The 72,089-nt window shown below is 47.4% G+C and overlaps 1 protein-coding gene across 1 annotated transcript; it reads right to left on the bottom strand.

Moving 5' to 3' along the window:
• Nucleotides 1-14,822: 14,822 nt before the first annotated feature.
• On the bottom strand, nt 14,823-43,210 carry LOC141213687 (uncharacterized). The gene is made up of 7 exons (XM_073665289.1): nt 43,167-43,210; nt 22,930-23,079; nt 22,699-22,800; nt 22,493-22,616; nt 22,315-22,409; nt 22,026-22,116; nt 14,823-18,012 (listed from the first exon to the last, which is right to left on the bottom strand). Exons 2-7 carry the CDS (start codon nt 23,005-23,007, stop codon nt 16,412-16,414), a joined length of 2,091 nt encoding a protein of 696 aa, XP_073521390.1. The 5' UTR covers nt 23,008-23,079; nt 43,167-43,210; the 3' UTR covers nt 14,823-16,411.
• Nucleotides 43,211-72,089: the final 28,879 nt, after the last annotated feature.

The following is a 72,089-nucleotide window of genomic DNA, read 5'->3' as shown; positions in this document are numbered from 1 at the left end:
ATAAAAAGGAAGCAGAGACACTACCCCCTCATAGACCATACGACTGCCCTATCGACCTGTTACCTGGTACTACTCGTCCCCGTGGGCGTATTTATCCATTATCCGCTGCTGAGACCCGGTCGATGTCTGAATATATTGAGGAGAATCTGGCCAGGGGATTCATCCGGAAATCTACCTCCCCGGCGGGAGCAGGCTTCTTTTTCGTCAAAAAGAAGGACGGCTCTCTCCGTCCCTGTATAGACTATAGTGGCCTTAACCAGATCACGGTGAAGAATAAGTACCCCCTTCCGCTCATTCCGGAGTTATTTGATCATCTGAGGGGGGCTAGAATCTTCACCAAACTGGACCTCCGTGGGGCGTACAACCTGGTTCGTATCCATCAGGGGGATGAATGGAAGACGGCATTCAACACCCGGGACGGCCACTATGAATATCTGGTAATGCCCTTTGGTCTCTGTAACGCTCCTGCCGTCTTTCAAGAGTTGGTCAACGACATCTTCCGGGACCTTCTCTACTCCTGCGTAGTGGTGTACCTGGACGACATCTTGGTCTTCTCTCCGGATCTCCAGACTCACCGGAGGGACGTTCGTCAGGTCCTGCTCAGGCTCAGGCAGAATCACCTCTTCGCTAAATACGAGAAGTGCCTCTTTGAGCAGACCTCGCTTCCGTTTTTGGGCTACATTATTTCTCAGACCGGCCTACGAATGGATCCAGAGAAACTGTCTGCCATCGAGAAATGGCCTCGACCGGAGGGGTTGAAGGCCATTCAGCGATTCCTGGGCTTCGCCAACTACTACCGCCTCTTCATACCACACTTCTCTTCCCGGACTGCCCCAATTTCCGCGCTCACCCGTAAGGGTACTAATCCCAAAGAGTGGCCGCCCGAAGCAGAGGAGGCCTTTCTTTCCCTAAAACAGGCCTTCTCTTCCGCCCCAGTGCTGCATCGCCCGGACGGCAACAAGCAGTTCTTCCTGGAAGTTGACGCCTCCTCCTCTGGAGCCGGAGCGGTACTTACTCAAAAATCATCTTCCGGGAGAATGGTAACTTGTGGCTTCTTCTCCAAACTCTTCTCCTCTTCTGAGCGCAACTATTCCATAGGAGACCGAGAGTTATTGGCCATCAAGCTGGCATTGGAGGAGTGGCGTTACCTACTCGAGGGGGCTCTCCACCCGGTAATAATTTACACTGACCACAAGAACTTGGCTTACCTCCAGCATGCCCAGAGACTTAACCCGCGCCAAGCCCGGTGGTCCTTGTTTTTTGCTCGCTTTGATTATGTTCTTCATTTTCGCCCGGCTGACAAAAACGTCAAAGCAGATGCCTTGTCCCGATCCTTTCTGGTGTCCGATCTCGAGGAAGAACCTAAACATATCATCGATCCCGCCAGAGTAATGCAGGTGGCTCCCGTGAGTCTAAATCGTCTCCCTCCCGGTAAGACGTTCATATCAGTACCTGATCGGGAGAAGATCCTACACTGGGGTCACTCGTCTAAACTAGCTGGCCACGCCGGTCAGAAAAAGACCCTCCAGCTTATTGCCCGGCACTACTGGTGGCCTACCCTGCACAAGGACGTAATAGACTTTGTTTCTGCCTGTGTGTCCTGCGCCCGCAATAAAGTCCCGAGACACCTGCCAGCCGGTCGCCTCCTTCCGCTTCCTGTGCCTGCTGCCCCCTGGCAGCATATTGCTATGGACTTCATAACTGATCTCCCCGTCTCTGCCGGTTGTACGGTCATTTGGGTGGTCGCTGACCGCTTTTCCAAGATGGCTCACTTTATTCCCCTGCCAGGCCTCCCGTCTGCACCCGAGCTGGCTAAAGACTTTATCCGCCACATCTTCCGTCTTCATGGCCTGCCCCTCCACATCGTGTCGGATCGTGGGGTACAGTTCACCTCACGTTTCTGGAGAGCCACTTGTAAACTGCTAGACGTCACCCTGGACTTCTCTTCCGCTTACCACCCACAGTCCAATGGTCAAGTGGAGCGGATCAATCAGAACCTGACCAGTTACCTCCGGCACTTCGTTAATGCCCACCATTCAGACTGGGTGGATCTCCTACCTTGGGCCGAGTTCTCCTATAACAATCACGAGAGCGAATCCTCCTCCAAATCCCCGTTTTTTGTAGTCTTCGGTCAGCATCCTCGGATTCCTTTTCCTGTCTCCACCTCTGTGGACAACCCGGCTGCGGAATCTCTCGTTAGCAAATTTTCCTCCATTTGGGAGAGTACCCGATCCGCACTCCTTCAGTCGTCCGAACGGATGAAAAGACACGCTGACAAAAAACGCCTGGATCCTCCACAATTTCGTCCTGGAGATAAAGTCTGGCTCTCATCTAAATATGTCCGACTCAAGATACCTTCTTACAAGTTAGGGCCTCGGTTCATCGGTCCTCTGGAGGTCATTAGTCAGATCAACCCGGTGGCCTATAAATTGAAACTCCCGGCCAACTTACGGATCCCTAACTCCTTCCATGTATCTCTCCTCAAACCTGTGGTACTTAACTCTTTTTCCAAGTCTACAGGTACGCCTCCTGCTCCGGTTTCTGCTGAGGACGAGTTTGAGGTAGAGAACATTCTTGCCACCAAAAGGGTAAGAGGAAAGACCTTTTTTCTAGTAGATTGGAAGGGGTTTGGTCTTGAGGAGAGAACGTGGGAGCCCCGGGAGAACATCCATGCCCCTCTTATCCTAGCTAAATTTCTGTCTGGCCTAAAAAAGGGGGGGCCTAAAGGGGGGGGTACTGTAGCGCCGGCGTCCCTGCCCTCTGCTAGGCAGGGACGCTGTTCCCCTCACCTCCCTGCTCCGTGCCCGGCGTCCTCCTCCCGCTCTGCTGGCAGCGCGCGCTCCTTCCCGGCCACTGTGCTTAGGGCGCGCGCTCTCCCTCCCTCTTAAAGGGGCCGCGCGCGCCGTCCTAAGGAGTCCCCGGCCAATGGCCGGAGGACTTCACCATATATAAGGCACCTCCTCCAAAATGGAGGTGCCCGAGCAATGTTGTTGCACTGTTCACTACTCTGCTTCAGCCCTCAGGTCCCGTTGCCAGTTACCTGCCAGATTCCTGCCTGATTATCTGCTACCTGCCTGCTAGTCTGAGGTCCGACGGTCTGCCTTACTTCTCCTGTCAGTCTGTCTAAGGACCAGCCTGCCCGCTCACCTGGGAGCGCACATCAGCCACCTGCCTGCTTGCCCGAGGTCCGACGGTCTGCCTTCCAACTCCTGTCAGTCTGTCTATGGACCAGCTTGCCCGCTCACCTGGGAGCACAGACCTGCTACCTGCCTGCTAGTCTACCTGGAGGCTTCACCGTCACGTGCTGTGACCACCTGCCTGTCCAGTGACTCCTGCTCGCTCACCTGGGAGCGCTCATCAGCTGCCTGTCTACTAGCCTACCTGGAGGCTCTGCCGTCACGTGCTGTGACCACCCGCCTGTCCAGAGACTTCTGCCCGCTCACCTGGGAGCGCTCATCTGCCGCCTGTCTGTTGGTCTTCCTGGAGGCTCCGCCGTCACATGCTGTGACCACCCGTTCATCCAGAGACTCTCGCCTGCTCACCTGGGAGCTCACGTCTATCATCAGCCGCCACAGGTCGTACCAACCCTTTACCCAGAGACTGCCCCGGTCACTTGCCGTGACCATCAGCCCGTTCATCCAGAGACTGCCCCGGTCACTTGCCGTGACCTCCAGCCCGTTCACTCAGAGACTGTCCCGGTCACCTGCTGTGACCATCTGCCCGTTCATCCAGAGACTGTCCCGGTCACTTGCCGTGACCTCCAGCCCGTTCACTCAGAGACTGTCCCGGTCACCTGCTGTGACCTCCTGCCCGTCTTCCCTGGTCGCCACCCGCTCCCTTACAAGGACTGCCCCCTTGTATAGTAGCTCAGAGTTTCCGCCTCCCAGACCCGTTACATAAAGTAGCAGTTTTATGTTAAAAATGTGTTTTTTTATTTTCACACTTCAACATTATAAAATTCTGTGAAGCCCCTGGGGGTTCAATGTGCTCACCACACATCTAGATAAATTCCCTGAGGGGTCCAGTTTCCAAAATGGGGTCACTTGTTGGGGGTTTCCTCTGTTTATGTACCTCAGGGGCTCTCCAAATGCAACATGGCGTCCGCTATGGATTCCAGTCAAATTTCCATTCCAAAAGTCAAATGGCGCTCTTTACCTTCCGAGCCATGCCGTGCGCCCAAACAGTGGTTTTGCACCACATATGGGGTATCAGCGTGTTCAGGAGAAATTGCACAACACATTTTGGGGTCCATTTTTTCTGGCTGCCCTTGTGAAAATTAAAAATTTGAGGCTAAAGTAGAAGTTTTGTGAAAAAAAGTTAAATGTTCATTGTTTTCTTCCACATTCCAAAAATTTCCGTGAAGCATCTGAAGAGTTAATAAAGTTCTTGAATGTGGTTTTGAGCACATTGAGGGGTGCAGTTTTTAGAATGGTATCACTTTTGGGTATTTTCTGTCATAAAGGCCCCTCAAAGTCACTTCAAATAAGATGTGGTCCCTAAAAAAATGTTTTTGTAAATTTTGTTGCAAAAATGAGAAATCGCTGGTCAACTTTTAACCCTTATAGCTCCCTAACAAAAAAAAATTTTGGTTCCAAAATTGTGCTGATGTGAAGTAAACATGTGGGAAATGTTATTTATTAACTATTTTGTATGACATATCTCTCTGATTTAAGGGCATGAAAATGCAAAGTTTGAAAATTGCAAAATTTTAGCCAAATTTCCGATTTTTTCACAAATAAACGCAAGTGATATCGAAGAAATTTTACCACTATCATGAAGTACAATATGTCACGAAAAAATAATCTCAGAATCAGGGGAATCCGTTGAAGCATTCCAGAGTAATTACCTCATAAAGTGACAGTGGTCAGAATTGAAAAAATTGGCCCAGTCACGAAGGCAAAAACAGGCTCTGGTGCAAAGTGGTTAAACCATGACCTTCATCAGATGATTGCTAGTGAAGCAGGACACCAGTAGGAAGCAGCGCTAGGGAACGGGCATATAATGGCAAGTGGAAAGGCGTTACTTACTACTGGTGGATAAAACAAGACTGAGCACAAGACCTTCACAGCCATCTACACATCATAGGGGAGATCTCATGACTAGAGATGAGTGAACTCTTCAGCATTGTGCGGTTTGTCACCTAAGCATATTAGCTTCAGCAGAGCCTGTTGCCGCTTGGCCAAGGCAGTGCTTCCAGCTTGTGACTGATATGGTCATTTCGGAGATGGAGGCTGCAGAGGAGGAAGAGGCTGAGGAGGATGAGGTGCTGGAGCTGTAGACTTTGGGGGCAACCCTGATTGACCTAGGGACCGCAATCCTCGGCATCGGGAGGATGTGTTCCATCCCAAGATCCGACTGGGTCCCGGCTTCCAGTATGTTAACCCAGTGTGCCGTCAGCAAGATGTACTGTCCCTGCCCACAAGCACTTGTCCACGTGTCCGTGGTTAGGTGGACTTTCCCGGTAACTGCGTTGTTGAGGGCACGGCTAATGTTTTGGGACACGTGCTTGTGTAATGCGGGGACGGCACACTGGGAGAAATAGTGGCGGCTGGGGACCGAGTACCAAGGGATGGCTGCCGCCATCAGGTTGCGAAATGCTTGCGGAATGCAGGTTGCTAAAAGGCAACATTTCGATCGCAAGCAGTCGTGAAATGTGGGAATTTAGTAGTGTGGCCTGTGGGACGTTGGCTGCGTATTTGCGCTTGCATTCCAAGGACTGGGGTATGGACAACTGAAAGCTGCGCTGGGACAAGGACGTGCTTCCTGATGCTGCTACTTGAGAGTGTGCAACGACAGGTGCCGGGCAGGAGGCATCTTCACATGCACTATGGACAGGGGATTGGCTTGCACGCACAACAGCAGAAGAAGCAGTGGTGTCACCCGCAGACACTGTTCCTGGACCCTGGGATTCGGCCCACAAAGTCAGGTGCTTTGCTGCCTTGTGCCTGATCATGCTGGTGGTGGTCAGGCTGGTAGTTTTGCTACCCTGCTGATACTGGCCTGGCCGGTGGTGCAAATGGCCTTTTTGGGGTTATCGGTAGAGTCTTTAAAAAACAACCAGACTGGGGAAGATCTAACAGTTGTACTGGCAACTTCCGTCGTGTTGGTGTTATGGGGAACGGTTGCCCGCCTTCTGTCTGTGGCCTCAACACTGCTTCTTCCTGCCTTTTGGGGTGCTCTACCTCCCTCCCCGTTTGCTGCTGTCCTCGCTCTGCATGTCCTCCTGCCAAGTTGGGTCAGTTACTATATCATGCACCACCTTGTCTTACACTTCCGCACTCTGGTCCTCCTCCTGACTTTCTGGCAATTGTGTCTCATCATTGTTTACCTCTTGTGACACTTTCCCACCGCCGCCTTCATATGATCTTGGCTGCTCAAATATTTGAGCATCGCAATATGTGATCTCCTCTTGCCCCACTTCAAGTGGACCAGGCAAGCGGCCTAAATTTATAAATGGAAAAGTGAACAGCTCTTCGGAGTGTCCAAGTGTGGGAACACTAGGCATAGTGGGAGGAAGGAGGATCAGGGTGAGGAATATGCGGTCCAGACTTACGGCTACTGAGACTTGACCGTGTGGAAGACAGGGTGGTGGTGGCTAACTGACTGGAAGCATTATCCGCTATCCAACCAATAACCTTTTCACACTGCTCTGTGTTCAATAGTGGTTTCCTTTATTAATTGGTACAGGAAGGTTGAGCGAGAAGATGTGGGTGTTTGTTGTGGCACAATTTCAGCTTGCCCACGGTCTCGGTTTCTGCATGCACCATCACCATCATGTCCAGTTCCCCGTCCGTTGCCACATACCTTGCCCATTTTAAATGGAGGACAATATCTTCCACGCTCACTACAAATGGCTGAATTTGGAGCGAAGTTATATGTGATCCGTGTGACGGACAAACCAGTTTTAAATAGCTGGCCTGTAGGCAACTATCTTTAACAGCGCCGACCTTGTGTCAGTAAGTTCACTGACACACAAACAAAATTTCAATGGAGGCCAGAAATGGCAATATTTTCAGCACAATTATATGTGATCCGTGTGATGGACAAACCAGTTTTAAATAGCTGGATTTTTAGCGCTGTAATATGGAAAGGACCTGGCTGTATTCTGCAGTGCCAACAAGCAAATGGCGCAGAAAAACAGTATTCTCTGGATTGACTTTTAAGCAAATAATCAGGATAAAGATAAAAAAAAATTATTCCTGGCTCCTGAGACCTGGTGCTACTTCTACAAATATCTGTAAAAGCACCAGCAGACAGAATTAGAATAGAGCCTCTTGCTATGTGCACTGCAGTCTGCTGTATACCCTGCCTGCCTGCCTAGCATGGGGGCGCCAGGTCTGATATAGACCTGATGACCCTGTGCGGCCAGCCAATCACTGTAATGCCACAACCAACATGGCTGCGGCTTTACCGTGTGTGGCAGACAATCCCTGCATGTTCATTGGGGCTCTAAAGAGCGCCAAACATGCAGGGAGGGGACCCGAGCTCCCACCGAGCAACCCCGGAAATACTCGGCGAGCGCCGAGCAGTTGCGAGCAGTGAGATGCTCGGGCGAGCAGTTGCGAGCATGCTGGCTCATCACTAGTTATGGTTCATTACAACATTCCACTCTAAAGCTACAGAATTACGTGACTGTCTTAACAAATCATGGCCCATCTTAACCGGTTCCCGACCGCCCACTGTAGATAAACGTCGGAGCTTGCTGGGCTCTGTGCAGCGCCGACATTTAAAAACGGTGGGTGGTCTCGCAGCGCTCAGGACCCCCAGGGTCCTGCAAGCGCTGCGATTCCGGTGCAGAGCGTTAGCTCTGACAGAGAACATCATCGGGACCTGATTGGATCAGGTTCCAGTGATGTTAACCCTTTGCTATGTTCTATATGCCACGATCTATAGTGATCGCGGCATATAGAAGACAGCAGGAGGAGAGGGGGGTCGTCTTACTTACCTCTCCGACGACCCCAGATACCTTCCAGGACCTGGGGTTGCTATGGCAGCTGGAGGTCACATGACCGCCTCCAGATCTGCCATATATGGTGTCCTGCCTGGCTCAGCCTGCAGCTGAAGCCAGGTAGGAGACTCTGACTGTGAAACAGTCAGCGAAGATCTCATGTAATGTAATACATGTCTATTACATTAGATGAGATCAGTGATCAGAAAAATAAAAATTAATGTCCCATACAGGGACTAAGTAAAAATGTAAAAAAAAGTAAAAAAAAATGTTTTTAAACTGTTAAAAAAAAATCACAAAATAAATAAAAATAAATAAATAAAATATTAAACCAATAAATCCGTATATTTTTACAAAACCCAAAAAGTACACATATTTGGTATCGCCGCGTCCGAAACAACCCGAGCTATAAAACTGTCACAATAATTAACTCCTTCTGTGCACACCGTAATAAAAATAAATAAAAAACGGAGCAAAAAAACTATGCTTTTTCATCATATCGCCAAACAAAAAGTGGAAAAAAATGCGATCAAAAAGCAAAATAGAAATAAAAATAGTACCGCTGAAAACGTCATCTTGTTCCGCAAAAAACAAGCCGCCATACAGCTCCATCAGCCGAAAAATAAAAAAGTTATAGCGCTCATAATAAAGCAATGCAAAAAATATATTTTTTTCTATAAAATTGTTTTATTGTGTAAAAGCGCCAAAACATAAAAAAATATACAGTAAGTGTAGTATCGCTGTAAACGTACTGACCCGAAGAATAACGCTGCCTGATCACTTTTACCACACGCAGAACGGCATAAAAAAAAACCTCAAAAAACAATTCCTGAATTGTTGGTTTTTGTTAATTTTACCTCCCAAAAAACGGAATAGAAAGCGATCAAAAAATGTCACGTACCCAAAAATGGTACCAATAAAAATGTCAACTCGTCCCGCAAAAAACAAGCCATCACATGACTCTGTCGGCCGAAATATGGAAAAATTATAGCTCTCAAAATATGGTGATGCAAAAACTAGATTTTGCAAAAAAAAGCGTCTCTTAGTGTGTGACAGCTGTCAGTCATAAAAACCCGATATAAATCTGGTATCTCTGTAATCGCAACGACCCGAAGAATGAAGTAATCTAATCAGTTATATCACACTAGGAACGGCGTAAAAAATAAATAAAACCAATTCTTCACCTGCTACTGATTTGTTTATTATGTCTCCCAAAGATCCCAGTAAGGCTCTGCTCACATTTATCCTGCGCTCTGCGCTGAGCACTTACACCAGAGTTTCCGTGTAAATCTCTGAAATACATGATTCAGCCAGAACCCATGACGGAAGATTCCCTGTAATGAGGCAGATATAGGCCACTGTGGATGCCGTCTGGCCTGGGATCCCACGGTGTCATTTGTTTTAGGCGTGCATAAAAGTGCGGTTGGCCACAGTTTTGTGCACTTCTGAAAAAAAGGACACCGCTAAACAGAGGCCAGACGGAGTTCAGAGTAACTCTGCTGCCTCATTACAGTGAATGGATCCCGCAGGGGTTTCATCTGAATTACATCACTTGGAAATTTAGATAGAAACCCCGATGTAAGTGCTCAGCCTAGAGCGCCGGATAAATGTTACGTAAAATGTTCCCAATAAAAGCTTCAACTCAGTCCTCAAAAAAAGCTAGTCCCCACTCAGGTCCGTCATCTGTTAAAAATATAAGGGACTTCCAATTTACTGGTAGCAGAAAGGCTCTGGAAAAGCCAAATGGCCCTTGCCCCCCAAAAGAAATTCAGAAAATTTTGTGCTCCCAAATCCAAATGCCTATTCTACAATAATTTGTTCTCCAATTGTCAAATAGCACTCCGTCCCCCCCAGATCTCGCCGTATGGCTGAGCGGTACGATACAGCCACATATGGGGTATTGCCGCGTTTAGAAGAAATTGTGTGACACATTTCGGCACCATTTTTACCCATTGCCCTGTGTGAAAATGTAAAATCTGAGGGTAAAACATTTTTTTGTGGTAAAAATATAATTATGCTTTTTTCACTGTCCAATGGTATAAATTTAAAAATTAAAAAATACTCACTACTTCCCTAGATGAATTCCTTGAGAGGTGAAGTTTACAAAATAGGGTCACTTGTGGAGGTTCCTGCTGTTTCGGCATGTCAGCGACTCTTCAAATGTGACATGGTGTCTGCCACCTATCCCAGCCAACATAGCGCTCCTATCGCTTCCGAACCCTGCCGTACACCAAAGCAGTGGTTTTACCCCACATATGGGGTATCGGCGTACTCAGGAGAAATTGCACAACAAATTTCATGGTGAAATTTATCCTATTACCCTTATGATAATGCAAAATTAGGGAATGAAAAACATTTTTTGTGGGAAAAATGTGAAAATTTTATATTTACAGCTCAATATTATAATCTTCTGTGAAGCATCTTGGGGTTCAAGGTGCTCACCACACATCTAGATAAGTTCCCTAAGGGGTCTAGTTTCCAAAATGGTGTCACTTGTGGGGGGTTTCCACTGTTTAGGCACATCAGGGGCTCCCCAAATGCAACATGGCGTCCGCTAATTATTCAAACAAATTTTACATTCAAAAAGTCAAATGGCGCTCCTTCCCTTTCAAACCCTGCCGTGCGCCCAAACAGTGGTTTGCCTCCACATATGGGGTATCAGCGTGTTCAGGAGAAATTGCACAACAAATTTCATGGTGCAAATTTTCCTATTACCCTTATGATAATGCAAAATTAAGTGATGAAAAACGTTTTTGTGGGAAAAATGTGAAAATTTTATTTTTACAGCTCAATATTATAAACTTCTGTGAAGCACCTTGGGGTTCAAGGTGCTCACCACACATCTAAATATGTTCTCTAAGGGGTCTAGTTTCCAAAATGGTGTCACTTGTGGGGGGTTTCCACTGTTTAGGCACATCAGGAGCTCTCCAAACGCAACATTGCGTCTGCTAATTATTCAGACAAGTTTTACATTCAAAAAGTCTAATGGCGCTCCTTCCCTTCCGAACCCTGCAGTGCGCCCAAACAGTGGTTTTCCCTCACATATAGGGTATCAGCACGCTCAAGAGAAATTGCACAAAAAAATTTGGGGTCTTTTTTTTCCTGTTACCCCTGTGAAAATAAAAAAAATTGGGTCTAAAGTAACATTTTTGTGAAAAAAGTTAAATGTTAATTTTTTTCTTCCACATTCCAAAAATTCCTGTGAAGCACCTGAAGGGTTAATAAAGTTCTTGAATGTGGTTTTGAGCACCTTGAGGGGTGCAGTTTTTAGAATGGTGTCACTTTTGGGTATTTTATGTCATAAAGACCCCTCAAAGTGACTTCAAATATGATGTGGTCCCTAAAAAAATGGTTTTGTAAATTTTGTTGGAAAAATGAGAAATCGCTGGTCAACTTTTAACCCTTATAGCTCCCTAACAAAAAAAATTTTGGTTCCAAAATTGTGCTGATGTAAAGTAGACATGTGGGAAATGTTATTTATTAACTATTTTGTGTGACATATCTCTCTGATTTAAGGGCATGAAAATTCAAAGTTTGAAAATTGCAAAATTTTCAAAATTTTCGCCAAATTTCCGATTTTTTCACAAATAAACGCAAGTTATATCGAAGAAATTTTACCACTATCTTGAAGTACAATATGTCTTGAAAAAACAGTCTCAGAATCAGGGGAATACGTTGAAGCATTCCAGAGTAATTACCTCATAAAGTGACAATGGTCAGAATTGAAAAAATTGGCCCGGTCACGAAAGCAAAAACAGGCTCTGGTGCGAAGTGGTTAATGGCTGACCCCATATTGGCAAAAAATCTACCAGAGAGACAGCAAATCACCTTCAGAAAGGCAAAAAATCTGTGATCATTTTATGAGAAGCCATCATTATCCTACCACTCCCCCTAATTTTTTGAAAAGACCACCTCCAGTAAATGGATGTGTACCATGTGGTTGATCTGTGGCGTGTCCTAATGTCGAACATGCTAACTCTTTCACAGATTCCCAGGGCTCTAGGACCTATTACATCACCAAACCGATAACTTGTACCTCTAAAGTGGTGGTCTATTATGCGACATGCCTCTGTCCTAAAATCTATGTAAGGCTATGTGCCCACGATGCAGAAATGCTCAAGATTTTTTCCTGAGCGTTTCTGCATCTCCCTGGCAGAAAAAAACGCATGCGGATTGTACATGCGGATTGTTCATGCGTTTTCCTGCCAGGGATATGCGGAAATGGAGCGTTATTCACTGACATTTCCGCATGCGGATTGACAAGCGCTTTCCAGGCGATAGCATCACTTGGAAAGTGCTTGTGACAACTAGGTCACACTATATAAATCCATGCAAACTGCATGGATTTATATAGTGTGACACAAGAGAGTGGTTAAAAATAAAAAAATAAATATATACTTACCCTCCGATGGCCCGCGCTGGCTTGCTTTGCTCGGTGCCCGCAGCGGTGGATTGAAAAACCTGCCGACGTCAGCGTCGAGTGACCCGTCACATAACTCTGACGTCAGCGCAGGTCCTTCAATCCACTGCAAAGTGCCGGGAAGCAAGGAGGAGCGCAGCGCGGGCCGCCGGAAGATAAATATACATCTATTTTTTATTTTATTCTTTTTTTTTTTACAGATTTTTTAATGGTACCTGGGTGTGGAGGAGACTCTCCTCTCATCTACACCCGGGTACCATCCGCACATTAGAACGCACCAATTACACAAGTACAGATGCAGTCTTGCGTAATTGGTGCGTTCCAATGCAAGTCAATGGCGGCGAAAACGCAGCATTTCTGCAAAATAATTGGTAGTGCTGCGTTTTTTTCCGCAATGATAATCCGCAGCGGAAATTTCCGCAGCATGTGCACAGCACATGCGGATTATCATTGGGGAACATTGCAGACCTTCTACCATGCATTTTTAATGCGTTTCCGCAGCTGCAAGAACGCTGCAGAAACACATTAAAAACGCATCGTGGGCACACAGCCTAAGGCTCACAACTAGATAACTTAAGACAAGAACACGTGAACACATCCTAGGTATTGAAGCGGCGGTAAATGAAACGGATATTTCTACGTTAAAACTATTCCCAAGCATTTGAGAATACACCATAAGTGTGACGCATCTAAACTTAAAGTTCGGGGTATTGACATGATCACCACTAATATTAGGGAAGGTCGAGTGAGCCAACTATTAGCTCAGAAAGAGAGCCGATGGATTTGGACTTTGATCACCTATATCCACATTGTTTTAGCTATTTTGTGTTACCTTTTTATCTAGTATGGTTGGGTAGTAGTTAATAATTTCTATCTGTCAATGACGTTGAGGACTTCCATTCTGCTATTGGATAACATGGACATAATTGCTGGCACTGTATTGTCTCTCAAGATCTGTAACTTTTTTTCTGTGTGCGCATTTTTTGTCCGGTTATTATTGTATATATTTCACATTTATAGATCGATATTTTGAGAGATATTTTCTTATTTCTTATTATGCATTTATACTATGATCTCATATAATCGTGTTATACTTCATGCTTTTCTTAAATATATACTTTGTTTTGTCATGGCCAATTAACTTCTCTGACTTATATAGAACTGGCTATCGCCAATACCCCTTAGATACATATATACATTTGGGCTATGCTATTATTGACAGTTTACCCCATTATGCTTGTTTCTTTTTCTCTCCGGTTGTGTTTGACTATATGTCTGTGGACTGGGCGGTACGCATGGGTTCACTGTTCTCTGTGGTGACCTCGCTGGCCGTCCAATCTGTGCTCCATGACGCGTGATCACGTGGTTCCCCACGTACTTGCGGCGTGATGGATCATATGACGCGGTTGCCATGGATGCGGCGGTGTAGCAGTGATTGCCATGTGTCATGCCACGCCCTCCCCACACCCATTGGCCGAGAGACTACACACCCCCTTTTCTATTAGCTCAAGGGCTCTTTTTAAACCCTACCCACCTTCATTGACGCCACCTCCTGACGAAGACAGCCATGCCGAAACGCGCATCAGGGTGAGCGCAATTGAGGAGCGTGTTCACATCCACTGTGGCTGTAAGTATTCTATAGGGTTCATGCTACACTCTTTTTGCTGCCGTTCTTTAATCTTTTTTCCTACTTAGGTGCATTTTCTAGGCTTTAATATGTATTAGCATATACTTTTACCCTGTAGCCTAAGAGGTCAGGGCACTGATACCACTTATAAAGATCTGCTGTCCCCGATATGAGCTATCTATATTAGTACCTATATATAGACAGCGGTGTGACTAACCTCTCATATAGCAACTACTTCTGACCTACCTCACAAGCACCTGCACTTTTATTGAATGCTTCTCTGCATTTTAACAATATATTCTTATTTTTTGGCAGCCCAATTATGTATTTACATCAGAAAAGAATCATGTTAATTTGTCTCATGCTCATTAGTGCTCCTCCATTGTTTTACTATTAACTGTCTCTGTTTCTGCGATTCATATTTTTTTCTGTATAAATTATAATTAATAACATTTTGTAATTTTTTCACTATTATATGGGACTCTGACTTGAAGTTTTTTCCTCTTGTTTCTTATGTATGGAGGAGCATGTGGGGCCCATTATACTGTATACTGGTTGGCCCACGACTTTGTCAAAGTTTTCATGTTGTGAGTTTTACATTCCTGATGTAGAATCAGTCTGGGTAAATGTACATGGACATGACAATAATGGAAAACTGCTAACTGGACTTTGCTACAAGTCTCCTAATATAGCTGAACACGTAGAGGATGAAATGCTGCAACAAATTAAAAAGGCAACAAAAACAAGTCATGGTGAAAAGTGTTGGATCCCTTGAAATTGTTCCAGAAAATGAAGTAATTCTCCCAGAAAATTATTGCAATTACATGTTTTGTTATACACGTTTATTTCCTTTGCGTGTATTGGAACAACACAAGAAAACAGAGAGAAAAAGGCAAATTGAACATAATTTCACACAAAATAGGCCGGACAAAATTGTAGGTAAACAACTTTGTTTCAAGTATGTGAAGCTTGTTCAAACGTAATTGTGGCAAGTAACAGGTGTGGGCAATATGAAAATCACAACTAAAACTAGATAAAAAAGGGAGAAGTTGATTCAATCTTTGCATTGTGTGCATATGTGTGCCACACTAAGCATGGAGAAAACAGAAAAAGGAGAAGAGAACTGTCTGAGGATTTGAGAACCCAAATTGTTGAAAAATATCAACAATTTCAAGGTTATAAGTCCATCTTTAGGGATAAGCATGTTCCTTTGTCCAAGGTACGCAGCATAATCAATAAATTTACAACCCATACAGTCAGATATGGTGGAGGTTCAAAGGTGTTTTGGGGTTGATTCTCTGCCTCTGGCACTAGGTGCCTTGACTGTGTGCAAGACATCATGAAATCTGAAGATTAGCAAAGGATCTTGGGTCACAATGTAGTGCCTAGTGTCAGAAAGCTGGATTTGCGTCCTAGGTCATGGGTCTTCCAGCATGACAATGACCCCAAACATACTTCAAGAAGCACCCAGAAAATGGATGGAAACAAAGTGCTGGAGAGTTCTGACCAGCAAGGAGTCTGGATCTAAATCCCATTGAACACCTGTGGAGAGATCTTAAAATTGCTGTATGGAGACAAATATTACAGTTTGAGAGTCCTCAGTTTTTGATACCATCTTTTCAGTTAGCCATTAGTCAGTAAGCTTTCGAGACTACTCAGGTCTCTTCATCAGACATAGTATAACACAAAATCTGAAGAGTCACATATTTATACACAACATGGCACAGGAATAATGCAATAGATGAGACAAGTGATGTGAAGCAGAAATATCAGTTTTGGAAAGGGAGAAGAAGTTGTGGCCGTAAAAATAAGTGGCCACAAGTAGATCTATTCTTTTTGTCTTTTTTTGTGTGGCGATGAGAATTCATCCTTGTTCTAAGTTTTTGCCTTGTCTCCCCTACATACAGACCCCCAGTTGGACATTTGGTACATATAATTAAGTACATTAGATGTGATGCAGCTGAAAGTATCTGGGATCTTGTGGTCCTGATGTGAGTTGGGAATCTTTATCTTGTCCGTGGTCATTATAAATGGACAGGTTTTACATATACAGTGGATGAGGATGAATTTTGTAAGTTTCACCACAAAGGTGAAACTATCCTCCCGGTTAGTTTGCTTTCCCTCCCAGTACCTTTTCATTCTAACAATGATAGGTTTTTGAGAGATTATACTTGTTCCTTCTATTTTTTGTTCTCCTTAGCTTGACTTCTTCGCCCTATATGAATGTGTTTTTGTTTCTCATTCAGGGTTTTCGTATTTTACTTCATACTTTTCTTTCCCCTTGTTGACAGTGTGTTGCAGCCTCCCCTCTGGTTCCTCAGGAGGTACGAGAAACTCCTCAACGGCTTATTAAGGAGTTAGGTCAGTGGTGGTGTTTTTAGTTGTGCAGCTAGGGCCTTTCTTGTCTGTACAGAGACTAGTTGGGTGTAGTTGTGGCATTCTCCCCTGTGTGGGTTCTCCGGTGGTTATCAAGATTCGCTTTCTGGTTAAAACATTTCCCACATTTTGAACAAGAAAAAGGCTTCTTCCCTGTGTGAATTCTCTGATGTTTATTAAGATCTGATTTCTGTACAAAACATTTCCCACAATCTGAACATGAAAATGGCTTCTCCCTTGTGTGAGTTTTGTGATGTTTTATAAGAGTAGACTGCGCTGTAAAACATTTCCCACATTCTGAACATGAAAATGGCTTCTCTCCTGTGTGAGTTCTCTGATGGTTGATAAGAGTTGATTTCTCTGCAAAACATTTTCCACATTCTGGACATGAAAAAGGCTTCTCCCCTGTGTGAGTTCTCTGATGTGTGATAAGCTTTGATTTCTTTACAAAACATTTCCCACATTCTGAACATGAAAATGGCTTCTCCCCTGTGTGAGTTTTGTGATGTTTTATAAGAGTAGACTGCGCTGTAAAACATTCCCCACATTCTGAACATGAAAATGGCTTCTCTCCTGTGTGAGTTCTCTGATGACTGGTAAGAGTTGATTTCTCTGCAAAACATTTTCCACATTCTGAACATGAAAAAGGCTTCTCCCCTGTGTGAGTTCTCTGATGTTTGATAAGCTTTGATTTCTTTGCAAAACATTTCCCACATTCTGAACAAGAAAATGGCTTGTCCCCTGTGTGAGTTCTCTGATGTGCAATAAGAGCTGACTTCTCTGTAAAATATTTCACACATTCTGAAGAAAATGGCTTCTCCCCTGTGTGAGTTCTCTGATGTGTGATAAGAGATGATTTCTCTGTAAAATATTTCACACATTCTGAACAAAAAAAAGGCTTCTCACCTGTGTGAGTTCTCTGATGTTTGATAAGAGTTGATTTCTCTGTAAAACATTTCACACATTCTGAACATGAAAAAGGCTTCTCCCCTGTGTGAGTTTTGTGATGCTTGATAAGATTTGATTTCTCTGTAAAACATTTCCCACATTCTGAACATGAAAATGGCTTCTCCCCTGTGTGAGTTCTCTGGTGCTCAAGAAAACTAGATTTCCGGTTAAAACATTTCCCACAATCTGAACATGAAAATGGCTTCTCCCCTGTGTGAGTTTTGTGATGCTTGATAAGAGTTGATTTCTCTGTAAAACATTTCACACATTCTGAACAGGAAAATGGCTTCTCTCCTGTGTGAGTTCTCTCATGCCTAACAAGATTTGATTTCTGATTAAAACATCTCCCACACTTGGAGCAAGAAAATCTATTCTTCACTGTGTGAATTTTTTGATGTTTGAGAAAAGACTTTTTGAGAGGAAAACTATTTCTATATTCTGAACGTGAAAATGGCTTCTTTGCTTTAGGAGCAGTTTGTTTTTTAATGCTTATTTTGTGAGTTTGATTTCCCTCAGTAGTCGGTAATGAATCAGAAGACAGGACTTGTTTCATAGGATCAGATGACAGATCTTTGCTGTGAAGGGATGATGGTAGATCTGGAGTAATGGCATTCACTTCAATTGTATCCTGTGGGATCTCAAGATCATCTGATATAAAAATCTCCTGTCCCTCTGATCTCCTGATACAGTCATCTGCCAAGAATAAAACCAATTATTATTTTTTAATAAAAAATCCTTGAATTTTATATTTTTGAACATTTCTACTTAAACTGTCTGTAAATAAAGGCAAGTTATATAAAAAAAAAAAATTCATTTATTCACCAGGACAATGACCATCTAATAGAAAACCTCATAGGATGAACCAGTGGAGCGTGGTGTTCAACTGTTTGTTCATTCTGCCTCCCAAATATGGAGTAAAAGGCGCAGGCTCTGTCCAGCCACTAAGATTAGGTAGCCTGGGACCAGTAGTACCATCCAGTCTGGCAGTATGGGTGTGTGTGCTGTCCAGCTGGAGTAACCTACTCCCTGCTTCAGCCATTTGGAAAGCACCGCACCCTACTAAAGCTGGAAGCATATTGCCGGAAGCTGCCAGATCCAGCCTTGTTCTCCTCTGGTTCAGTCCTCTGTGATCAGCTCCCGGCTTGTGTATTTGCTTCCGGTTGTGACCTCGGCCCGTTTACTGACTACTCGTGTCTTCTGATTTTGTATTTTCTCTGCCCTCCTGGTTCTGATCCGGCTACCTGACTATTCTTATTCCCATCTCACTCCACAGAACAGCAGGTAACACTATGGCCCAAGCCTAGGGGTCTCTGTGTAAGTCCAGATCCATGTAGAGGGGTTAAAGGGTGATGAGCAAAGTCATTTGTGAAATCTGTAAAGAGGGTAGATAGTGACAAGCCTGTTTGTGGTGGCCATCTTTTGAGCTGCCAGGTGACCATGAACAGTGCCCCCAATACATTGCGTCTGCGAACTATTCCAGTTAAGATCTGCATTCAAATAGCTAAATGGCGCTCCTTCCCTTCTTACCCTGCCATGTGCCCAGACAGTAGTGTACAACCGTATATAGGGGATTGTCAGATTCAAGAGAAGTTGGAAAATAATTTGTAAGGTCCATTTGTTTCCTATTATCCTTTGTGAAGAATTCCAGAATTATCACCACATAAAGTGACGCGGGAAGGGGTTAAAATCAGAGGATTACTGAAGTCAAAAACTGTGAGTATAGACAATAAAACATCTACTGAAATGATCAAACTCAACAGTCTTCATCAGAGAAAAATGAGTAACTAGTGGTGAAACCTCTCTGGGGTAATTAGAGTCTGGGGCTCGGTGGCTCTTCATCATCTAAACTATCGTAAGGGACAATATTTTCTGTCACATGAGTGTCAAGAAGAAATATTAGACATTTAAAGTGAAGTTTTTTACAATACTGCAGAGCTGAGGGGTCTTAAATTTAGATCTCGGGCATTTGGAAGAGGCAATGGAGATCTTTTTGAAAGACTACCAGGGAGTTACAGAGACACATAAGTGAGGCCGGCCGATTCCACCACAATCAAACTATCATACAGAATGAACTTGTAAAAAAAGAAAGAATATATAAACATGTAACATCCCCAACAACAACGTATGTATGAAGGGAAAAATCCAACACTAAACCGGAGTCGCACTCATTTATGGTGGACCATTGGAGGTATGATGAATCCTGACCAGAAGAGTAGAGAAAGTATTAGTGCCCCCATGTCAGGAGAGATTGTGCAGGAATCTGAATTCTTTAGGATTGAAAACATAATGGAATTTATGACGTGGAGTGAATCCATGAAACCAGGGCTCGAGCCATGCCACCACATCTCCTGCAGGCGTGAATAGATGTGTATTACAGCCATCAGCCACGCACAGCTTAGAGATACAGTTAGGTCCATATATATTTGGACAGGGACAACATTTTTCTAATTTTGGTTCTAGACATTACCACAATGAATTTTAAACAAAACAATTCAAATGCAGTTGAAGTTCAGACTTTCAGCTTTCATTTGAGGTTATCCACATTAAAATTGGATGAAGGGTTTAGGAGTTTCAGCTCCTTAACATGTGCCACTCTGTTTTTAAAGGGACCAAAAGTAATTGGACAGATTAAATAATTGTAAATAAAATGTTCATTTCTAGTACTTGGTTGAAAACCCTTTGTTGTCAATGACTGCCTGAAGTCTTGAACTCATGGACATCACTAGACGCTGTGTTTCCTTCTTTTGATGCTCTGCCAGGCCTTCACTGCGGTGGTTTTCAGTTGCTGTTTGTTTGTGGGCCTTTCTGTCTGAAGTTTAGTCTTTAACAAGTGAAATGCATGCTCAATTGGGTTGAGATCAGGTGACTGACTTGGCCATTCAAGAATATTCCACTTCTTTGCTTTAATAAACTCCTGGGTTGCTTTGGCTTTGTTTTGGGTCATTGTCCATCTGTAGTATGAAACGACGACCAATCAGTTTGGCTGCATTTGGCTGGATCTGAGCACACAGTATGGCTCTGAATACATAAGGAATTCATTCGGCTGCTTCTGTCCTGTGTCAGATCATCAATAAACACTAGTGACCCAGTGCCACTGGCAGCCATGCATGCCCGTGCCATCACACTGCCTCCGCCGTGTTTTACAGATGATGTGGTATGCTTTGGATCATGAGCTGTACCACGCCTTCGCCATACTTTTCTCTTTCCATCATTCTGGTAGAGGTTGATCTTGGTTTCATCTGTCCATAGAATGTTCTTCCAGAACTGTGCTGGCTTTTTTTTCATGTTTTTAAGCAAAGTCCAGTCTAGGCTTTTTATTCTTGATGCTTATGAGTGGCTTGCACCGTGCAGTGAACCCTCTGTAGTTACTTTCATGAAGTCTTCTCTTTATGGTAGATTTGGATATCGATATGCCTACCTCCTGGAGAGTGTTGTTCACTTGGTTGGCTGTTGTGAAGGGGTTTCTCTTCACCATGGAGATTATTCTGCGATCATCCACCACTGTTGTCTTCCGTGGGCGCCCAGGTCTTTTTACATTGATGAGTTCACCGGTGCTTTCTTTCTTTCTCATGATGTACCAAACTATAGATTTTGCCACTCCTAATATTGTAGCAATTTCTCGGATGGTTTTTTTCTGTTTTTGCAGCTTAAGGATGGCTTGTTTCACCAGCATGGAGAGCTCTTTTGACCGCATGTTTACTTCACAGCAAAACCTTCCAAATGCAAGCACCACACCTCAAATCAACTCCAGGCCTTTTATCTGCTTAATTGAGAATGACATAACGAAGGGATTGCCCACACCTGTCCATGAAATAGCCTTGGAGTCAATTGTCCAATTACTTTTGGTCCCTTTAAAAACAGGGTGGCACATGTTAAGGAGCTGAAACTCCTAAACCCTTCATCCAATTTTAATGTGGATACCCTCAAGCTGAAAGTCTGAACTTCAACTGCATCTGAATTGTTTTGTTTAAAATTCATTGTGGTAATGTCTAGAACCAAAATTAGAAAAATGTTGTCTCTGTCCAAATATATATGGACCTAACTGTATATCATGGCACAGGTGTAATGTTTTTTATGTAGTTTATCAAAATCCTGTTTGAAGTTAGTTGGTTTAAAAAGAAATTGAAAAGTCGGGATAAAGGGAAACTCTGTTGTTATTGTACAGAAATTTACACTTGTCCCTCACTGGACATTTAATGTTATCGATCAAAAAAGCAAACTTTGGCCAGAAAGACTGGACCTGGTCTTGTAGGCACCATACGAGCACATTCAGCAGCACAGAAGGGATAGAAGGTAGATTCATCCAATAAGATATCAGGGATCTAGGAAGCCAACAGCATCATTACCCTCCGCTTTCTCTTACAGTCCCATCATAATTTTTCTTCAAGTGATTTTCTCACTTGTCAGCACTTTCTACGTACGCTGTCATTTGGCTTTGTAGTTTACAGACTTGGGCAGGTAACGGTCAGCGTCTACTAATCCCAGGGGGTAGGTAGATCCTCCAGGTTGTAAGTTCTATAGAAAAGGGCTTTCACAATTACACAAAGTAAATTGAATATTTTCGGAAGGAGGAGAATGTTGTGGTCTAGCAGCAAAATGGTGATCACACGATTGTGATATGGCCGGACTACACCACCGATAAAGCATCCACAGCCGGTGACTGAGAAGAATCTGTGACTTCTCTGCATTTAGTGGTTACTACTCACCTGGGTAGTCATATGTAGGAATCTCCTCCTTACACCGCTCATCACCCCTCACATATGTCTCTGTAGTATTAATATGAGTCAGATCTTCACCCTGAAACAAATATTATAAAAGTCAAAGACAGATGGAGAAGTCACATGTGTGATCAGCTCTAATCCTGCCATCTCCACCGTTCTCATTATACAAGTATAAAACATATAATACTGGTGGATGAAACAAGACTGAGCACAAGACCCTCACAGCCGTCTACACATCATAGGGGAGATCTCATGACACCTTCTCTCCATCTACCTGATGATCCTGAGGAACATTGGGATCTTCTTGTTTACAGTCCTGTGGAAGAAGAGGACGGGGACATCTCTCTGGTGTCCTCTTACTGGATAGATCTGGAGGAAACACATACAGGGACTGAATTCATTCTTTCCATACAGATACTTATAGGCTGTGTGTATTTAGTCCTGTCTATTACCTGATGATGTGAGGGGTTGGGGAACCTCCATCATGATGTCCTTGTACAGATCTTTGTGTCCTTCTAAATACTCCCACTCCTCCATGGAGAAATAGATGGCGACATCCTGACACCTTATAGGAACCTGACACATACAATGATACCGTCATCCCCCGATCCCTTCATAGTATTACTGTATAATGTCCTAGCATTCCCAGCAGCGTCACCTCTCCAGTCAGCAGCTCAATCATCTTGTAGGTGAGTTCTAGGATCTGGTCATTGATGTCCTCATGTATCAGGGGGCGAGGTGGAGACCCCGTGATTAATCTCTGGTTATGGAGAGACACATTAATAAATCTCACTACAGACATTTCCAGAGTCCTCACCTCTCCAGTTCTGTCCATCTGTTATTCCCATAGATAAGTATGATGTAATGTGACATCATCAAAATATCTCACCTCTCCAGTAAGCCGGAAGAGGATCTCTAGGGTGAGGTGTAATATCCTCTCCACTATCTTGTCTCTGTCCATATCCATCTTTGATAGGTAAATCAGGAAAATTTTCTTATATAGAAGATCTTCACTGAGAGGATCCGGTATTGTAGAGACCTGAATTAGAAGAAGATGAGCCGATGTAACATCATAAAAATCCTGTGTAATAATGCAACTACTGAAGATAATAAGGGGAAACATACGAGGAGATTTATTATTTTAAATTTAGTTTTTTCTTTACATCTAGGAATAAAACCTTTATATTTTAGGCCACAGACAACAAGCAGTTTCTTCCTCGAAGTCTGCAGCTGAAAATGTTTCTCATAGACTCACCTTCCATAACGCTAATTCTCGTCTCATTTTCCGTCACTGGAATTGGCATTAGCAATAATGCAGGAGATATTTATTTCACGTGACATGAGAAATAACTACTTCATGATGAGGAAACATCTACTACGGATCTAAAACCATATTTGGAGACAGTCCGTCACTGACTACATCTCCACTGGCCGTCTGTATGAATGTTTCCAGTCTTCCCCGAACTGTAATCTTCTATCAAGTTACATCTCATGTCTGATTCACACACAGAAGTTTGAGGCATTTATAAAAGCGGTTTTGTTTGCACAAATGCCGCGGACAGAAATTATTTGATACTAAAGTCTACATGTACAGTGTATTATGGGTTTTATTTCTAGCCTTAGGCTTTCCTATATTACAAGAAAAAAAAACATAAAAAAGCAGATATTAAAAGGTTTCAAAAGAAAATTTGCTCCAACAATTCTTGTAAAAAGAAAAAACATGCAAAAAGCAGAAGACACATTTTGTAATTTTTTAACATGTTATGAACTCTTTTGGGCACCAGAACATAGATGTACACCTCAGGGATGGCACAGGTGCGGCAGCAACAAAATCCCTGGCAGTTTAACCACTTGCTCCTGCAAAAAGCAAACATGGCATCTAAGAAGGTGTGACAGAGTTCAGCTGAATGCCCTCCTCCCCCAAGTACTGGGCCTGTAATGTACAAAAGTCTATTAGGCCGGGCCAGAGGCAGAGTTCCATAACTTACTTTTTAACGCCTCCATAAACATTAGACTAAAGTTACATGGAAGTACTGATTTTGGTCGACTATATAATGTATTTGGGGACCTCCCTACAGATGCAGTCAGACATACAAACCACAGGAAAGCTGGAATATTTGTGTATGGGGGAGTCTGGAGGGATAGCCGTCTGCCAAATGATCGTTCAGCCAACACTTATCTCATGTGTATGGGGCAGTTAGTATTACACTGACAGGCAGTGATAATACACGGCACTACAGTAGTACAGTGCATCACATGAGCAATCAAAGGCTTCTGTGTTGTATGATCGCACTAATGAGAGTTATTTTAAAAAGTTTATAAAAAAGGTTTAAAAAAAAGTTTTAAAGTGAAAATATCACAGTTTTAGCAAAAATAAATATTTGTCACTATAAGGAAAACATGCATATAATGAGAAAATGGAGAGGGAGGTCGGCTCACTGTTTATTTAATGCACCTTGTCTGAAGAACACCGCATGGAGTCACCCTGGTCAGGGACTGTGAAGACCCAGGGTCTTCTGTTGGTGTAACGCTACTAAAACAACACAGGGTGAGGGTAAAACAGCATGGTAATACTTTATTGAACCACAAAGAAGACATTAAACATACAGAACAGTCCCAGCAAATACCCAAGATGGTACAACATTACACAGTCTCACCCTTCCTTCTCCGCCAGCCTGGGATAGAACAGCTGCGACTTTAGAGACTTCCAGTGCTGACTACCTCAACCAGTGGCCCTCCGCTTCAGGTGGGCTCCCACAGAGAGAAGGTAGCGGCAAGTTTAGGAAGTCAACAGTCCATTGAGGTACAAGACCAGGAGACCCGATGGTCCCATCCTGGCCTCTCCGAGAGTTTTCATGGGACCAGACGACCGGTGGGTCCCTCTTGGCAACTCCAAATGTCTCCATGGGTTCTAGGTGACTGGTGGGTCCCTCCTAGCAACACCAAAACAGCATATCCATGGGGCCAAGTGACTTTTTCGTCCTCTCCCGGACTTCCCAAAAGTATCCATGGTCTCTCTGATGGTTAATGGAGCAGATCTGAAACTTTCCAGTGAGGGCTGATACCCTTAGATTAGAAACATGTAGAATACAAATCTGTGTCTCTTTAGATGCCATGCAATCCATCTACTTTGCTGAAGGATGTCTCCCATTCTCCTTCCAAAGTCCTTCTGATGTTCCGTGATTCTCTGTCCCAAATTTCATTCTGTCTACAGCACTACAGACATCCCTGTTTATATTTACATCTATGTGAGGTCATAAAGCCCAGGTAAAAGAGGTAAAGGTGCAGGGATCACTTATCATTGTTTGAGCTAATCTACTTACACAGTTGGTATCACAGGGGCTGTTGTAAATAAACTTTCTGCTGACTTAGTGCAATTTGTCATTATCACAGTAAACATGATTGTTTCCAAACGAACAGAATTCAGCATTCAGGGTTATACAAATACTATGACCTTTTTGATCAGCAAGAGAAATACAGTCCCTGACGAAGCTACTGTAGTAGCGATACACGTAGGTATCTATGCCCTACGTGTATCACTACTACAGTAGCTTCATCAGGGGTCGTATGTTTTTTAACCACTTGTGTGTCCCTACATGAAATAAAGTTGCTATTTTATTTATTATTTGTAGTAATTCTTATTATTTTTGGATGTGCATTATCTCACTGTGCAAGCTTTTCTCTACCTACTTCTTTATGTGCTTTGTTGCACAGTTACCATTGCACCCCGTATCATATTTCAGTGATTTAGATTGTGTGGTGCCGACTGCCAAATATCTTAATAGATTAATGTCTTCTAATACATTTTTTTTAGGGGCCCTGACGTGCATCCCACGTATTGTAGTTAACTCTCTATACACTCTATTAAATAAATGACCCCCTATAGTGTTACAATTGATGAAATTGTGTACTGAAAATTGCTGTACCGTTAGGTTTTCTTCAAATGTGTCGGTTTTATTAACATCGTTGCATGCTTTACAGGGTGTATGTCCACATTTAAAAAAACCTTATAGGATAACCAAGTTACATTGCGTTTGATATTTGTTTCTTGCTTATTCCGCCTAGTGTAGAAGCCTTTTTGGATCCAAAACTCAAACAAAATATGCAAAAGAATTTACAAAGTCTGGAGGATGCCATCTCAGACAGCAAAAAAACTACGTTTGAGAGAGATATCAAAGACTACGAGTCAAATTCAATTTACACATGGAAATGAAACAAACCAGGATCTACTGTTCAGAAATACAGGTCACACAATAAATTCAAAGGAAATAGAGGAGAGCTGAGGTCAGCTTCACAAATCCTAATGTGTCCATGGGTTCCTCTAATTATAATTCTCTGAGGACTTATCTGATGCATCAGTGGGATCAACTAAAGAAAGATGGAACAAAAATAAATTCTCAAGAACGCCCCACAATCCAGCACAAAACAATGAGCGGGCAGAAAGCTCAAACGTGCCCGGACATGTGCGTTCCACGCCGGAGGGCATCACGGTCTCCTACCTGCGCATGAGCATGTCCGGAAGCATGCGTTCCACGCCGGATCGCATATGGTATTGGATTGCATACCACCAACATAGAAAAATCCTATCTCTGAGATCAGCATCATGGGAGACTAAAAACAAGTACTGCACATCCTCCCATCATGCAATAGGCATGTAGATCTACTTTATCACTACAAAAAATATGGGATGGTGGCCCACAGTATATTCCTAAATGGTCAAATTTGACCTCTATTACACAATTAGAGATACACAAGGATCACCACACTTGTTAATGATGAAATAGTATAAGTGGAATATAATTGATAAGTAATAATTCTGATATAGAAGCTCAGATATCTCGGTGAAGTACAACAATATGTGAACCCCATTCACAGGAAACTGACTAGCAATGGGTAGAGCATAAAATCCAAAAATATAATCCAGAATGGGGCTGTAGTCACACAAAACAGGCATAGGAAATTTGCTCACTGAGTCCCTTAGGGGCTCGTGAATCCAGTCTAACAATCCACTCACTTTCCTTTCAGAGGATACATCTATTATGATCACCTCCTCTCACATTGGGTTTAACCACCTCAATGATACAAAAGGAGAGGTCTCCGGGTTCACCTCGATGTGCACTGTTCATGTGTCTCACTAATGGGATCTCCCGACCATGGCATATATCGCCCAAATGCTCCCCTACTCTCCTCCTAGACACCCTCTTGATCTTGTCTACATATTCTAGGGGGCAGGTGCATGTGGCCATATATACTAGTCCTGAAGTTTTACAGATGGAATAATCCCACTGGAAAAAGATTTTAGCCATGGAGGAACTTGAGAAAGATTTACATGGTCTCATCCAATTACATGTACAACATTCTCCAGATCTAAAGAAACCGTAGATTCTTCTATCTAGCCAAGTCCCCTTGGGTGCAGTTTTTTTTATAGAAACTGTGCATGGTCCCTAATTGACCAACCCTTTCTGAAAGTTATTGTGGGAGTAGATTCCACAGCACCCTCAGGTCTGGGTCGACCACAAGTATATCCCAGTGTTTTCTGAGGATATGAAAGATACAGTCACTCTGATTGTCATAAGTTTTTCTTACTCGTGTAGTCCAATCTTCTTCTTGGTCTCTTGGATTGGTATGGAGGAGTGTCTCTCTCTCCCATTTTTCTGCAAACGATGATGCGGAATCGAAAATGTACCATGAGTACCCTTTATCCCTTAATCTGGTGTTCAGGTCTATTGCCTGTATATTAAAATCTGTGACATTCGAGCAGTACCTTCTCAACCGTAAAAATTGGCCCTTGGGTTTTCCTCTTTGTATGGGGATGGGGGTGGTGGTTATCCCACTTCAATAGTTTATTAGTGCTTGAAGGTTTATGGTAGATGAGTGTCCCTAGGGTCCCATTTCAATCTTTCTTGATCAGTACATACAGGAACGTCAACTGGTAATAATTGGTGTTGGTCTGCTCCTTTAAACAAAATGTACTTTTCAGGTTATCCCCCCAGCACCCTCACTTATCTTCCCTTCTTTTGAGGCCCACAGAGTCAGACTCTACCGGCCATTCTCCCTGCGAGTGGCGGTTGTGTATCGCCCTCCGGGCCCCTCCCGTCAGTTTGTGGATCATTTTGCCACTTGGCTTCCCAACTTTCTATGCTATGACATCCCCACCCTCATCATGGGAGACTTTAACATCCCAATTGGCGATTCAGTCTCCCCATCTGCCGCTCATCTTTTATCGCTAACTTCCTCCTTCGGCCTTTCACAGCTTACTAATTCTCCTACACATGATGGAAATACTCTTGACCTGATCTTCGCCCGGCTCTGTTCAATATATGACTTTACTAACGCTCCTCTTCCGCTCTCTGATCACAACCTTCTTTCATTCTCTGTCAAGAACTGTCCCCCTGCTCAAGACACCCCCACTTTCCACACTTACAGAAATATACAATCCATTAACACCCAGAAATGTATGAAAATGTTGCAAACATCATTGGCTCCAATCTCCTCCCTCACATGTCCTGACTCTGCACTGAAGCATTATAACGAAACATTGCAATGCTCCCTGGATGAAGCTGCACCTCCTACACAGAGAACAACTCGGCGCAGATGAGGACAACCCTGGAACACGCTTCTCCAGCGGTGCTCCACGTGCGCTGAACGGCTGCGGAGAAAATCTAATCTGCCCGAAGATTTCCTCCATTATAAATTTATGCTTAAAACCTATAACTCCGGCCTTCACCTCTCCAAACAAACCTACTATAATAAACTCATCATCTCACGGTCCAATAATCCTAAACGACTCTTTGACACGTTTCACTCTCTCCTCAATCAAACAGCACAAGGCCCGACCACCGACCTCAGCGCTGACGATCTGGACAATTATTTCAAAGAAAAAATTGACCATATCAGACGGGAAATTTTCTCCCAAACCTCACATGTAATGCATGCTCCTCCCTCCCACACTGCATCTTGCTCATTTTCTGACTTCGAACCAGTCACGGAAGAAGAAGAAAAAAAACATCCCTGGACGAGAACTGTGATGCTAACTACAGACCTGTCTCCAATCTTCCCTTTATCTCTAAACTCCTGGAACGCCTTGTCCAGTCCCGTCTGATCCGCTATCTCTCAGATAACTCTCTTCTTGACCCTTTACAATCTGGTTTCCGCTCTTTACATTCTACTGAAACTGCCCTCACTAAAGTCTCTAATGATCTACTAACAGCCAAATCAAATGGGCACTACTCCCTGCTGATTCTCCCAGATCTCTCTGCATCATTCGACACTGAAGATCAACAGCTCGTCCTCACTATGCTAAGCACTATCGGCCTCAAGGACACCCTTCTCTCTAGGTTCTCCTCCTATCTCTCTGACCTCTCATTCACTGTGTCTTTTGCTGGCTCCTGCTCCTCTCTCCTTCCCCTTATTGTCGGGGTTCCTCAATGATCAGTCCTAGGCACCCTTCTTTTCTCCTTATACATCGCTCCTATGGGACAATCAGCAGATTCGGTTTTAAGTACCATCTCTATGCTGATGACCCAATCATACACCTCTTCTCCAAACATCACCCCTGACTTATTACAAAACACCAGTGATTGTCTTTCTGCTGTGTCTAACACTATGTCCTCCCTCTATCTAAAATTGAATTTGTCAAAAACTGAACTACTCGTATTTCCTCCCTCCACTAACCTACAGTACAGACCAAAAGTTTGGACACACCTTCTCATTTAAAGATTTTTCTGTATTTTCTTGACTATGAAAATTGTACATTCACACTGAAGGCATCAAAACTATGAATTAACACATGTGGAATTATATACTTAACAAAAAAGTGTGAAACAACTGAAAATATGTCTTATATTCTAGGTTCTTCAAAGTAGCCACCTTTGGCTTTGAGGACTGCTTTGCACACTCTTGGCATTCTCTTGATGAGCTTCAAGAGGTAGTCACCGGAAATGGTCTTCCAACAATCTTGAAGGAGTTCCCAGAGATGCTTAGCACTTGTTGGCCCTTTTGCCTTCACTCTGCGGTCCAACTCACCCCAAACCATCTCGATTGGGTTCAGGTCTGGTGACTGTGGAGGCCAGGTCATCTGGCGTAGCACCCCATCACTCTACCTCTTGGTCAAATAGCCCTTACACAGCCTGGAGGTGTGTTTGGGGTCATTGTTCTGTTGAAAAATAAACGATGGTCCAGCTAAACACAAATCGGATGGAATAGCATGAAGCTGCAAGATGCTGTGGTAGCCATGCTGGTTCAGTATGCCTTCAATTTTGAATAAATCCCCAACAGTGCCACCAGCAAAGCACCCCCACACCATCACACCTCCTCCTCCATGCTTCACAGTGGGAACCAGGCATGTAGAGTTCATCTGTTCACCTTTTCTGCATCGCACAAAGACACGGTGGTTGGAACCAAAGATCTCAAATTTGGACTCATCAGACCAAAGCACAGATTTCCACTGGTCTAATGTCCATTCCTTGTGTTCTTTAGCCCAAACAAGTCTCTTCTGCTTGTTGCCTGTTCTTAGCAGTGGTTTCCTAGCAGCTATTTTACAATGAAGGCCTGCTGCACAAAGTCTCCTCTTAACAGTTGTTGTAGAGATGTGTCAGCTGCTAGAACTCTGTGTGACATTGACCTGGTCTCTAATCTGAGCTGCTGTTAACCTTCGATTTCTGAGGCTGGTGACTCGGATAAACTTATCCTCAGAAGCAGAGGTGACTCTCGGTCTTCCTTTCCTGGGGCGGTCCTCATGTGAGCCAGTTTCTTTGCAGAACTTGATGGTTTTTGCAACCGCACTTGGGGACACTTTAAAAGTTTGCCAAATTTTTCAGACTGACTGAGCTTCATTTCTTAAAGCAATGATGGCCACTCGTTTTTCTTTACTTAGCTTTTTTCTTGCTATAATACAAATTCTAACACTCTATTCAGTAGGACTATCAGCTGTGTATCCACCAGACTTCTGCACAACACAACTGATGGTCCCAACCCCATTTATAAGGCAAGAAATCCCACTTATTAAACCTGACAGGGCACACCTGTAAAGTGAAAACCATTTCCGGTGACTACCTCTTGAAGCTCATCAAGAGAATGCCAAGAGTGTGCAAAGCAGTCATCAAAGCAAAAGGTGGCTACTTTGACGAACCTAGAATATAAGACATATTTTCAGTTGTTTCACACTTTTTTGTAAAGTATATAATTTCACATGTGTTAATTCATAGTTTTGATGCCTTCAGTGTGAATGTACAATTTTCATAGTCATGAAAATACAGAAAAATCTAAATGAGAAGGTGTGTCCAAACTTTTGGTCTGTACTGTACCTGTGCCCAATATTGCCACTTCAGTTTGTGGCTCCACCATTACTCCCCAGCAACCAGCAACAAGCCCACTGGTTTGTCTTGGGGTCATACTCAATTCAGATCTTGTCTTCACACCTCACATCAAATCACTTGCTCGCGTCATCTACACCTCAAAAACATCTCTAGAATCAGAAATTTTCTTACCTTTGACTTTGTAAAAACTCTCACTGTAGCTCTTATTCATTCTCCTCTGGACTATTGTAACTCTTTACTAATCAGTCTCCCTCTTTCTAAACTCTCCCCTCTTCAATCCATCCTGAATGCAGCAGCCAGGATCATATTCCTCACCAACCGATACACCAATGCCTCTTCCCTGTGCCAGTCATTGCACTGGTTGCCCATCCAATACAGAGTTCAATATAAACTTATCACTCTCACCCACAAAGCGCTCCATGCTTTAGCATCCCCCTACATCTCCTCCATCATCTCAGTCTACCACCCTACAAGTGCCCTCCGTTCTGCTATGAACTTTAAACTAAAATCCTCCGTAATAGGAACCTCACACTCCCGTATCCAAGATTTCTCGCGTGCTGCACCAATTCTTTGGAATGCAGTACTCAGGACAATTCGATTAATTCCCAATACCCACAGTTTTAAGCGTGCCATAAAAACCCATTTCTTTAGACTGGCCTATCACCTCAACACACTTATCTAACTGTCCCAGTTTGGCCCATATTAAAATTTTCTTCAAAATCATGCTCATACCATCCAAATGTAGCACCCCGAGGGCTCGGCTGCTACAGGGGTGTGATGAACCTGTAGCCGCCATCTTGGTAATGATAAATCATATCCAGGGATGGCCACACTTCAGCAGCCCCCACCCTTGGGACCTTCTGTTAAAACGTCAACTAGATAGTTTCCCCCCATCCAGGCTCCTGTAAGATAAGAAGCCCCGGGGCCTATTTGACACGTGAATGCTAGGAGCTTCAAAGACTTCGAGAGGAAACACAGCCAGCAGGGGGGGGGTGCTTCGTCTATCTGTACCTGACCATTTGTCCCATAGGACTAGTTTCTTTGTCTGTCACAAGCATGGAGGCATAAGATATAGAAACATGAAAAGTACACGCATGTTGCGTGGGATGGGCCAATAAAAAAATATCACGGCGTCCCGGAGCCATTGCGCACACAAGCCTCCGTGGTAGACGTTTGTACGTGCTCTGGAAGCCAAGATATAGCGCTGAGCCATTCCTGAGGACCGTATGGTATCATAATTGATATCAAAAGGTCGGTTACGGCGGCCCGAATCCATGGGAACCCCTGGGGGTATCATGAGACCATCCCAGAAGAAGTTATTGGGTTCCATAGAATTTGGGCTTCTGATCGAAGTTAGACCTGAGGGTGGAGACTGAGCCAGCTGACCTCACCAGCAGTGGGCGGGACGGGGCAGGTAAGATAGCAGGACAGACAAGAGATAAGTCAGTCTTGACCCAAGAGTGGGGTGCTGAACATCTGAGCACCAGCTGAGGCCACCAAGGGGAGGAGCAGTTTGACCATGCGGTGGTAGGCCTCAGCCTGTAACAAAGAACCGTGCCTGCGACCGCAGAATCCTCTCCCTGCGTCACAAGAAAATCAAGAAACCGGTAACTGATATGCTGTGGTGATTCTGTGTGTTGTATTCCATTGTTGTATAGTTTAGCCTGACCTTATACCTGTGTATATTTAGTTGTATATCGTGTATCTAGTGTATTATTATAATCAATTACCTCAAGTAATTGTGGGCCTGCCTTTTATTCTGCATAACGAACGCACGTCCGTGTGAGCTCGGCTCAAGCCAAAAACGCTACCCAGGGTTGGTTCCTGACCCGATATAGGCCCATTCACGGACTGGGCGTATATCTAAAATAGGGACTGGTGGCAGCATACCAACTGGGGATTGGGGAAGGCTGGTAGTGACGGTCGGAGGTTCAGATATATATATTCCTGGCGCGGCCAAGGAAGATATATATACCGCCCTCACTACAGAGGGCCCCGATACCCAGTAGGTTACAGGACAGTCTCCCTGGCGACCGCTTATCCTAGGTGCAGTTCCTTGACTGACCTGAGGCTAAGAGGGCGCTAGCGAGTTGTGCTGTGTAGTGACGTTACGGTTTAGTGACGTTGAAGGGATAACACACTACCGTGTTCCCTGCGCTGGTTGCAGCTTCCTGGCACTACTTTCTCTAGGTGCAGTACCTTGACTGACCTGAGAGGTAAGGGGGCGCCAGAGAGCTGCACCCACCGGCCGGCTTTCATCACATTGGTGGCAGAGCGGTGGGATTGCAGAATAATAGTGTTGTGGGACCCCTACTCCCAGGCACTAAAGACTGCCAGTGGTAACTTCCACTGCTGGAGTCTTAAGGTCAGCCCAACGTTAGACGGTCAGGCTAAAAGTATAACAAGGTGTGTGCAAACTCAGGGTTGCAGCGGTGTCGGTTACCAAGATGGCAGACGGCACCAGGAGCAAGACCCTGCAGGAGGCTAATGCTACGGTCCGTGTGGCAGGAGGGGAGGACATTGTTACTCATGGCGAGGAGGAGTCCAGCCCGGGCACCTCAGGGAGCCAGTCCCCAGTATACGGTCCCGCAGTGGGCTGCCCACCACCTACCCAGCCCAGCCTGTCCAGATCACAAGCCCTTTTACAAGCGGCTATGGCAAGTCTCCAGTCTCATGGCGATGCCGTCTACAAAACCCTCCTGGCAGCATCAGAGAAGGCAGCGGAGGAGGAGCGTGCAGAGCGGGCTGCGGAGCGGGCTGCGGAGCGGGCTGCGGAGCGTGAAGCTGCAGAGCGCCGGGAGGCTGCGGAGCGTGAAGCTGCAGAGCGCCGGGAGGTTGCGGAGCGTGCAGAGCGAGCTGCGGAGCGCCAGCACCAACTGGACCTGGCCCAGCGGGGGCTTCCGCTAGAGCAACCAACCCATCAGGAGACCAAGTCGTCCAAAGTCCGAGCTGAGGACTTCCCTCTACTGGAGAAGGATGGGGACCTGGACTCCTTTCTGGTGGCATTTGAACGGACCTGTCTTCAGCACCATCTGGCCCGGGATCAGTGGGCCAGATACCTGACCCCCCGTTTGAGGGGTAAGTCCCTGGATGCCTTGGGGGACTTACCTGCCGGGGAGGTACAGAACTACGACTGCATCAAGCGGGCCCTGATCCGGCAGTACAACCTCACTCCCGAGTCGTACCGCCAGAAGTTCCGGAGCCTGCTGCGTGGCCCCAAGGACACCTGGACCGATCATATGCGGGCGCTGTTGAGAGCCGCAGAGCACTGGACCTCGGGTCTAGCGCTTACTACCCGCCAGGAGGTCCAGGAACTGTTCGTCACGGAGCAGTTCTTGTGGAACTGCCCAGAGGACCTCCGACAGTTCCTCCGTGACCGAAAACCAACAGGGGCTTCTGCTACAGCCGCCCTGGCAGACGAGTATGCCAATAACAGGGCGCCTGAGCTGAAGAAGTCTGCCAGCAGCACCTGGAGAGGGGGTAAGCCCAGTCATGCCCCTGTTTCCCCGGCCCCTAGAACACAAGGGGTGTATCCCCCTGTTGCCCTCTCCAGGCAAGGACCAGACGTAAGACGTTGTCATCTATGCAACAAACCAGGACACTTTAGGGCTGAGTGTCCCCAGCGCCAAAAGACCCCATCCCAGTCCCAGAGAGCGCCCAATGTTTTGTGTGTGGGAGGGGGTGGTGGTAGGTCCCTGGACAACATCCAACCCGTCACCATAGGCCGTTCTGCGGTCATGGGACTGCGGGACACGGGCGCTGAACGAACACTGGTACGGCCTGAGGTGGTGTCCCCCCAGGACTTGGTACCAGGAAAGACTCTTTCCGTCTCCGGGGTTGGAGGCGTGGAGCCGGCACTTCCCGTTGCCATGGTGTATTTGGACTGGGGTGCCGGAAGGGGGATGCGGGAGGTGGGAGTAACGCCAAATATTCCCGCAAATGTTTTATTAGGGACCGACTTGGGGCGTCTAGTATCGCAGTATGTACCCTCTGAACCCCCAAGTTCGGCCCCCCAAGAGTGTATTGATTTGTCTGCTGCTAATGCCAACCATGTTGTATGTAGTGTGTGTCCTGCTGAGGAGGAGGGAGTGAAACCTGAGGGTAACACCTGCACAGACACAACACAAACAGGGTTAGTGAAAGCAGGTGGGGAGTGTGGGGATGCCCGCAGAGGTGCTCAGCCGGCGTGCCGTGACCTCTTGTCCTCCGGTGAGGGAGGGGGCGGGCAGGATTCTGTAGAGGGAAGCTCAGGGATGGAGAGGGGGGCAGCTACCGGCAGTGTAGGGCTCCCAGGGGTATCCAGGCTGCTGAGTATAGGCCCACTGCAGGGGGAGGAACAGGCCATGGGAGGTGGGGGTGTCCCAAGAGAGGAGCCGCCAGGTAAGACCCCAGGGCAGGAGTTCCCCACGTCCGAGATGTCCAAAGGCCTAGGAAGCCTGCCTGATCGGGCGGCTTGGTCAGAAACAGAGGGGAAGCAGGCACTACCCACGGTCACAGCGGTCATAGCCGCTGTCACCAGGAGTGGGAGCGTCGGAGCCCAAGGAGCCTTGCAGAGGTCCGACGGCTTCCCCACTTCTGACCAAGTGTCTGCCGGGTCAGACAGCGGCCAGGTGACATGCCCGGAGGGGCTGACGGAGGATGTGGCAGTTTCGTCGATTCTGGCCACATCAAGTCAGGAATTTCAGGCTGCGTTGGAAGCAGACGACAGCCTGAAAGCTCTCAAGGAACAGGCGGCACAGCCTCCCATGGAGTCAGACTGCGAGCGTGTGGTCTGGGACCAGGGACGGCTGTACCGGGTAACGGTCCAGCAGGGTTCACCGGAGGCGTGGCCCAGGGACCGACAGTTAGTGGTACCCTATCCGTTCAGGGCGGAATTGTTGCGGATCGCACACGAGATTCCGATGGCCGGACACCTAGGGATCGCTAAAACCAAGGCCAGGATAGCTCAGCATTTCTACTGGCCTGGGATGGGAGCCGCGGTGGGTGCCTACTGCCGTTCGTGTGACACCTGTCAGAGGGTGGGGAAGGCGGGGCCGCGCCCCAAAGCCCCACTGGTAACTCTGCCAATCATCGAAGAGCCTTTCTCGAGGGTCGCTGTGGATCTTATTGGACCTCTGTCCACTCCCAGCCACTCCGGGAAATGCTTCATACTCACGGTAGTGGACTATGCCACCCGGTACCCGGAAGCGGTAGCTTTGTCGTCCATTCGGGCCGACAAGGTGGCTACCGCCTTACTGGAGATCTTCTCCAGAGTGGGTTTCCCCCAAGAAATGCTCACCGACCGAGGGACCCAGTTCATGTCGCGGCTGATGGAGTCCCTCTGTAAGCAAATGCAGGTGCAACATCTGGTGGCCAGCCCGTATCACCCACAGACTAATGGCCTGTGTGAGCGGTTCAATGGCACCTTAAAGCAGATGCTTAAGATGTTGGTCGACTCCCACGGGAGAGACTGGGAGCGTTACCTCCCACACCTCCTATTTGCTTACCGGGAGGTTCCGCAGGCCTCAACGGGGTTCTCCCCCTTTGAGCTCCTGTACGGGCGACGGGTACGGGGCCCCCTGGCTCTGGTGAAGGAAGCATGGGAAGGGGATTTGGCCACCCCCGAGGTGTCGGTCATCGAGTATGTCGTGCGCCACCGGGACAGGATGATGGCCTTGGCAAAGCTGGTGCAGGACAATATGGCCCAGGCCCAGGCCGACCAGAAGCGGTGGTACGACCAGAATGCTTGTGAGAGGACCTACCAGGTGGGTCAAAAGGTGTGGGTACTGGTCCCCGTACCACAGAACAAGCTTCAGGCAGCCTGGGAAGGTCCCTACTTCGTGCACCAGAAACTCAACGCCGTCACCTATCTGGTCACCCTGGATCACGCCCGTGGAAGGAGGAAGGCCTTCCACGTGAACATGATGAAGGCTCATCATGAGCGGGAAGCGACTGCCCACCCAGTGTGCAACCTTCCCGAGGAAGGAGAGGTAGAAACCCTCCTGGATCTGCTCACCCAAGCCAAGGCGGGTGGGTCCATCGAGGATGTGGGGGTTGGCCACCAGCTCACGGAGGACCAACGGTCCCAGCTGGGGACCACCCTGCACCCCTTCCGGGGGCTGTTCAGCAGTCTGCCCGGAAGGACTGAGATGGCTGTCCACGACGTGGACACTGGCGATCACCCGCCGATCCGGCGTTCAGCATATCGGGTCTCTTTCGAGGTGCAGGGAAACATGCGCCAAGAGATAGACGAGATGCTGAAGCTGGGGGTGATCCAGGCATCCAGCAGCGCGTGGGCCTCGCCTGTAGTCCTCGTACCAAAGAAGGACCGAACTACACGGTTCTGCGTGGACTACCGGGTGCTCAACGCTGTAACGGCCACCGATGCGTTCCCCATACCACGCATCGATGACCTGCTCGATCGGATGGCCGGGGCTAAGTACCTGACCATCATGGATCTGAGCCGGGGGTACTGGCAGATTCCTCTGACCCCCGCGGCAAGGGAACGCTCTGCCTTTATCACCCCTTTTGGACTGTACGAGTCCACAGTGATGCCATTCGGCATGAAGAATGCCCCTGCCACTTTTCAACGGATGGTCAATACGCTGCTTGAGGGACTTGAAGGGTACGCGGCTGCGTACTTGGACGATATTACAGTCTTCAGTCCCACTTGGGAGGATCACCTAGAGCACCTGCGGCAGGTGCTCGGTCGGATCCACCGGGCAGGCTTGACCATCAAGCCGGAAAAGTGCCAGCTGGGCATGAGTGAGGTCCTCTACCTGGGTCACCGGGTAGGCGGGGGGGTTCTGAAGCCAGAACCGGGGAAAGTGGATGCCATCGCATCCTGGCCCACTCCTAGGACCAAAAAGCAGGTGATGTCCTTCTTGGGGACCGCCGGGTACTATAGGAGGTTCGTCCCACACTATAGCACCCTGGCCAAGCCCCTGACGGACCTCACCAAGAAGAAGCTGCCCGTCGCAGTCGACTGGACAGTCGCCTGCGAGACAGCTTTCGGGGCACTCAAGGCCGCCCTAAGTAGCTCCCCTGTACTGCAAGCTGCCGACTTCGACCGGCCGTTTGTGGTACAGACCGACGCCAGTGACTTTGGCCTCGGTGCTGTGCTAAGTCAGGTCAACACGACAGGCCAGGAACATCCTGTCTTGTACCTGAGCAGGAAGCTACTGCCCCGGGAGGTGGCTTACTCCACGGTGGAAAAAGAATGCCTGGCAATTGTATGGGCCCTGCAGCGTCTGCAGCCCTACTTGTATGGGAGCCATTTCACCGTGGAGACGGACCACAACCCCCTCAGCTGGTTACACACGGTCTCTGGGTCGAATGGCAGGTTGCTACGCTGGAGCCTCGCTCTCCAGCAGTACCACTTCTCCATTCGCCACAGAAGAGGCCGTGACCACGGTAACGCTGACGGGTTATCCCGGCAAGGGGAGGGTGCAGAAGGACGCACGGGGGAACACAGGAATGTGCTACCCCCTCGCGCCCTCGTATAGGGGGAGGTGTGATGAACCTGTAGCCGCCATCTTGGTAATGATAAATCATATCCAGGGATGGCCACACTTCAGCAGCCCCCACCCTTGGGACCTTCTGTTAAAACGTCAACTAGATAGTTTCCCCCCATCCAGGCTCCTGTAAGATAAGAAGCCCCGGGGCCTATTTGACACGTGAATGCTAGGAGCTTCAAAGACTTCGAGAGGAAACACAGCCAGCAGGGGGGGGGTGCTTCGTCTATCTGTACCTGACCATTTGTCCCATAGGACTAGTTTCTTTGTCTGTCACAAGCATGGAGGCATAAGATATAGAAACATGAAAAGTACACGCATGTTGCGTGGGATGGGCCAATAAAAAAATATCACGGCGTCCCGGAGCCATTGCGCACACAAGCCTCCGTGGTAGACGTTTGTACGTGCTCTGGAAGCCAAGATATAGCGCTGAGCCATTCCTGAGGACCGTATGGTATCATAATTGATATCAAAAGGTCGGTTACGGCGGCCCGAATCCATGGGAACCCCTGGGGGTATCATGAGACCATCCCAGAAGAAGTTATTGGGTTCCATAGAATTTGGGCTTCTGATCGAAGTTAGACCTGAGGGTGGAGACTGAGCCAGCTGACCTCACCAGCAGTGGGCGGGACGGGGCAGGTAAGATAGCAGGACAGACAAGAGATAAGTCAGTCTTGACCCAAGAGTGGGGTGCTGAACATCTGAGCACCAGCTGAGGCCACCAAGGGGAGGAGCAGTTTGACCATGCGGTGGTAGGCCTCAGCCTGTAACAAAGAACCGTGCCTGCGACCGCAGAATCCTCTCCCTGCGTCACAAGAAAATCAAGAAACCGGTAACTGATATGCTGTGGTGATTCTGTGTGTTGTATTCCATTGTTGTATAGTTTAGCCTGACCTTATACCTGTGTATATTTAGTTGTATATCGTGTATCTAGTGTATTATTATAATCAATTACCTCAAGTAATTGTGGGCCTGCCTTTTATTCTGCATAACGAACGCACGTCCGTGTGAGCTCGGCTCAAGCCAAAAACGCTACCCAGGGTTGGTTCCTGACCCGATATAGGCCCATTCACGGACTGGGCGTATATCTAAAATAGGGACTGGTGGCAGCATACCAACTGGGGATTGGGGAAGGCTGGTAGTGACGGTCGGAGGTTCAGATATATATATTCCTGGCGCGGCCAAGGAAGATATATATACCGCCCTCACTACAGAGGGCCCCGATACCCAGTAGGTTACAGGACAGTCTCCCTGGCGACCGCTTATCCTAGGTGCAGTTCCTTGACTGACCTGAGGCTAAGAGGGCGCTAGCGAGTTGTGCTGTGTAGTGACGTTACGGTTTAGTGACGTTGAAGGGATAACACACTACCGTGTTCCCTGCGCTGGTTGCAGCTTCCTGGCACTACTTTCTCTAGGTGCAGTACCTTGACTGACCTGAGAGGTAAGGGGGCGCCAGAGAGCTGCACCCACCGGCCGGCTTTCATCACAAGGGGTATTGCACCTCAAACCAGAGGTGTGATATTCCACTCCCGGGTAAGGATGGAGTGTGGACCAGGACTCGGTAGGCTGCATGCACCACACACACCCCATTTCCGAGGGACAGCTCAACGGTGCTCCCACTAGACAGAAGTGCAGGCACGACAGCATCTGTCCCTGGCTGGAGTGGGGAGGGGAAAGTACACCCAGTGGTGTAGGAGCAGATAGGGGTGGGTCTCTGGGCATAGGCAGGAGCCCATTGGTTGCTAGTCACCTGGGCTCGGGTGTTAGAAGGAGGTATAAAAGGTGGGCACCATCTTAGATCAGTGTTCAGTCCGGGGAGTGCAGTCTGAGGAGAAGACAGGAAGCAGAGCCTCTGCATGGGCTCTGCTCCGCAGGCAGGCCTTGTCAGGAGGCTGGAGCCTGAGAGAGAGAGAAAGGAGAAGGAACAGAAAGGAAAGTAAGATAGGAACTGGAACAGAGGAGGAAGGAAGCAAGGAACAGGAACACAGAGAAAGGCCCAGAGACCAGAGTGAAGAAGGAACCCTAAGAACCCACGAGATAACGGGTGAAGGGTTGGCAGAGCAGGGTACCGGAACCCAAATTGGTGGAGGCGACTAATCCTCAGCCAAAACCGGAGGTTGTGACCACATCTTGGTGCGACCCCTCACTACATCCACCAGGAAAGCATACCACATAGGGTCAGGGAAACCGGAGAGAGGTTTCGCCAACAGAAGGCCCGAGGAAGCTGGACAAAGGTGGGTCACTGGTGGGGACGGCCAGAGAAGGGAAGAGAAGGGAGCCCTGTGCCACACTCTGGAATTGCCTGGGAGTTGACCGATTCCCTCACCTGGTGGACGCAGCACGACTTGGGCAGTCATCGCCTGCAGCATTGACACGAATAACAACTGTGAGTAAAGCATTGGAAACTGCAATTACAAGTCTCTGTGTTTCATCGCCGCACCAGCACCATTAGTATTGGGACGCTCACACCATCACTACCATCATCTACTCTAGCTGCCCTGAGGCAATACTTCTCCCGTGGGGAGTTATCCCATTCTTGGCTGCGCATATAACATCAGCCTCAGCGGTCTGCAGCGCAGCGGTGATCCCCACTGACCGCAATCCACGGGTGGCGTAGTCGGACAATTACAATACAAGTAGACTGCCACTGGTTTGACCACCCTGGGCACGGACCAGGTCACCGCCACACGGAGACTACAACCCCCAGCATCCTACAAAAGGCCCGGTTCCGGGTTCCCAGCACAGGCCCAGGGGGCGCGTCACATGCAGTGATTAGCCTCTGTCTGTACTGTACACATACTGGCAGGCGACCAGTTCATGTAGTGTTATGTACTTACCCTATTTACTATATTATAGCTGTATTATAGAATATATGTACATTTTACCTTTGTGTCTCCCCTATTTGCTTATAGACTGTAAGCTTGCGACCCTCACTCCTTTTAATATTTGAGTTATGCTTATTCTGTAAAGTCTGTATTGTCTGTACAAGTCCCCCCTAAAATTGTAAAGTGATGTGGAATATGTTGGTGCTATAAAAATAAAAATTATTATTATTATAATTAAATTCAGATGTAAATCTAAAGCCCACTCTATTGATGCGGAGTTCCCCGACAAATCTTCCATGAAGTCATTATGTCTGCTACACTCGACTGATCTCGATTTCAAGAAACGTCTTACTCCTCTGATACCATCCTCAGGCCGTATATTACTGTACAAAGCCTCGATATCTAGTAAGGCCGGCTGCTCCCCTACATGCATGTATACATGCTCGAGGGTATACATGGAGGGGAGCAGGCAAAGGGAAAACCAACTCCAGAGGGATTATTCCAACTGCAAAACCGGTACTGTGGGGGCATCATACATCCTGTATAAGGGGCATAATGGGGCATTACACTGTGTGGGGGCATGATACAACTTGCATAAGTGGCATAATGAGGGCATTACACTGTGTGGGGGCAACATACATCCTGCATAAGGGGCATAATGGGGGCATTACACTGTGTGGGGGCATCATACATCCTGCATAAGGGGCAAAATGGGGGCATTACACTGTGTGGGGGACATCATACATCCTGCATAAGGGGCATAATGGGGGCATTACACTGTGTGGGGTCATCATACATCCTGCATAAGGGGCATAATGGGGGCATTACACTGTGTGGGGGCATCATACATCCTGCATAAGAGGCATAATGGGGGCATTACACTGTGTGGGGGGATCATACATACTGCATAAGGGGCATAATGGGGGCATTACACTGTGTGGAGGCATCAAATATACTGCACAAGGGGCATAATGGGGGCATTACACTGTGTAGGGGCAACATACATCCTGCATAAGGGGCATAATGGGGACATTACACTGTGTGGGGGCATCATACATCCTGCATAAGGGGCATAATGGGGGCATTACACTGTGTGGGGGCATCATACATCCTGCATAAGGGGCATAATGGGGGCATTACACTGTGTGGGGGCATCATACATCCTGCATAAGGGGCATAATGGGGGCATTACACCGTGTGGGGGCATCATACATCCTGCATAAGGGGCATAATGGAGGCATTACACAGTGTGGGGGCATCATACATCCTGCATAAGGGGCATAATGGGGGCATTACACTGTGGGGGTCCCGTACTCTGAGAACAATACGTTTCCTCCCTTCCTGTCTCCATAGTTGGGTCGTATGTATCTATTACAGGAAACAGAACAGAAACCTTATGATTCTTATAAAGGGGCAACACAAGACCCCAAAAGAGTCTCCGTGCTGAAGGGGTTAATGCCCCCTGCTGCCAGTAATGGGGTCTCCACATACCTCCACCTGCAGAGACGCCACGGTAGCGTCTAGATTGGAGTTGATCTCCTGAGGGGGAGGAGTGATTTCATTCTATCATGACGTCACCGGAAGGGGCGGGGCTTCTCAGTCCAGTGGACGCTCTTCCACCTGCAGCTGCAGCAGTGCACATTGTGCCGGGACCGGAGGATGGTGATGAGGAGTTCAGCTTTGTGCTGTGAGGACTGAGGTGGGGGAACTGACCATGTGAATAAATGCTGTGGAGGCATAAAGGGGGCTGTATGGCTGGTGTGAGGAGGCATGGGGTATGTAGAGGGACATCCAGGGGGCTGTGTGGCTGGTGTGAGGAGGCATGGGGTATGTAGAGGGGCATCCAGGGGGCTGTCTGGCTGGTGCGAGGAGGCATGGGGTATGTAGAGGGACATCCAGGGGGCTGTCTGGCTGGTGTGAGGAGGCATGGGGTATGTAGAGGGACATCCAGGGTGCTGTGTGGCTGGTGCGAGGAGGCATGGGGTATGTAGAGGGACATCCAGGGGGCTGTGTGGGTGGTGTGAGGAGGCATGGGGTGTGTAGAGGGACATCCAGGGGGCTGTGTGGGTGGTGTGAGGAGGCATGGGGTGTGTAGAGGGACATCCAGGGGGCTGTGTGGCTGGTGCGAGGAGGCATGGGGTATGTAGAGGGACATCCAGGGGGCTGTGTGGCTGGTGCGAGGAGGCATGGGGTATGTAGAGGGACATCCAGGGGGCTGTGTGGCTGGTGCGAGGGGCATGTAGAGGGACATCCAGGGGGCGATGAAGCTGGTGTGAGTAGGCATGGGATATGTAGAGGGACATCCAGGGGGCTGTGTGGGTGGTGTGAGGAGGCATGGGGTTTGTAGAGGGGCATCCAGGGGGCTGTGTGGCTGGTGCGAGGAGGCATGGGGTATGTAGAGGGACATCCAGGGGGCTGTGTGGCTGGTGTGAGGAGGCATGGGGTATGTAGAGGGACATCCAGGGGGCTGTGTGGCTGGTGTGAGGAGGCATGGGGTATGTAGAGGGACATCCAGGGGGCTGTATGGCTGGTATGAGGAGGCATCGGGTATGTAGAGGGGCATCCAGGGGGCTGTATGGCTGGTGTGAGGGGCATGGGGTATGTAGAGGGACATCCAGGGGAGTGTGTGGGTGGTGTGAGGAGGCATGGGATATGTAGAGGGACATCCAGGGGAGTGTGTGAGTAGGCATGGGATATGTAGAGGGACATCCAGGGGGCTGTGTGGGTGGTGTGAGGAGGCATGGGATATGTAGAGGGACATCCAGGGGGCTGTGTGGCTGGTGGAAGGGGCATGGGGTATGTAGAGGGACATCCAGGGGGCTGGTGTGAGGAGGCATGGGATGTGTAGACGGACATCCAGGGGGCTGTGTGGGTGGTGTGAGTAGGCATGGGATGTGTAGAGGGACATCCAGGGGGCTGTGTGGCTGATGTGACGAGGCATGGGGTATGTAGAGGGACATGCAGGGGGCTGTGTGGGTGGTGTGAGGAGGCATGGGACATCCAGGGGGCTGTGTGGGTGGTGTGAGGAGGCATGGGATATGTAGAGGGACATCCAGGGGGCTGTGTGGGTGGTGAGAGGAGGCATGGGATATGTTGAGGGACATCCAGGGGGCTGTGTGGCTGGTGGAGAGGGCATGGGGTATGTAGAGGGACATCCAGGGGGCTGGTGTGAGGTGGCATGGGATGTGTAGAGGGACATCCAGGGGGCTGGTGTGAGGTGGCATGGGATGTGTAGAGGGACATCCAGGTGGCTGTGTGGGTGGTGTGAGTAGGCATGGGATGTGTAAAGGGACATCCAGGGGGCTGTGTGGCTGATGTGAGGAGGCATGGGGTATGTAGAGGGACATCCAGGGGGCTGTGTGGGTGGTGCGAGGAGGCATGGAGTATGTAGAGGGACATCCAGGGGGCTGTCTGGCTGGTGTGAGGGGCATGGGGTATGTAGAGGGGCATCCAGGGGGCTGTGTGAGTAGGCAAGGGACATGTAGAGGGACATCCAGGGGGCTGGTGTGAGGAGGCATGGGATGTGTAGAGGGACATCCAAGGGGCTGTGTGGCTGGTGTGAGGGGCATGGGATATGTAGAGGGACATCCAGGGGGCTCTGTGGCTGGTGTGAGGGGCATGGGATATGTAGAGGGACATCCAGGGGGCTCTGTGGCTGGTGTGAGGAGGCATGGGGTATGTAGAGGGACATCCAGGGGGCTCTGTGGCTGGTGTGAGGAGGCATGGGGTATGTAGAGGGACATCCAGGGGGCTCTGTGGCTGGTGTGAGGAGGCATGGGGTATGTAGAGGGTCATCCAGGGGGCTCTGTGGCTGGTGTGAGGAGGCATGGGGTATGTAGAGGGTCATCCAGGGGGCTCTGTGGCTGGTGTGAGGAGGCAGGGGGTATGTAGAGGGACATCCAGGGGGCTCTGTGGCTGGTGTGAGGAGGCAGGGGGTATGTAGAGGGACATCCAGGGGGCTCTGTGGCTGGTGTGAGGAGGCATGGGGTATGTAGAGGGACATCCAGGGGGCTGTGGGTGGTGCGAGGAGGCATATGGGGTATGTAGAGGGACATCCAGGGGGCTGTCTGGCTGTTGTGAGGGGCATGGGGTATGTAGAGGGACATCCAGGGGGCTGGTGTGAGGAGGCATGGGATGTGTAGAGGGACATCCAGGGGGCTGTGTGGGTGGTGTGAGGAGGCATGGGGTGTGTAGAGGGACATCCAGGGGGCTGTGTCGCTGGTGTGAGGAGGCATGGGGTATGTAGAGGGACATCCAGGGGGATGTGCGGGTGGTGCGAGGAGGCATGGGATATGTAGAGGGACATCCAGGGGGCTGTGTGGGTGGTGAGAGGAGGCATGGGATATGTAGAGGGACATCCAGGGGGCTGTGTGGCTGGTGGAGGGGGCATGGGGTATGTAGAGGGACATCCAGGGGGCTGTGTGGCTGGTGAGAGGAGGCATGGGATATGTAGAGGGACATCCAGGGGGCTGTGTGGGTGGTGTGAGGAGGCATGGGATATGTAGAGGGACATCCAGGGGGCTGTGTGGGTGGTGAGAGGAGGCATGGGATATGTAGAGGGACATCCAGGGGGCTGTGTGGCTGGTGCGAGGAGGCATGGGGTATGTAGAGGGACATCCAGGGGGCTGTATGGCTGGTGCGAGGAGGCATGGGGTATGTAGAGGGACATCCAGGGGGCTATGTGGCTGGTGTGAGGAGGCATGGGGTATGTAGAGGGACATCCAGGTGGCTGGTGTGAGGAGGCATGGGGTATGTAGAGGGGCATCCAGGGGGCTATGTGGCTGGTGTGAGGAGGCATGGGGTATGTAGAGGGACATCCAGGTGGCTGGTGTGAGGAGGCATGGGGTATGTAGAGGGGCATCCAGGGGGCTGTATTGCTGGTGTGAGGGGCATGGGGTATGTAGAGGGACATCCAGGGGGCTGTGTGGGTGGTGCGAGGAGGCATGGGGTATGTAGAGGGACATCCAGGGGGCTGCGTGGATGGTGTGAGGGGCATGGGGTATGTAGAAGGGTATCCAGGGGGCTGCGTGGCTGGTGTGAGGGGGCATGGGATATGAGGATGGTGGCCGACACAACCTCTTTAAAGACGATAGCACGCCATTTTAAAATCTGTCATGAGAGAAATCCTAAAACATTTATGGTACGTGGTATTGATGTCATCCATAGTGGCATTTAGGGGTGGAAATGTAAAAAAAACTTCTGGCTCAAAGGGAAAACAAATGGATAGTGGAACTGGGAACAATGACACCAAATGGCCTTAATGAGGCCCTGAGCTTCACCCATTTCTTTAATAGATATAATCTTTGTGGTATTTTTATACAATTGTATGTGTTGATTTTAATTTGTTTTCTTTGTCATTTGTAACTTTCTCCCTCCATAGTCTATATGCACCATCTATATGGATCACCTACATATGGTTAATCAATATGAGGATACTACGAGCAACAATTAAATTGGACTAAGAAAATTGATTTTTGTACTGACACAATCGTGTTGCAATTATAGGAAAATGACACTTCTTACTCTAACACATTTTTGCATTATTAAGTAGTTGCGTTACTATACTTGTCTTAATGCGTTGCTGTGTTGTTCTTTTTGGCGAGCGCGTGGGTGCTGTGCCTCCCCTTGCCTCTGCGTCATGCACGGCATCTGCATGGTGTCTGCTCATGTTCGGGGGTCATGGCAACGTGTCCTTGTTCCCGGTCATGCGTGGTTCACCTTGATGGCCATGCGTGACGCATCTGGCTCGGGCGGTTCAGCGTGCATGCGCTGATGGTTCAGGAGATGATTGGTCCGTTGTGGTCACGTGACCGCAGGCCCTAAAGTATATTTAAACAGACATGGAAGGTCCTATTAAACAATCCCCCCGAGGAAGCCATAGGATACCACGCGAAACACGCATTGGGGTCCTTGTTTATTCTGGGTGCTGATCTAATATGGGTAAGAGTGCAATATAATTCTTTAGCATTTCTTCATAGGGCACTATAGGCCATATGGCACATGGTACATATCCATAGTGATGAAATATGCCATAATTTTGTACCAGTGCATAAATGCCTTGAATACGAGCACTTCTTGCACTTTGTCCCAATAGATATTTAACATCTATTATTATGTTGTATATGTGTCACCCAGTTTGGTTGTCTGTGTGTCGTCCTTTTTAATCATGTCTGTCTTTTCTGTATATTGTTTACAATAAAGTTTTTTGATTCTTTGCCATATACTCTGTATATGGTTCGTTTTTGCTATATAACAGCAGAAACCAGTCTGGGGCCGTCTCCTGCCAGAGAAAATATAGAAATAGTCCATGGCTGAGTTCAATGGATCCAGCAGATGAGGGACACAACACAATCCAACGTGGCAGCTTCTATCAATCCACACACGCCACGAGGGTCTGGCCGCAGCCTGAGACCCTCCAGCATCGGGAGGCACCACGCAACTGACTGGGCCAAACATGAGTCTATTGTTCTGTCTACTGGGATCAGCCCTTGGATGGGGGAAGGGTTCACACCCTATAGATGCTACAAGAGATGTTGACCTAGGCCTGATTACATTGCAGTCCATGAACACAGGCCGGGGGAGGGACACGCTGTTAGGCTGTGTGCCCACGATGCGTTTAAGCACCAGCAAAAACTCTGCAGGAATGCTTAAACGCTTGGTAGAAGGCCTGCCATGTTCCCCAATGATAATCTGTGCTGTGCACATGCTGCGGAAATTTCCGCTGCGCATTATCATTGCGGAAAAATACACAGCATGTCAATTAATTTTGCGGACATGCAGCGTAATTGCTGTAATTGACTTGCATTGAAACGCATATTATACGTGTCAGTATATTTGCGCACATGGATAATATGCGTTTCTATGTGCGGATGGTACCCGGGTGTGGAGGACAGGAGACTCTCCTCCGGACCTGTGTACCATAGAACCTGTGAAAAAAAGAATAAATAAAAAATAAATATTATACTTACCTTCTGATGGCCCCCGCTCTCCTAGTCTTCACTTGCCGGCAGCGTGCTGTGGACTGAAGGACCTGCGCTGACGTCATTTAGTCATGTGACGGCAGGTCCTTCAGTGTACCGCGAGCTGGGGAAAAAAACGCAGCACTACCAATTATTTTGCGGAAGCGCTGCGTTTTTGCCGCCAGTGACTTGCATTAGAAGGCATGCATTCCGCTTCACTAGATAAGCACATGCGGAATACAAGCGTTCAATGTGCGGATGGTACGCAGGTCTAGAGGAGAGAAGACTCTCCTCCGGACCCGGGCACCATAGACACTGTGAAGAAAAGAATAAAATAAATGTTATTTACCTTCTGGCGGCCCGCGCTGCACTCGTCCTCCCATGCCGGCAGAACGCGATGGACTGAAGGACCTGCGCTGACTTCATAGTCATGTGACGGGTCACGCGACGCTGACGTCGGCAGGTCCTTCAGTGTCCCGCGATCTGCCGGCAGCCAGAACGGAGCAAAGCAAGACACTGGGGGCCATCAGAAGGTAAGTATAGATTTATTTTTTTATTTTTTACCATTCTTTTACGGTCACACTATATAAATTCATGCCGTTTGCATGGATTTATATAGTGTGACCAAGTTGTCAAGCACTTTCCAAGTGATGCTAAAATCTCTTGGAAAGCGCTTGTCAACCCGCATGCGGAAATGCAAGTGAAGAACGCTTCACATCAGCATGTCCCTGGCAGGAAAACGCATTTACAATCCGCATGTGCAATCCGCATGCAGAAATGCAAGTGAAGAACGCACTGTTAGTCATATTGGATAAAACAAGTTGCTGAGGTTAGGACCACCAGGGACCCCAATGTTACTTAGGAAAGACTATGTCCATGTTTAATAAAAAAAAATTCACTTATGCATAGCACAGATCTGTCCATCCATTCATGGATTCTGTATGGGGCTAATAAAAATAGGCCATCACAGCACTCGGCTGTCACTTATGTATATAAATGCATAGAAAATATTAACTACTCGAGCTAAATTGCTGCATTGTCACCTTAAAAGAACTCTGCACCTGATTAATGTCTTGATGAGAGGGCGGGGGTGAAGGACGCAGCTCCTGATTCATTAAGAGACATATTCATCAGAAGCGTCTGATGGCTGGACAGCGCCTCCATGCTATGCCACTGACTGGAGTAGGATTTGTAGCTTCCACCGCTGCTCATGATGAAGTTGCCAAACAGCAGTCATCACAACCCGGCCCACTTACCCATAAAAATGCCATTAGAAAGCAAAAAGGTGCAACGTTTTTACATAGTCTTCAGTTGCATCCAAATTATACGATTGAGCATTTTATAACAGAATTCTGGAGTAAACACTATGATGAATAGGGTCCTATGGGTTTTGTTCCGTTTAAGCTGAGTTGATGCAGGTCTGTGCTATGACGTCAATTCAAGTTAAGAAACCCTTTTATCTACAGGTGCATCTCACTAAATTAGAATATCATCAAAAAGTTACTTTGTGTCAGTTCTTCAATACAAAAAGTGAAACTCATATATAGAGTCATTACACACAGAGTGATCTATTATATAGTCATTACACACAGAGGGATCTATTATATAGTCATTACAGACAGAGGGATCTATTATATAGAGTCATTACACACAGGGATCTATTATATAGTCATTACACACAGAGGAATCTATTATATAGAGTCATTACAGACAGAGGGATCTATTATATAGAGTCATTACACACAGAGGGATCTATTATATAGAGACATTACACACAGAGTGATCTATTATATAGAGTCATTACACACAGAGGGATCTATTATATAGAGACATTACACACAGAGGGATCTATTATATAGAGTCATTACACACAGAGGGATCTATTATATAGAGTCATTACACGCAGAGGGATCTATTATATAGAGTCATTACACGCAGAGCGATCTATTATATAGAGTCATTACACACAGCGATCTATTATATAGAGTCATTACACACAGAGGGATCTATTATATAGAGTCATTACACACAGAGGGATCTATTATATAGAGTCATTACAGACAGAGGGATCTATTATATAGAGTCATTACACACAGAGGGATCTATTATATAGAGACATTACACAGAGTGATCTATTATATAGAGTCATTACACACAGAGGGATCTATTATATAGAGTCATTACACACAGAGGGATCTATTATATAGAGTCATTACACACAGAGGGATCTATTATATAGTCATTACACACAGGGATCTATTATATAGTCATTACACACAGAGGGATCTATTATACAGAGTCATTACACACAGGGATCTATTATATAGAGACATTACACACAGCGTGATCTATTATATAGAGTCATTACACACAGAGGGATCTATTATATAGAGTCATTACACACAGAGGGATCTATTATATAGTCATTACAGACAGAGGGATCTATTATATAGAGTCATTACACACAGAGGGATCTATTATATAGAGACATTACACAGAGTGATCTATTATATAGAGTCATTACACACAGAGGGATCTATTATATAGAGTCATTACACACAGCGATCTATTATATAGAGTCATTACACACAGAGGGATCTATTATATAGAGTCATTACACACAGAGGGATCTATTATATAGAGTCATTACAGACAGAGGGATCTATTATATAGAGTCATTACACACAGCGATCTATTATATAGAGTCATTACACACAGAGGGATCTATTATATAGAGTCATTACACACAGAGGGATCTATTATATAGAGTCATTACAGACAGAGGGATCTATTATATAGAGTCATTACACACAGAGGGATCTATTATATAGAGACATTACACAGAGTGATCTATTATATAGAGTCATTACACACAGAGGGATCTATTATATAGAGTCATTACACACAGAGGGATCTATTATATAGAGTCATTACACACAGAGGGATCTATTATATAGTCATTACACACAGGGATCTATTATATAGTCATTACACACAGAGGGATCTATTATACAGAGTCATTACACACAGGGATCTATTATATAGAGACATTACACACAGCGTGATCTATTATATAGAGTCATTACACACAGAGGGATCTATTATATAGAGTCATTACACACAGAGGGATCTATTATATAGTCATTACAGACAGAGGGATCTATTATATAGAGTCATTACACACAGAGGGATCTATTATATAGAGACATTACACAGAGTGATCTATTATATAGAGTCATTACACACAGGGATCTATTATATAGAGTCATTACACACAGGGATCTATTATATAGTCATTACACACAGAGGGATCTATTATACAGAGTCATTACACACAGGGATCTATTATATAGAGACATTACACACAGCGTGATCTATTATATAGTCATTACACACAGAGGGATCTATTATATAGAGTCATTACACACAGAGGGATCTATTATATAGAGTCATTACACGCAGAGGGATCTATTATATAGAGTCATTACACGCAGAGGGATCTATTATATAGAGTCATTACACGCAGAGGGATCTATAGAGTCATTACACGCAGAGGGATCTATTCTATAGAGTCATTACACGCAGAGGGATCTATTCTATAGAGTCATTACACGCAGAGGGATCTATTCTATAGAGTCATTACACGCAGAGGGATCTATTCTATAGAGTCATTACACGCAGAGGGATCTATTTCAAGTGTTTATTTTTGTTAATGTTGATTATGGTTTACAGCCAATGAAAACACAACAGTTATTATCTCAGTAAATTAGAATACTTTTATAACAGCTTGAAAAATTATTTTAAAACCAAAATGTCCTACTGAAATGACTGTTCAGTAAATGCCCTCAGTACTTGGTCGGGCTCCTTGTGCATCAATTACTGCATCATTGCGGCAATGTGGCATGGAGGCGATCAGCCTGTGGCACTGCTGAGGGGTTATGGAAGCCCAGGTGGCTTTGATAGCAGCCTTCAGCTCATCTGCATTGTTGGGTCTGGTGTCTCTCATCTTCCTCTTGACAATACCCCATAGATTCTCTATAATAGATTATAATAAATAGATTCTCTATGGGGTTAAGGTCAGGCGAGTTTGCTGCCAACCAAGCACAGTGATACTGTTGTGTGTAAACCAGGTACTGGTACTTTTGGCCGTGTGGACAGAGGGAAGCATGAAGTGCTGTAAAATGTCCTGGTAGACGGCTGCGCTGACTTTGGTCTTGATAAAACACAGTGGCCCTACACCAGCAGATGACATGGCTCCCCAAACCATCACTGATTGTGGAAACTTCACCCTAGACCTCCAGCAGCTTGGATTGTGGCCTCTCCACTCTTCCTCCAGACTCTGAGACCTTGTGGAGTGTGTCAGTGACTGCCTTCTGGACATCTGTCAAGTCAGCAGTCTTCCCCATGATTGTGGAGCCTACTGAAACAGACTAAGGGACCTTGTTAAATGCTTAGGAAGCCTTTGCAGGTGTATTTTGTTAATTATTCTAATTTACTGAGATAATGACTTTTGTGTTTTCATCGGCTATAAGCCATAATCATCAACATTAACAGAAATAAACACTTGAAATAGATCCCTCTGTCTGTAATGACTCTATATAATATATGAGTTTCACTTTTTGTATTGAAGAACTGAAATAAATTAACTTTTTGATGATATTCTAATTTAGTGAGATGCACCTGTATTATTAGAATTATCACACCAGTACACCTGTTTTCTCATTTGCAAGATTTAAGTAAACCTTGTATGATATCTTTTTCATTTGTGAATGTCCTTATACTTTCAAGCAGAACCTAGACACCCACAATGCAATAACCCATCGATCACTACAAGCCCTCCGTTTTCCATGGATATCCATATTATGGACTGTGTATACTTTTCTTATGCCTGAACTGCGCACCCCTCGGTGAAGACTGAGTTTTTTTGGGGCATCTTATGGTGGTCTCAGGATATGAACACCCCCTGATCTGCTTGAAAATATAACTGAAATAAAGTGTTGAGAAAAAAATTCAAATATCAAGTTGACCCTTCAAGTCACTGTCTTGTAAATCTTTATCACTTCTCCACAGAATAGGTGATTGGTCTGAAATCACTCAGGGTGTAAAGAGACTCTGTCATCACAGAATAACTAATTAAACCAATGGCAGCCCCTCAGTATATCATGGCACCCTGTATTTTGATTGTCAGCTGTAGCTTCATAGACTCGAGTGGGGGTCTCAAACATTTGGCCACAGAGGCTGCTTGAGGTCCTCAAAAAATCCACTCCAATCTAATGTGGTAAATTATGAGGACTCTCTCGGCTGCGCTCTGTTACATTTATCCCTGCGAGGCTCCGCCACTTTTTGAAAAGCTGAATTCCAGTCACCCCAGCACCAAACTGTACAGAATGGAGGCTGCAGAGAGATCCTCTAAAAATCCACTCCGATCTAGACAGCTCACTAGTGAATCAGCTAGAATGGAGTTGCTAAAATGAGGTCCTCAAAAAATCCACTCCAATACAATGTTGTAAATTATGAGGACTCTGTTGCTGCGCTGTGTTACGCTTTTCCCTGCGAGGTTCCGCTCTCTTTAAAAAAAAATTGATTTCAGTCACCTCATCACCAAACTGTACAGTTTGGAGGCTACAGGGAGGTCCACAAAAAAATCCACTCCGATCCAGACGGCTCAATGAAGAATCAGCTAGAATAGAGTTGCTAAAATGAGGTCCTCAAAAAATCCACTCCAATCCATTACTGTTAATTATGAGGACTCTGTCGCTGCGCTGTTACGTTTATCCCCGCGAGGCTCCGCCCACTCTCGAAAGACTCAATTCCAGTCACCTCAGCACCAAACTGTACAGTTTGGAAGCTACAGGGAGATCCTCAAAATACCCACTCCGATCTAGATGGCTCTCTAGTGAATCAGCTAGAATGGAGTTGCTAAAATTAGGTCCTCAAAAAATCCACTCCGATCTAGACAGCTCACTAGTGAATCAGCTAGAATGGAGTTGCTCAAATGAGGACCTCAAAAAATCCACTCCAATCTTATGTTGTAAATTATGAGGACTGTCGGCTGCACTCTGTTATGTTTTTCCCCACGAGGCTACACCTACTCTTTGAAAAACTAAATTCCAGTCACCTCAGCACCAAACTGTACACAGTGAAGGCTACAGGAAGATCCTCAAAAAATCCACTCCGATCTAGATGGCTCACTAGTGAATCAGCTAGAATGGAGTTGCTCAAATGAGGTCCTCAAAAAATCCACTCCAATACAATGTTGTAAATTATGAGGACTCTGTTGCTGCGCTCTGTTATGTTTCTCCCTGCGAAGCTCCTCTCACTATTTGAAAAACTCGATTCCAGTCACCTCAGCACAAAACTGTACAGTTTGGAGGCTACAGGGAGATCCTCAAAGTACCCACTCCGATCTAGACGGCTCACTAGTGAATCAGCTAGAATGGAGTTGCTCAAATGAGGTCCTCAAAAAATCCACTCCGATCTAGACGGCTCACTAGTGAATCAGCTAGAATGGAGTTGCTCAAATGAGGACCTCAAAAAATCCACTCCAATCTTACATTGTATATTATGAGGACTGTCGGCTGCACTCTGTTATTTTTTTCCCCGCGAGGCTACACCTACTCTTTGAAAAACTAAATTCCAGTCACCTCAGCACCAAACTGTACAGAGTGAAGGCTACAGGAAGATCCTCAAAAAATCCACTCCGATCTAGATGGCTCACTAGTGAATCAGCTAGAATGGAGTTTCTCAAATGAGGTCCTCAAAAAATCCACTCCAATACAATGTTGTAAATTATGAGGACTCTGTTGCTGCGCTCTGTTATGTTTCTCCCTGCGAAGCTCCTCTCACTCTTTGAAAAACTCGATTCCAGTCACCTCAGCACCAAACTGTACAGTTTGGAGGCTACAGGGAGATCCTCAAAATACCCACTCCGATCTAGACGGCTCACTAGTGAATCCGCTAGAATGGAGTTACTAAAATGAGGTCCTTAAAAAATCCACTCCGATCTAGACGGCTCACTAGTGAATCAGCTAGAATGGAGTTGCTCAAATGAGGTCCTCAAAAAATCCACTCCAATACAATGTTGTAAATTATGAGGCCTCTGTTGCTGCGCTCTGTTTTGTTTCTCCCTGCGAAGCTCCTCTCACTCTTTGAAAAACTCGATTCCAGTCACCTCAGCACCAAACTGTACAGTTTGGAGGCTACAGGGAGATCCTCAAAATACCCACTCCGATCTAGACGGCTCACTAGTGAATCCGCTAGAATGGAGTTACTAAAATGAGGTCCTTAAAAAATCCACTCCGATCTAGACGGCTCACTAGTGAATCAGCTAGAATGGAGTTGCTCAAATGAGGACCTCAAAAAATCCACTCCAATCCTATGTTGTAAATTATGAGGACTGTCGGCTGCACTCTGCTATGTTTTTCCCCGCGAGGCTACACCTACTCTTTGAAAAACTAAATTCCAGTCACCTCAGCACCAAACTGTACAGAGTGAAGGCTACAGGAAGATCCTCAAAAAATCCACTCCGATCTAGAAGGCTCACTAGTGAATCAGCTAGAATGGAGTTGCTCAAATGAGGTCCTCAAAAATCCACTCCAATACAATGTTGTAAATTATGAGGACTCTGTTGCTGCACTCTGTTATTTTTCTCCCTGCGAAGCTCCTCTCACTCTTTGAAAAACACGATTCCAGTCACCTCAGCACCAAACTGTACAGTTTGGAGGCTACAGGGAGATCCTCAAAATACCCACTCTGATCTAGACGGCTCACTAGTGAATCAGCTAGAATGGAGTTGCTCAAATGAGGTCCTCAAAAAATCCACTCCAATACAATGTTGTCAATTATGAGGACTCTGTTGCTGCGCTCTGTTATGTTTCTCCCTGCGAAGCTCCTCTCACTATTTGAAAAACTCGATGCCAGTCACCTCAGCACCAAACTGTACAGAGTGAAGGCAACAGGAAGATCCTCAAAAAAATCCACTCCGATCTAGATGGCTCACTAGTGAATCAGCTAGAATGGAGTTGCTCAAATTAGGTCCTTAAAAAATCCACTCCAATACAATGTTGTAAATTATGAGGATTCTCTCAGCTGCGCTCTGTTATGTTTCTCCCTGCGAAGCTCCTCTCACTCTTTGAAAAACTCGATTCCAGTCACCTCAGCACCAAACTGTACAGTTTGGAGGCTACAGGGAGATCCTCAAAATACCCACTCCGATCTAGACGGCTCTCTAGTGAATCAGCTAGAATGGAGTTGCTCAAATGAGGTCCTCAAAAAATCCACTCCGATCTATACGGCTCACTAGTGAATCAGCTAGAATGGAGTTGCTCAAATGAGGTCCTCAAAATATCCACTCCGATCTAGACGGCTCACTAGTGAATCAGCTAGAATGGAGTTGCTCAAATGAGGTCCTCAAAAAATCCACTCCAATACAATGTTGTCAATTATGAGGACTCTGTTGCTGCGCTCTGTTATGTTTCTCCCTGCGAAGCTCCTCTCACTATTTGAAAAACTCGATTCCAGTCACTTCAGCACCAAACTGTACAGAGTGAAGGCTACAGGAAGATCCTCAAAAAATCCAATCCGATCTAGATGGCTCACTAGTGAATCAGCTATAATGGAGTTGCTCAAATGAGGTCCTTAAAAAATCCACTCCAATACAATGTTGTAAATTATGAGGACTCTCTCAGCTGCGCTCTGTTATGTTTCTCCCTGCGAAGCTAATCTCACTCTTTGAAAAACTCTATTCCAGTCACCTCAGCACCAAACTGTACAGTTTGGAGGCTACAGGGAGATCCTCAAAATACCCACTCCGATCTAGACGGCTCTCTAGTGAATCAGCTAGAATGGAGTTGCTCAAATGAGGTCCTCAAAAAATCCACTCCGATCTATACGGCTCACTAGTGAATCAGCTAGAATGGAGTTGCTCAAATGAGGTCCTCAAAATACCTACTCCAATCTAGACGGCTCACTAGTGAATCAGCTAGAATGGAGTTGCTCAAATGAGGTCCTCAAAAAATCAACTCCGATCTAGACAGCTCACTGGTGAATCAGCTAGAATGGAGTTGATTGTTTGAGGACCAAAAATAATCAACTCCAAACTAGACGCAACCGAGCCGCCACCACATATATGGCTGTTGTGTGCGCACAGGACCTGTGATGAGGTCACAGGAGGGGAGGAGTCAGGGGTCACATGATCAGGGGCCTCAGTGGATGCAGGACGGTTGAGCCTAGAATGTATGGGCTGTAGTCAGGTCCTGGAAGGAGCCCATACATTCTGGAAGATAGCAGAATCTATGGGCTCCTGTCAGCCGGGCCGGCTCCAGGTTTCTCTGGGCCCCGGGCGAAAGAGTCTCAATGGGCCCCTATAACACATACCACGATTCATGATGCACAGATACCGCAGAGAAATATATATATATATATATATATATATATATATATATATATATATATATATAGTACAATGCAAAGATTTCACTTCTTACATTACATGAGTGATATCTATTGTAAATTCCACAATAGCTCAGAAACCGGCGAATCGCTCCACACAGAATACTGGCCCCCATAAAATGCTCCATACGGAATACTGGCCCCCATAAAATGCTCCATACGGAATACTGGCCCCCATATAAGGCTGCATACGGAATACTGGCCCCCATATAAGGCTGCATACGGAATACTGGCCCCCATATAAGGCTGCATACGGAATACTGGCCCCCATATAAGGCCCCATACGGAATACTGGCCCCCATATAAGGCCCCATACGGAATACTGGCCCCCATATAAGGCCCCATATGGAATACTGGCCCCCATATAAGGCCCCATATGGAATACTGGCCCCCATATAAGGCCCCATACGGAATACTGGCCCCCATAAAAGGCTCCATACGGAATACTGGCCCCCATATAAGGCTCCATACGGAATACTGGCCCCCCATATAAGGCTCCATACGGAATACTGGCCCCCATATAAGGCTCCATATGGAATACTGGCCCCCATATAAGGCTCCATACGGAATACTGGCCCCCCATATAAGGCTCCATACGGAATACTGGCCCCCATATAAGGCTCCATACGGAATACTGGCCCCCATATAAGGCTCCATACGGAATACTGGCCCCCATATAATGCTCCATACAGGATACTGGTCTCCTTATAAAGCTCCATACAGGATACTGGCCCCCTTATAAAGCTCCATACAGGATACTGGCCCCCATATAACGCTCCATACAGGATACTGGTCATCTTATAACGCTCCATACAGGATACTGGCCCCCATGTAATGCCCCATGCAGGCTGTTACCCCCCACATAATGCCCCATACAGGCTGTCCCCCCCTTATAATGCTCCATGCAGGCTGTTACCCCCCACATAATGCCCCATACAGGCTGTCCCCCCCCCTTATAATGCTCCATGCAGGCTGTTCACCCCACATAAAGCACTATGCAGGCTGTCCCCCCCCCTTATAATGCACCATGCAGGATGTACCCCCCCCTCTTTATAAGGCCCCATGCAGGATGTCACCCCCCTCTCTTTATAATGCCCCATGCAGGATGTCACCCCCCTCTCTTTATAATGCCCCATGCAGGATGCCACCCCCTCTCTTTTTAATGCCCCATGCAGGATGTCACCCCCTCTCTTTATAATACCCCATGCAGGATGTCACCCCCCTCTCTTTATAATGCCCCATGCAGGATGTCACCCCTCTCTCTTTATAATGCCCCATGCAGGATGTCACCCCCCGTCTCTTTATAATGCCCCATGCAGGATGTCACCCCCCCTCTCTTTATATTGCCCCATGCAGGATATCACCCCCCCTCTCTTTATAATGCCCCATGCAAGATGTCACCCCCCTCTCTTTATAATGCCCCATGCAGGATGTCACCCCCTCTCCTTATAATGCTCCATGCAGGATGTCACCCTCCTCTCTTTATAATACCCCATGCAGGATGTCACCCCCCTCTCTTTATAATGCCCCATGCAGGATGTCACCCCCCCTCTCTTTATAATGCCCCATGCAGGATGTCACCCCCCTCTCTTTATAATGCCCCATGCAGGATGTCACCTCCTTTCTTTATAATGCCCCATGCAGGATGTCACCCCCCCTTTATAATGCCCCATGCAGGATGTCACCTCCTCTCTTTATAATGCCCCATGCAGGATGTCACCTCCCCCCCTTTATAATGCCCCATGCAGGATGTCACCCCCTCTCTTTATAATGCCCCATGCAAGATGTCACCCCCTCTCTTTATAATGCCCCATGCAGCATGTCACCCCCTCTCTTTATAATGCCCCATGCAGGATGTCACCCCCTCTCTTTATAATGCCCCATGCAGGATGTCACCCCCCTCTCTTTATAATGCCCCATGCAGGATGTCACTCCCCCTCTCTTTATAATGCCCCATGCAGGATGTCACCCCCCCTCTCTTTATAATGCTCCATGCAGGATGTCACCTCCTCTCTTTATAATGCCCCATGCAGGATGTCACCCCCCCCCCTTTATAATGCCCCATGCAGGATGTCACCCCCCCTTTATAATGCCCCATGCAGGATGTCACCCCCCCCATATTATGCCCCATGCAGGATGTCACCCCCCCATATTATGCCCCATGCCTCCAAACATTAAAAAAAAATCAAATACTCACCTCACTCCTCCTCACCTGCTGCAGCTGCTCGGGTCCGGACTCCAGCGTCGCCGGTATCTTCCCGCTCTGCGCTCCCTGTGACGGCTCAGGGGAGCGTGCGGTGGAAAGACATCACCGCACCCTCTGACCTGAGACGTCACAGGGAGTGCAGAGCAGGAAGACAGCGGATCTGCGGAGGCACGGGGAGAGGTAAGTATCCGGCTGCCGGGGCCCTGAGCAAGCAGGGGAGAAGGGCGGGCGCTGACACCGCTCTCCTCCGTCCATAGCCCAGCGCGGTGCGCGACCGCCAGTAGGCCCCTCTGCCTGCTCAGGGCCCCGGCACTTGCCCGGGTGCGCCGGGTGTTGATGCCGGCCCTGGAGCCATACATACCAGGATATGGAAATCTAACAGTAGCTGCTGCATTTCCCACCCTAGGCTTATACTCAAGTCAATAAATTTTCCCAGTTTTTTGTTGTAAAATTAGGGGTCTCGGCTTATATTCGGGTCACTGCGCACAGACTGCTTGTGACCCCTGGCTGCAGCTGGCTCTTGCTTCCACTTATGTCACGACTATTTGCGGCTGCAGCCAGGGAGTCGCCTGTTTCGCGTTCCACAGTGAGTGATGGGCTGTGGGCGGGGTTATCCCCCATCCCGTCACACCCGGCATCCACAGCACGCGCATTCATTGACAGAGCGCGCGGTGGATGCTGGGTGTGACACGATGGGGGATAACCCCGCCCACAGCCCGTCATTCACCGTGGTACGCGGAACAGGAGACCCCTGGCTGCAGCTGCAAATAGTCGTGATGTAAACGGAAGCAAGATCCGGCTGCAGCCGGGGGAATTATGTGCTGGCTGTGCGTGGTCAGCGATGTTGTCACAAGCAGTATTGACAACATGACGTAATTACAAAATTCATTAGGGGCCCCGGGGGGATACATTGGGGGGTTAATTTAAAGTAGTGCACAACCCATTTAAACACTGCTTCGCTGATTAGTCGCGCCTGGTCGGCCGCATACATATTCTAGAATACCCGATGCGTTGGAATCGGACCACCATCTAGTATATATATATACTAGCTATTGAACCCGTTCTTCGCCCGGGTGGCGAGCATTTTTATTGGTATATGGTCTCCCATGCTGGTATGTGCTGCCCTCCTCCTTGTATTTGTGCTGCCCCCATCCTGTCCCCACCATCCAATCCTGGTATGCGTGGTACCCCTCATCCCAAATCCTGGTATGCGTGGCACCCCTCACCCCAATACTGGTATGCGTGGCACCCCTCACCCCCAATCCTGGTATGCGTGGCACCCCTCACCCCCAATCCTGGTATACGTGGCACCCCTCACCCTCAATCCTGGTATACATGGCACCCCTCATCCTTATCCTGGTGTGTATGGTATCCCTCATCCTGGTATGCATGGCACCCTATCCCTCACTCCCAATCCCGGTATGCGTGGCACCCCTCACCCCCAATCCCGGTATGCGTGGCACCCCTCATCCCGGTATGCGTGGCACCCTTCACCCCCAATCCCGGTATGCGTGGCACACCTCATCCTTATCCTGGTGTGTATGGTATCCCTCATCCTGGTATGCATGGTACCCCATCCCTCATCCCTATCCTGGTGTGTATGGTATCCCTCATCTTGGTATGCATGGCACCCCATCCCTCATTCCCAATTCCGGTATGCGTGGCACCCCTCATCCCCAATCCCGGTATGCATGGCACTCCTCATCCCCAATCCAAGTATGCCTGGCACCCCTCAGCCCCAATCCCGGTAAGCTTGGCACTCCTCACCTCCAATCCCAGTATGTGTGGCACTCCTCACCCCCAATCCCAGTATGCGTGGCACACCTCACCCCTCATCCCGTTATGCTTGGCACCCCTCACCCCTCATCCCGGTATGCGTGGCACCCCTCTTCCCTATCCTGGTATGTATGGCACCCCTCATCACTATCCTGGTGTGTATGGTATCCCTCATCCTGGTATGCATGGTACCCCATCCCTCATCCCGGTATGCATGGCACTCCATCCCTCATCCCCAATCCCGGCATGCGTGACACCCCTCATCCCCAATCTCGGCATGCGTGGCACCTCTCATCCCCAATCTCGGCATGCGTGTCACCCCTCATCCCCAATCCCGGCATGCGTGGCACCCCTCATACCCAATCCCAGTATGCGTGGCACACCTCATTCCCAATCCCGGTATGCGTGGCACACCTCATTCCCAATCCCGGTATGCGTGGCACCCCTCATTCCCAATCCCGGTATGCGTGGCACCCCTCATCCCCAATCCCTGTATGCGTGGCACCCCTCATCCCCAATCCCGGTATGTGTGGCACCAATCCTGGTATCTGTGGTACCTGTCACCCCCCAATCCTTGTATGTGTGGTACCCCTCACCCCCTAATCCTGGTATGCGTGGTACCCCTCACCCCCCAATCCTGGTATGCGTGGTACCCCTCACCTCCAGTCCTGGTATGTGTGGTACACCTCACCCCCAATCCTGGTATGTGTGGTACCCCTCACCCCCCAATTCTGGTATGTGTGGTACCCCTCACCCCCCCCAATCCTGATATATGCATGGTCCCCTCACCCCACAATCCTGTTATGTGTGGCCCCCTCATCCCTTTCACATTGTACACACATACAAAAAAAAATAAACAGTTATACTCACCTTTCTTCTCTGTACTCCAACGTTGCTGCGTCCTCTCTGCCGGAGGCCGGGGGAGGAGTGCGGCGCCGGAGCACCGCGCTGTCCGGCGCCATTTTGCTGAAGACACATTGTAAATGTGTCTTCAGTAAAATGGTGCCGGGTAGCGCAATGCGCATGCGCCGGTCCGACGCCTTCACTCCGCCCCCGGTCTCCAGCGAAGAGAGGCGCCGCGGCAACGCTCCTCCCGGTCAGGTAAGTATGTAAGTATGGCGCCGGAGATCGCGGTATGCGTTCAGTGTCTACGCATACCACGATCTCCGGCGCCATATACTCCTCTTACCTGTAACGGCTGGATGCCTGCTTCTCTCTGGAGCCAGACTGCGCGTCACGCATGCGCAGTCTATCGAGGCTTCAGACAGAGACACGCATGCCGCCTTATATTATAGATATAGATATATATATACATAGTCGTGCTCAAAAGTTTACATAAAACGGCAGAATTTTTCCTTTCTTGGCCTTGTTTCAGAGAATATGAATGAGAACAAAAAAACTTTTTCTCCACTCATGGTTATTGGTTGGGTGAAGTCATTTATTGTCAAACTACTGTGTTTTCTCTTTTTAAATCTTAATGACAACCAAAAACATCCAAATGACCCTGATCAAAAGTTCACATACCCTGGTGATTTTGGACTGATAACATGCACAGAATTTGACACAAATTGGTTTGAATGGCTGCTAAAGGTAACATGCTCACCTGTGACCTGTTTGCTTGTAATCAGTGTGTGTGCATAAAAGCTGAGTGAGTTTCTGGCATCCAGACAGACTCTTGCATCTTTCATCCAGCCACTGACGTTTCTGGATTGTGAGTCATGGGGAAAGCGAAATAATTGTCGAGTGGAGAAGATTTTTTTTTGTTATCATTCATATTCTCTGAAACAAGGCCAAGAAAGGAACAATTCTGCCGAGGTATGTAAACTTTTGAGCAGAACAGTATATACAAACATATATATATACATACAGTGACAGGTAAAAGTTTGGACACCTCTGGTCAAAATTACTGTTATTGTGAACAGTTAAGCAAGCTGAAGGTGAAATTATCTCTAAAAGACCTAAATTTAAAGATGACGCATTTACTTTGAATTTTAGGCAAAAATATATATATACTGTTGTTTTTTACATTTTAAAAATTACAAAAATGAAAATGGGCCAATGCAAAAATTTGGGCATCCTTGGAAATTTGTGTGCTCAGATAACTTTGACCAAGGTTTCAGACCTTAATTAGCCCATTAGGGTTATGGCTTGTTCACTATCATCGTTAGGAAAGGCCAGGTGATGCAAATTTCCCAACTTTATAAAAACCCAGCCTCGTCTAACCTTGTGCTAAAAAAAACAGCAGCCATGGGTTCTTCTAAGCAGCTGCCTAGCACTCTGAAAATGAAAATGGTGGAGGCCCACAAAGCCGGAAAAGGCTATGAGCAGATAGAAAAGCGTTTTTAAATTGCCCTTTCCCCAGTTCGAAATGTAATTAAGAAATGGTAGTTAACAGGAACTGTGGAGGTCAAGATAAGGTCTGGATGACCAAGCAAGATTTCAGTGAGAGCTGCTCATAGGATTGCTAGAGAGGCAAATCATAACCCCCACTTGACTGCATAAGATCTTCAGAGACACCTGCACAAATATGGCCTTCATGGAAGAGTCATCAGAATAAAACCTCTCCTGCATCCTCACCATAAAATTCAGTGTCAGAAGTATGCAAAAGAACAGCTAAACAAGCTTCATGCACTTTGGAACCGATGAGGTTAAAATAGAACTCTTTGGCCACAATGATCTAAGGTATGTGTGGAGGAAAAGGACACAGAATTTCAGGAAAAGAAAATCTCACCAACCATTAAACATGGGGGTGGGTCAATCATGCTTTGGGGTTGTGTTGCAGCCAATGGCACGGGGAACATTTCACAGGTAGAGGGAAGAATGGATTCAATGAGATTTCAACAAATTCTTGATGCAAACATAACACCATCTGTAGAAAACCTGAATTTGAAAAGGGGATGGCTTATACAAATGGATAATGATCCTAAATACAAGTCAAAATCGGCAATACCTCAAAATGCGCAAGCTGAAGGTTTTACAATGGCCCTCACACTGCCCTGATCGGAACATCATTGAAAATCTGTGACTAGACCTCAAAATAGCAGTGCATGCAAGACGACCAAGGAATCTCACAGAACTGTAAGAATTTTCCAAGGAAGAATGGATGAAAATCCCTCAAGCAAGAATTGAAAGATTCTTTTCTGGCTACAAAAAGCGTTTACAAGCTGTGATACGTTCAAAAGGGGGTGCTACTAGGTACTAACCATGCAGGGTGCCCAAACTTTTGCATCGGCACATTTTCCTTTTTGAAATTTTTAAAATGTAAAAGATGAAAAAATATATATTTGTTTTTGCGCAACATACAAATTAAATGTGTCATCTTTAACTTTAGGCCTTTTAGAGATCATTTCATCTTCAACTTGCTTAACTGTTCACAATAACAGTAATTTTGACCAGGGGTGTATACATACAGGGTGGTCCAAAAGTAGGTGGCCAGAAAATAATAACATTTATTTTGATTTATATATAAAATTATATTTACTAACACAAGCATAACATTGACAATTACATTTTATCCTGAACAATAATACAAAAGCCCTTAAATTTTATCAACGCAGGTGCTCAAACTGTTTTCCATTACAATTTGCACATCTTTGAAGTCGCCTCTTTCGCTTCGACAAACTTTTCTGCACAAGTCACTTTGGGTATTAATTTCTTGAAATGCATCTCTTATGTCATTTTTCAAATCACTGACACTTTTTGGTTTTCGACTATAAACTTTGTCCTTGAGTACTCCCCAAAAGAAAAAATCCATTGGGGTCAAGTCTGGTGAACATGCCGGCCAATCAAGTGGGCCTCTTCGGCCAATCCATTTATTAGGAAATGTTTCATCAAGATACTCGCGGGCTACTCTTGAATAATGTGGAGGGGCCCCATCTTGTTGGAAATAACAAAGGTCATGTGAATTAGGCTGTTGCTGTAACTGGGGAACAACTTGATTCATTAGAATTTCGAGATACTTATCTCCTGTGACTATTCCATCAAAAAATATTGGTCCTAAAACACCAAAACTTGAAATACCACCCCAAACATTGACACCAGGCTCATTTAGTTGTTGCTCTAATGTTAAAGCTGACTCGCCCCCTGGGCCGTGGGGCACCCGGAACCGGGCTTCTGTACGATGCTGGGGGTAGTAGTGGCAACCTGATCCCGTGGCTCAGGGTGGTCAGACCAAATACTGTGGCAGTCTATTAATAGATTTGTGAATGTCCGACTACGCCACCCGTGGATTGCGGTCAGAGATAACCGCCGCTGCGACGCAGACCACTGAGGCTGGTGCTGGTGTGCAGCGCAGGGGTAGGACAACTCCCCACGGGAAGAGTGTAGCCTCAGGGCAGTGTAGGTGGATGCTGGGGGTGATAGTGCCGGCCGCAATAGTAAAAGTTCAGAGCCCGTTTCAAGCAGTCCTGGGTCTTTATTGTAGATGTTATTAATGACCCAACAGTAGTACCGGTTAGGAATGGGCCTGGGTATCTGAGAGCATTCGGGCGAGCCCCACTGGTCAGGGTGAGTGTGTAGGCCTACCGTTCTCTCTATGCTCTTTCTGACTATGCCCCTCTTCGTGGTGTAATAGCCCACGTCCCTGAGCTGGCCGTGTACTTCTCGCCTGTATGGCTTGCGACTCGGGCCTTGGTTACCTTTTTGCTTTCTCCTCGCTGTACTGGTCCCTCTGTGTGGCAGAGCCCGCAGGCTTCTTAGGCCAAGGGACCTGAAATACCTCGAGGGTTGGTTCTCTGCTGCTGGGCTTGATAGCCCGGGGCAGCCTTGGACCCCAATGTCCGGTTAGATTGGTTCTCTGCCAGGACCGGCTCTCATCGCCTCTGTCCCTGTCTTGTAGTTTCTCCTCTGCCTCACGGACTCCTCAGCTGCTGCTGACCTGTCCCTCTTCTCTGAGAACTCGTCTGGTCACTTCAGAAGTGGGTTCTGGCCTCCCTAACCCTGCCCCAGTTCCAGCTTTTATAGGGCAGCCAGCTCCCCCTACTGGCCTGGGACAGGAGGTGCTGCATGCTAATGGTCCCTAACCAGGGAACCTCCCTCCTGCTCTCAGACACAGACTTTAATATTTGTGGCATCCAGGCCTGGGGTGAAACATTCCCCCCTAGTAAAATTTAGTACTCCGGACTAAACACATTTTTAGGGAACACAAATACAGGGTATAAACAATAACATAACATATATAAAAGTACATTTTGTCCTTAAGGTCACGGCGCTTCCGTGACCGGGTGTCCATATCACCCAATAAGGTGAAGTTTTGGAACGGTGCGGGGACCTGTCTCCATAGACCCCAAGTTCCTGGCCTTGGGCGTGGCGACAAGGCTGAGCTACCTACTTTGGGCCACAAGGGGCCACGCCGGACATGTTTTTCTTCTGTGACCATCTTCGCAAGAGGGCACAAAAGTGCAACTATCTACAAGACAGTTCTGGCCATTCAGTGTCCATGACCTGTCAGTCCATTGTACTAGGAAAAACTGGAAAAACATTATTAATAACCAGGTAACAAATATAAAACATTAACTATATACTTTGCATTTAGATTCTCCAGCGAGCTGGTATTTGACCCCTAGTGCTCCGGGTTGACCTGCGTAACCCACTGTCTGGTGGTGGTCTAACCTGGCTTTCCGCGCTAGCATTTAGGGTACAGCTACTAGCTGGGTTTACAGGCAGCGCAGGCAGCTGTCTGCGGGTCCTTTGGTTTACCGCAGGTATGGCAGGCTCACTGTCAGCAGAGGGTTGACTCTCCTGGGCTGCTGGCATGGGTTCTTCTGCCTCCGGGGCTGCTTGTTCTTTTGATTCTTCCCGCTCTCCTGTAGGTTCCTGCTGGGTAGGTTGAAGGAAGTGTAGGATGGGTACCACTATTGCGTCGTTTATCCGAGTCCAGGACCGGGGAAACTCTCCAAGAACTGTGCTGATCATTTCTTCCTTGTCCTCTGCGGGTTCAAGGTCATGTTGATCTTCTCCTGCACTCTGTAGTTGCTCGGGGCACCGTTTTAGGTGGTCTCTGGAGATGGTGCTAGTGGTTTCTCCTCCATCCTTGGTAATTACACATACCTTCGGGTTGTTGTGGTCGGACTGCAGTACTGTGTACGGGTCGCTCTCCCACTGGTCATCTAGCTTGTGAAGCCTTCTCTTCCACTTCAGGACCTGCTCTCCAGGTTCCAGGGGACCAGCAGGGGCGTGTTGGTTGAAGAGCCTCTCTTGCTTTTCTCTCGCTTGAGCCAGACTCCTCTCCACACTCTCCTGTACCTTCTTGTACAGTAGCCGCCGTTCCGCATCCCAGTCTGCGTCTGGGGAGGTGTCCTCGGGTGTCAGGACTCCCATCTCCAGGTCCATAGGCAGCTTACCTGGTCTTGCTCGCATCAGGTAAGCCGGGGTGCAATTTGTAGCATTCACCGGGATATGGTTGTATAAGTCTATCAGGTCTGGCAGCTTCTCCGGCCACAGGCTGCGTTCTTCCAGGGGCAACGTCTTGAGGAGATCAATGACGATATTATTCATTTTCTCACACAGCCCGTTGGTTTGCGGGTGGTAAGGCGTTGTCCGAATCTTCTTACAGCCGTAGAGGTTGCAGAACTCCTGGAAGACTTCAGCCTCAAACGCTGGACCTTGATCTGTCAAGACCTGTTCCAGATACCCTTGTGGACGGCAGAAGTGTTGTTGGAAGACTTTGGCCGCTGTTTGGGCTGTCAAGTCTTTAACAGGAACCACCACCAGGAACCAGGAATAGTGATCCACTATTGTCAGGGCATAGACGTAGCCCGACCGGCTTGGAGCCAATTTCACATGGTCCAGAGCTACCAGCTCAAGAGGCTGCCTGGTGACGATGGGCCTCAAGGGTGTCTTCTGGCTGGTACAGTCCTTCCTTCTAAGGTTACATGGGCTGCAGTCCCTACACCACTTCTCTATGGCCCCTCTCATACCGATCCAGAAGAACCGCTCTCTCAGTAGGAACTCCAGTTTCTTCCACCCGAAGTGTCCCGCTCTGTCATGGTAGGCCTCCAGGACCATTGCTGCATCTCGTCTTGGGACCACTACCTGCCAGGTCAGCTCGTGCGTCCGGTGGTTGACAAGCCTTCTGCACAGCTTACCCTCATAGAGGAATAGCCTGCTTTTCTCCTTCCATAACTGCTTGGCTTCCTCTGGAGCGTCCGGGCCAGGGCTAGCATCTGCCTCGGTTAACAGGTCTTTCACCAGGCGAACTGCAGGGTCACTATCTTGCGTTTCAGCCCAGCCGTGGTGGGGTAAGGGTTGAACATGACGGTGGTTAGGTCTTTGTCTCTTACCTGGTGAGAATACTGAGTGGCCCCATACCGGTGGAACGCACGGAGCTCTACTTCCTCCAGCTCTTCCGAGTCCTCTTCTCCTTCGGGTAGGTGGGGCATTCTTGATAGGGCGTCTGCGTTGGCGTTGGTTCTGCCTGCCCGGTATTTGATTGTGAAGTCATAATTTGATAGCCGGGCCATCCACCGCTGTTCTAGGGCACCTAGTCTTGCATTGTCCAGGTGTGTCAACGGGTTGTTGTCCGTGTACACAGTGAACTTTGCGGAGGCCAGGTAATGTTTAAACCATTCTGTGACGGCCCACACCACTGCCAAGAATTCTAGCTTGAAGGAGCTGTAATTCTCCGGGTTTCTTTCAGTGGGCCTCAGCTTCCGGCTGGCATACGCGATCACCCTTTCTCTGCCCTGTTGGTTCTGTGACAGTACGGCTCCCAGACCCACATTACTGGCATCTGTGTGGAGAATAAAAGGCTGGCCATAATCGGGGTAGGCCAGGATCTCATCCCCCGTGAGGGCCATCTTCAACTGGCGGAAGGACTCCTCTTCCGGCTTGTCCCACTTGAAGGGTGGCTTGTGACTTCTGGATTTAGATTGCCCTATCAGGAGGTCCTGCATTGGAGCTGCCATCTTGGTGAACCCGGGGATGAACCTTCGGTAGTAGCCTACCAACCCGAGGAATTGCCTCACTTCTTTGATGTTAGAGGGGCTTGGCCAGCTCTTGATTACTGTAACCTTGTCGGGGTCGGGGGTTACTCCCTCTGCACTCACCACGTGTCCTAGGTACTGTACCTTCGGTTTCAACAGGTGACACTTTGAGGGTTTCACCTTCAGGCCAAAGCCTGCCAGGGCTTCAAACACCTCTGCCAGGTGTTTCAGATGGTCCTCGTAGGTCTTTGAATATACAATCACGTCGTCCAGGTAAAGTAGGACCGTCTCAAAGTTTCGGTTCCCTAGACAGCATTCCATCAGCCTCTGGAAGATCCCGGGTGCATTGCAGAGCCCGAATGGCATACAGTTGAATTCACTTAATCCCATCGGGGTGGTGAAGGCAGTCTTCTCCTTGTCAGCCTCTGCCACAGGAACCTGCCAGTACCCGCTAGTAAGGTCCAAAGTAGAGAAGAAATTAGGTGATTTTAGGGCTGCTAAAGACTCCTCTATTCTAGGTAATGGGTATGCGTCTTTATGGGTGATACGATTGACTTGTCTATAGTCCACGCACATTCTCATGGTACCGTCTTTCTTTTTTACCAGAACCAAGGGGGCTGCCCAGGGGCTACAGCTGTCTCTAATGACCCCGGCTTCTTTCATTTCTCTCAGCATGCCCTTGGCGTTCTGATAGTGTGCGGGGGGTACAGGCCTGTATCTCTCCTTTATTGGTGGGTGGCTCCCGTGGGGATGTGGTGTTCTACCCTTTTCACGCTGCCGAAGTCTAGCGGGTGCTTACTAAAGATTCTCTCGTACTCCTGAACCACCCGGTAGACTCCTTATTTTTGGTGCAAGGGAGTGGAGTCAGCACCCACGTGGAGTTTCTGGCACCAGTCCTCCTTGGGTTTCTGGGAGCCATTACCCTCCGCCTGGGGAGATGGAGGCAAGGGTTCCACGGCCCTGACAGCATTGTGTTCAACAGTATACAATTTGGCTAGTGTAGCGTACCGGGGCAAGTGTACTTCCCTTTCCCCAATGTTTAAGATCCGGACGGGCACCCTTTCATGGCGGACATCAACCACCCCCCGGGCTGTCAAAATGGTGGGCCTGCTGTCTGAGTACACGGGTTCTACCATGGCTTGGTAGTCTCTCCCTCTTAACCCGATTGCAGTACGACACCAGATCATCATTTCACTTTTGGGAGGCATGGCAATGGGGAACGGGTCGCTCATCCTTACGCTACCGATCTCACCACCAGACAGTTCTATCTGTTGCCGTCTCATCAGGGCTCTTATCTCTTTCTGGAGGACCCTCTGTTGGCTGGAGCTAGCATTCTTCGCCACCTGCTGTAAAATTACAATTACTTCTGAAAGACAATTTTCAATCACGTTAGTACCCAAGGTTATTTTAGGGTGACTTTCTCGACGGTCAATGTCCACAATGATCACTCCCTGTGCCGGCAGTTCAACTTTACCAATCTTAATGGTCATCTCTCTGAACCCCACCTGCGGCACGGGCTGGCCATTGCTGGCGATGATGCTCAAGTCATTGTCTGGATAGCGGGTTATGTCAGTGTCACTCCAATACTGCTTAAAAAGTACATAGGGGATGGTAGTTACTTGTGACCCGGTATCCAGCAGTGCACTCATGGGGATACCGTCCAGCACTACGGGTAAAACTGGGCGTCTCCCCACGTACTTATCGCGCCAATTAGACGGGCCTGATGACCTTATGCCTGGGGGTTGGCACCCTGCCCCAGGTCGGACCCGTTTAAAGTACAGCACCTGGCTACGTGTCCCGACTGGCGGCAACGGCGGCAAATCGGCTGTCCATCCTCCGTGTAACGGTCGGTGGGCCTCCCTCTGAACGACGGGATCCTCCTCTGTCGATGCCACGGGACATCCTCCGGACTGGAAGCCAGCTTGATTGGTCCTGACGGGTCCATCTGTAACGACTGTATGGTCCTGGTCAATGCAGCAACACTCCTTGTTAGTTCTTGGACCTGATGGTGCAGGTTTGCAGGCGGGGATGGGTTTAGGGCCTGCGCATCAGCCCCCACAAGGTCTGCGGGGTAGGGCGCTGCCCCCTGGTGGTAAGTGAT

Source organism: Phyllobates terribilis, unplaced genomic scaffold (assembly GCF_046119375.1).
Source record: "Phyllobates terribilis strain yellow unplaced genomic scaffold, ASM4611937v1 Scaffold_207__1_contigs__length_3498100, whole genome shotgun sequence".
In the NCBI taxonomy this organism is placed as follows: domain Eukaryota; kingdom Metazoa; phylum Chordata; class Amphibia; order Anura; family Dendrobatidae; genus Phyllobates; species Phyllobates terribilis.
This window is presented reverse-complemented; position numbering and strand designations above follow the sequence as displayed.

Bases quoted from the DNA above. Each gene is read 5' to 3' on its own strand.
- LOC141213687 (XM_073665289.1), bottom strand. From the start codon at position 23,007: ATGGATATGGACAGAGACAAGATAGTGGAGAGGATATTACACCTCACC. The intron at 22,410-22,492 runs GTAATAGACAGG...TGTTTCCTCCAG, and splicing joins CCAACCCCTCACATCATCAG to ATCTATCCAGTAAGAGGACA. The intron at 18,013-22,025 runs GTGAGTAGTAAC...TATTCTTGGCAG, and splicing joins TCCTACATATGACTACCCAG to ATGACTGTATCAGGAGATCA.